The sequence below is a fragment of the Mustela nivalis genome (assembly GCF_964662115.1).
Source record: "Mustela nivalis genome assembly, chromosome: 12".
Classification (NCBI taxonomy): domain Eukaryota; kingdom Metazoa; phylum Chordata; class Mammalia; order Carnivora; family Mustelidae; genus Mustela; species Mustela nivalis.
Window position 1 is genome coordinate 11733765 of NC_139031.1, and position 60948 is coordinate 11794712.

At 38.7% G+C, this 60948-nt stretch overlaps 3 protein-coding genes across 3 annotated transcripts; 1 reads left to right on the plus strand and 2 right to left on the minus strand.

Moving 5' to 3' along the window:
* Positions 1–1756: 1756 nt before the first annotated feature.
* LOC309844873 (olfactory receptor 9A1-like) lies at positions 1757–2686 on the minus strand (the record flags this gene model as incomplete). The annotated part of the gene is made up of 1 exon (XM_082692197.1): positions 1757–2686. One exon carries the CDS (start codon positions 2684–2686, stop codon positions 1757–1759), a length of 930 nt encoding a protein of 309 aa, XP_082548323.1.
* Positions 2687–22909: 20223 nt separating this feature from the next.
* LOC309845604 (putative inactive serine protease 58) lies at positions 22910–48979 on the minus strand. Its single transcript, XM_082693794.1, has 5 exons — positions 48531–48979; positions 34925–35066; positions 24983–25227; positions 24056–24192; positions 22910–23668 (listed from the first exon to the last, which is right to left on the minus strand). Exons 1-5 carry the CDS (start codon positions 48565–48567, stop codon positions 23519–23521), a joined length of 711 nt encoding a protein of 236 aa, XP_082549920.1. The 5' UTR covers positions 48568–48979; the 3' UTR covers positions 22910–23518.
* A 3747-nt stretch (positions 48980–52726) lies between these two features.
* PRSS37 (serine protease 37) lies at positions 52727–57842 on the plus strand. Its single transcript, XM_082693795.1, has 5 exons — positions 52727–52799; positions 54703–54844; positions 56068–56321; positions 56908–57044; positions 57605–57842. The coding sequence occupies exons 1-5, from the start codon at positions 52766–52768 to the stop codon at positions 57743–57745; spliced, it is 708 nt and encodes a 235-aa protein (XP_082549921.1). The 5' UTR covers positions 52727–52765; the 3' UTR covers positions 57746–57842.
* The last annotated feature ends 3106 nt before the right edge of the window (positions 57843–60948 follow it).

A 60948-nucleotide genomic window follows, 5' to 3' on the forward strand; every position in this document is an offset into this window, starting at 1 on the left:
ATCTTCGACAAAGCAGGAAAGAATGTCCAATGGAAAAAAGACAGCCTCTTCAATAAATGGTGCTGGGACAGCCACATGCAGAAAAATGAAATTGGACCATTTCCTTACACCACACACGAAAATAGACTCAAAATGGATGAAGGACCTCAATGTGCGAAAGGAATCCATCAAAATCCTTGAGGAGAACACGGGCAGCAACCTCTTCGACCGCTGCCGCAGCAACATCTTCCTAGGAACAACGCAAAAGGCAAGGGAAGCAAGGGAAAAAATGAACTATTGGGATTTCATCAAGATCAAAAGCTTTTGCACAGCAAAGGAAACAGTTAACAAAATCAAAAGACAACTGACAGAATGGGAGAAGATATTTGCAAACGACATATCAGATAAAGGACTAGTGTCCAGAATCTATAAAGAACTTAGCAAACTCAACACCCAAAGAACAAATAATCCAATCAAGAAATGGGCAGACGACATGAACAGACATTTCTGCAAAGAAGACATCCAGATGGCCAACAGACACATGAAAAAGTGCTCCATATCACTCGGCATCAGGGAAATACAAATCAAAACCACAATGAGATATCACCTCACACCAGTCAGAATGGCTAAAATAAACAAGTCAGGAAATGACAGATGCTGGCGAGGATGCGGAGAAAGGGGAACCCTCCTACACTGTTGGTGGGAATGCAAGCTGGTGCAGCCACTCTGGAAAACAGCATGGAGGTTCCTCAAAATGTTGAAAATAGAACTGCCCTATGACCCAGCAATTGCACTATTGGGTATTTACCCTAAAGATACAAACGTAGTGATCCAAAGGGGCACATGCACCCAAATGTTTATAGCAGCAATGTCCACAATAGCCAAACTGTGGAAAGAACCTAGATGTCCATCAACAGATGAATGGATCAAGAAGATGTGGTATATATACACAATGGAATACTATGCAGCCATCAAAAGAAATGAAATCTTGCCATTTGCAACAACATGGATGGAACTAGAGCGTATCATGCTTAGCGAAATAAGTCAAGCAGAGAAAGACAACTATCCTATGATCTCCCTGATATGAGGAAGTGGTGATGCAACATGGGGGCTTAAGTGGGTAGGAGAAGAATAAATGAAACAAGATGGGATTGGGAGGGAGACAAACCATAAGTGACTCTTAATCTCACAAAACAAACTGAGGGTTGCTGGGGGGAGGGGGTTTGGGAGAAGGGGGTGGGATTATGGACATTGGGGAGGGTATGTGCTTTGGTGAGTGCTGTGAAGTGTGTAAACCTGGTGATTCACAGACCTGTACCCCTGGGGATAAAAATATATGTTTATAAAAAATTTAAAAAAATTAAAAAAAAATATCAAGAAAGGATTGGGTATTGAATAAACAAGATCATTTCATAAATAAATAAATAAATAAATAAATATTGCATAGAATGCCAAAAAAAGATGAGTGTTCTAAAAAAGAAAAAAAATCACATATTTTATATATTTTTATTTTTAAATATATATTGTAAGATGTATTGTAACTACGGAAGAGTGTATAAACAAATATATCTGATTGAAAAATAATAATGAGATCTCCCATGCAGGAATCATCTGATTATAAGTTAGAGCACAATCAGTGTCTTAAAATTTCCTTGTACATCACAAACCACTTGGTGTTGAAAATGATCATTTCAGATTGCCTTATTGCTTTCAGATTACTCCAGTTCATGATGATGAGTCCATGGTTGTCCTTAGGACATAGCTACCCCTTGAGGAGTTAACAGCAGCGTTTCATGACATCTTGAAAGGCCTTTATAAATTTGTCATTCCGAAGGGTGAAGATGAATGGGTTCAGAAAAGGGGTCACCACTAAAACCATCAGTGATGCTACCCTGTTGTACTCAGCTGCCTGTGTTTGCTTGGGTTTCACATACAGGAACAAGCAGGTGCCATAGCCAATCACAACAAAGGTGAAGTGGGATGCACAGGTAGAGAAGGCTTTCCTCCGACCAGAGGCTGAAGCAATCCTGAGGATGGTGGTGATGATGTAGGTGTAGGAGATGACTGTAGGGATCAAAGGACCAATGATAACAAAAACAGCCATTAAAAAAAGAATAAACTGTGTGAAACGGCTGTCATCACAGGATAATTTAAACAATTGCCCCCAGTCACATAAAAAATGATCTACCACATTTGATTTGCAGAAGGTAAGCTGAAATGTGGCACAGACGGGCCAGATTTGAAATAGGAACCCAAACACCCATGACACAATGACCACCCAGATGTAGGTGTGGCTGTTCATAATGATGTTGTACCTCAGGGGGTTATAGACAGCCCCATAACGGTCCACAGCCATCGCTCCCATTAATATAAATTCTGATGTGCCCAAAGAAAGGTACAAATATAATTGTGCACTACATGCTGTCAAAGATATTGCCTGCATCCCAGGAAGCACTAACCCCCAGAGCATCAAGGGGACAGCAACTGATGTGATCAGGATCTCTAGGACAGAGAGGTGGCCAAGGAAGAAATACATGGGGGACTGCAGGCGTTTATCAACACAGACAATCACAATGATGAGCATGTTCCCCATGACTGTCACTGAGTAGAAGAGGAAGAAGGTAGTAAATAAGGTATGGCGTAATTCTGGGGAGCCAGGGGAGCCTAAGGGATAGAATTCAGTGGCACGAGAGTGATTCCCCAACATTTAGTTCTGAGCTGTTGTTCCTTGTGAAATCTAAAGAGTAAAAAAGAGATCACAGGGCTTCTGATCCAAAATAAAAACAGACTCAGGCAGAGAAAATATCCCCCTCCTGTTCACAGACTCCAGAACATGACTAGGAAGGGTTCAGGTTCTATTGTCCCCTTTACATGATCACTGCTAAACTTTCCTTTTTTTTTTTTTTTTAAGATTTTATTTATTTATTTGTTTGTTTGTTTATTTATTTATTTATTTTTATTTATTTTCAGCATAACAGTATTCATTGTTTTTAGAATAATCATTATATAAGAAGAAAATTAAATCTAGCCAAGAAGATGAGCCCAGCTGCTAATGGCATATAGGCACATAGGCAAGACAGATAGCCCCCTGCCCAGTATACCACCTGCATCTCTCAATCCACAGGTCTTCCAGCCTTCCACTGTGCTGTGAGTAGCCACCCTGTCACCTTCCTGACCAGTGCATTCCTTTTTACCACTAACTCCCTTCCATCTTGAATGTCCTAAACTATGTGGTCCACCAAATATATTCTGTCTGTGAGTCCTGCTCCAGAATCACACACTGTAGAAAAGACTTCCTGCCCAATCCTGCCCAGAGCTGGCACGTGTTTTACTTTGTTTCTTCATGACATTGGGTCTATTTGCATTACATCCATTTGAAAACTTTTCTTTTCCTTCTGTCATCATTTGTGTTACAGCTAGGCATGGGTATGGACAACTCTTTGAGGACTTTCTGTAAGATCTTGAGAGCAAGGACTGAGTATTTCAGGTCAGCTAGCTGCTGGAGTGAATTACCACTTTCTTCCTCCCTATTTTTGGGAGGGGCTGTGCGCCCTGCTTTTCTCCCTCATAAATGTGACTTCTCATAGGCGACAGACTAACCAGCACCTGGGCTTAATCAGTCAGGGGCCTCACTCTTCTAACCCTAATACAAAAAATCCACCAGACTGACAGAGGAGGGACTCGAGGAGGGCACAGGTGGAACTGCCATCCTAAAGCTCCACTTGTCCCACACTACGTCATGTTGCGACTGGCAGACAAGAGGCTAAAGGTCCAATTTCAACATCACCCTTTTGTGAGGCTCAAAACCCTGGATCCAGCAGAGTGTCAAAGCCACCAAATGTGATCTCTGGACTCGGCCCAAGACCTACATATAAGTGTAGGGCTCTATCTAACAGAAAGGAAGGAGAGTCTCCCCAGAGCCAACAAATAGATTTTTCCTCCAAAATCATATGAAAAAGATTTAGCTGTCACTAAAATAAAATAGACCGAAGGACCTAAGCCCCGTAGGGTTTCTGGGATCCATCCCTCACTTCCTTCAGGTCTTTGCTCAAAGGCTTAAATTCAGGGAGTTTTTCCACATGATCCTTTCTAAAAGAATACAGTCCAGCTTTTACTCTCCAGCAGCTCACCAGGATCTATTCATCTTTGCTCTCCTTACTAAAATTGTGTTTTTACTTTTTGTTTATTTTCTGTCTCCTATTTTACAATGTAAGCAACCATGAAAGCAGAAACTTTGTCATGCCTACTGTTGGACACTCGGTTAATATTTTTAAATGAATAAATTAATTAGTCAATCAATTAAGGGATAAATCTGTGAACAAAGCTTATCCAATCCTGGCTTTGACCAATTTTTGAAGGAAATTCTGCTTCTCCTCCCTTCAGTCTTCACTAAAATGCTGCCCTATTGATATGCAGCCCTCTGCATATCAGAGAGGAGATGACAACTGGGTAGCCAGGATCAAGAACAGACTTACTAGGAGAGATGTACTCTCACTCTCCAACCTCATTCTCTCACTCTCACATCCTCATGCTCTCACTCTCATATTCTCATTCCCTCACTCAGTAGTCTCTTTGCATAATTTTTGTTTAGCCGGGACCAGATGCAAGGAAAAGATACAGGAGTGTCCTGACAAGAGCAAGGGTCTGTGCCTATGCCCAGCATTGAGTGAGGGAAGAGTTGAATTTGCTCTCTGCTGTTCAGGGCAGATTTGAAGATGAGCCCAACCACTCTGCTGTCCCCTTCACCACTCTTCAGGCTGTAGGTGTCCTTATTCTAGAGAGCAGCCAGGCCCAGAACTTCCTGTGCCAACCCCCTCTTATCCTCTCCTTCATAAAGGGGAACCCTGACAGACACTCACCTCCAAAGAAAGAGACTAAACTTGAATGTTCTACAGCTCTCCAGGGATCAGCCCAGGCTATTTCCTGCCTGACTAGTGCTGAGCATGCTCTGTGGGCCAGAGCAAGCTACTGCTGTCCTCACTCTCAATGCAAGAGAAAACTGTTTTCATATGAGTACATAGGGAAAAGTCCAGTAATAACAGTGTTGTGGAAGCCCAATTATCTCTCCCTCTGACTTTTTTCTCCCTCTTTTCTTCTCTTCATTGTCCCCAAGGAGACTTTTACACTGAGGAACTAAATCTATTCAACTTGAGAGAAACCCTAGGGATGCAGTCAAGGGAAAGCCAGAAAAACTTCTCCCCTGAGGCTAATTCAATTTTAGAACTTTTGAAACTTTATTTTTTCTTTAATGGCCAAACTTGAAATCTCCCTTGTCAGGAGTTTCTCAGCCCCTTGGCAGCCTTCTTCCCAAGTCCCAAGTTCTTGTTACCACAAAACAATTGAAACCAGCCCCTGATCTCTTCCTGTGCATCTCCCTGATTTGGCCCTACAGAGCCTAGGTACCCCCAAGTGGAAGACACCACAAACAATTCCAAGACATATATCAAAAATCAACACACCAGAGATGAGCAATGATGTGAGCAAAATGGCAAAGTCAGTCCTTCCTTATCAGCTACTTTAAATGTAAATGGTTCAAACTCTTCAGTCCAAATGCAGACATTGGCAGGATGAGTTGTTGTTGTTTTTTTTTGTTTTGTTTTTAATGAGCCAACTATTCATGCTGTCAACATGAAAGTCATTTTACATCAAAAGACACAAATAGGTTGGGAATGAACAGATAGAAGATATTCCATACAAGTACCAACAAAAGAGAGCCAAAGTGACTATAGTAATGTCAGACAATATAGACTTTGAGTCAAAAACTGTTGAGACAAAAGACATTATATATTAATAAAAAGATCAATTCATCAAAAAACACAATGATTATGATAATATATGTTTCAAACAATAAAGCCCCACAATATACGTAAGAAATATCAACAGAACTGAAGGAAGAACTTCAATACCCCACTTTCAATAAAACATCTAAACAGAAGACAGTAAGGAAATAACTTGAAAAACAGAATAAACTTACTATGTCTAACAGTTCACACTACCCAATAAAAGAATAGTATATATTCTTCTCAAATGCACACAGAACATTTTCCAAGATAAGTCATATGTTAGACCAGAAGTCTCAATAGGGTTACAAAGGCTGTAATCATACAAAGCATTTTTTTTTCTGACTATAATCAACAAAACTAAAAATCAAAACAGAAAGAAAACCATTAAATTCATAAATATATGTAAATTAAACAGCATACTCTTAACCAATGAGTCAAAGAAGAAATTAGAATATACTAAGAGATAAATGAAAATAAAAATACAACATACTAAAGTATATGGGATGCAGCAAAGCTAGTGCTAAGAGGGAACTTGATATCTGTAAATACCTACTTTTAAAAAAGCATAAAAATCCCAAATGAGTATTTTACACATTATGGCATTAGGAAAAGAAGAGAAACTAAAACCAAAACTAGAATAAGGAAATAAAAATTCAAGAAAAGATAAATAAAATAAGGGATAGAAAAGCAATAAGGCAAATCAATAAGATCAGATGTTGGCTATTGACCAAGAATGACAAAATTGACAAACTTTAGCTAGATTGACCAAAATAAAGAGAGAGAGAGAGAGAAGACTCAAATTACTAGAACCAGAAGAGCAAAGACATCATTATCTTTTTCACAGAAATAAAAATGAGTATAAGAGAATACTATGAACAACTGTATATAACATACTAGATAATCTGGATGAAATAGATAAATTCCTAGAAACACACAACCTACTAAGACTGATTCATTATGAAAGAGAAAACCTGAAAAGACCTACAACAAGTAAAGAGATTACATTGGTAACTAAAAACCATCCCCAAAGTTTTCAGAACCAGATGGTTTACTGGTAGATTCTACCAAACACATCAGAAGAATTAACACCAACCCTTCTCAAACACCTCCAACAAATAGAAGAAACTTTCTAACTCACTGTATGAGACCAGTATTATCCTAATACCAAAGTCATATAAAGACAACACAAGAAAATAAAATAAGAGACCAATATGAATATAGATGCAAAAATCTTCAACACAACACTAGCCAATTGAATGCAAAAGCAATTAAAGGATTATATAGTATGACCACATATGCTTTATCCCAGGAATGAAACAGCAGTTCAACATAAGAAAATCAAGGAATGTAATACAGCACATTAATAAAATGAAGAATTAATAGAAATAAAAATTAGAATAGTAATAGAGTGAATAGAATTAAGGAGGGAAATCACACTATCATCTCAATAGACACAGAAAAGGCATTTTTTTAAAGATTTTATTTATTTATTTGACAGACAGAGATCACAAGTAGGCAGAGAAGCAGGCAGAGAGAGAGAGAGGAGGAAGCAGGCTCCCCGCTGAGCAGAGAGCCCGATGCGGGGCTCAATCCCAGGACCCTGGGACCATGACCTGAGCCGAAGGCAGAGGCTTTAACCCACTGAGCCACCCAGGTGCCCCAGAAAAGGCATTTTAACAGGGAGGAGTCAAGATGGCGGAGAAGTAGCAGGCTGAGACTACATCAGGTAGCAGGAGATCAGTTAGATAGCTTATCAAACCTACATTTGATAAGCTATTTGAACACCTACAAATCCAACAGGAGATCAAAGAGAAGAACAGCAATTCTAGAAACAGAAAATCAACCACTTTCTGAAAGGTAGGACTGGAGGAGAAGTAACTCCAAAGCGACAGGAAGATAGACTGCAGGGAGAGGGACTGGCTCCTGGCAAGCGGCAGAGCAACGGAGCACAAAATTGGGACCTTTAAAAGTCTGTTCCACAGAGGGACACCACTCTAGAGGCTAAACCAGGGTGAAGCCCACGCGGGGTCAGCGTGGCCCCAGGTCCCGCAGCGTCACAGAAGGATCGGGGGTGTCTGAGTGTTGCAGAGCTTGCAGGTATTAGAAATGGGGAAGCCGGCTACAGAGACAGAACCAAGGAGTGAGCTCTCAGCTCAGGGTTACCTTGAACCGGTCGCAGCCTGGGTAAGCTCGGAGCGCATCCGCAGGCCAGGAAGACAAGAGTTATAGGGCGCTGTTCTCTGAGGGCGCACTGAGGAGTGGGGCCCCGAGCTCTCGGCTCCTCCGGGCCGGAGACTGGGAGGCCGCCATTTTCATTCCCGTCCTCCAGAACTCTACGGAAAGCGTTCAGGGGACAAAAGCTCCCAAAAGCGAACCCGAGCAGATTACTTAGCCCGGCCTCGGGCTGAGATTACAATTCTGCCTCGGGCAAAGACACTTGAGAATCACTACAACAGGTCCCTCACCCAGAAGATCAACAAGAAATCCAGCCACGCCCAAGTTCACTTACCAAGGAGAACAGTGGAATTCCAGAGGAGGAGAAAGCAAAGCATGGAATTCATGGCTTTCTCCCCATGACTCTTTAGTCTCGCAGTTAATTATTTTTTTTAATTTTATTTTTTTTTCATCTGCTAAATCTTTTTTTTTTAACTTTTACCCTTTCCTCTTTTAACGTTTTTAAACTAGTTTTGTCTTAGCTATAACTTTCATTAAAAATAATAATAATAATAATAATGTTTTTTGAAACTTCATTATTATAGTCATATTTTATCTTTCATTGTATCTAACTTTATTTTTGGTATACACAAAGGGTTTTTTATTCTAAAAAATTTGGGGTACAACTTCTAATAATAGATCAAAATATACCCTAAATCTAGCTCAGGCTTATTCTAGTCTCCAGTCCAAGCAAATTCTCTCCACTTTCTCTTTATTTTCCCAACCAACTTATTTTATCATCTCCTTTTTTAGAAATTTGAAAAAAAAATTTTTTCACCTTGTAGGCATATTCCATACCTTCATCATGTTTACCCTTATATATGTTTTTCATTCTTTAAAATTTTGGAAGGTAGTTTCTTCTAAAAAGACAAAAATACTCCCCAAATTAAGTGGGTGACCCTGTTCTCATCACCAATCTAATATATTTTTTTTCTTTTTTATATTTTTTATTTGTTTTCTTTTTTTCTTTTATTTTTTTTCTGAACTTTTTATCCCCTTTCTCCCTCCCACAATATGGGGTCTCTTCTGATTTGGTTAAAGCACATTTTCCTGAGGTCTTTGCCACCCTTTTAGTATTTTATTTGTTCCTTCATATATTCTTATCCAGACAAAATAAAAAGACAGAAAAACTCATGACAAAAACAAACAAACAAACAAACAAGAGGCAGTACCAAAGGCTAGGGACATAATCTATACGGACATTGGTAATATGTCAGATCAAGCATTCAGAATGACAATTCTCAAGGTTCTAGCCAGGCTCAAAAAAGGCATGGAAGATATTAGAGAAACCCTCTCTGGAGAGATAAAAGCCCTTTCTGGAGAAATAAAAGAATTAAAATCTAACCAAGTTGAAATTTAAAAAGCTATTAATGAGGTGCAATAAAAAATGGAGGTTCTAACTGCTAGGATAAAAGAGGCAGAAGAAAGAATTAGTGATATAGACGACCAAGTGACAGAGAATAAAGAAGCTGAGCAAAAGAGAGACAAACAAATCTGGACCATGAGGCGAGAATTTGAGAGATAAGTGATACCATAAGATGAAACAACATTAGAATAATTGGGATTCCAGACGAAGGAGAAAGAGAGAGGGGAGAAGAAGATATATTGGAGAGAATTATTGTAGAGAATTTCCTTAATATGGCAAAGGGAACAAGCATCAAAATCCAGGAGGTGCAGAGAATCCCCTTCAAAATCAGTAAGAATGGGTCTACACCCGGTCATCTAATACTAATGTTTACAAATCTTAGCGAGAAAGAGAAAATCCTGAAAGCAGCCCAGGAGAAGAAGTCTGTAACATACAATGGCAAAAATATTAGATTGGCAAAAGACTTATCCATAGAGACCTGGCAGGCCAGAAAGAACTGGCATAATATATTCAGAGCACTAAACGACAAAAACATGCAGCCAAGAATACTATATCCAGCTAGGCTATCACTGAAAATAGAAGAGATAAAAGCTTCCAGGACAAACAAAAACTGAAAGAATTTGCAAACACCAAACCAGCTCTACAGGAAATATTGAAAGGGGTCCTCTAAGCAAAGAGAGACCCTAAAAGAAGTAGATCAGAAAGAAACAAAGACAATATACAATAACACAGTCACCTTACAGGCAATGAAATGGCACTAAATTTATATCTTTCAATAGTTATCCCGAGGTAAATGGGCTAAATGCCCCAATCAAAAGACACAGGGTGTCATAATGGATTAAAAAAACAAAACCTGGGGCGCCTGGGTGGCTCAGTGGATTAAGCCACTGCCTTCGGCTCAGGTCATGATCTCAGTGTCCTGGGATCAAGCCCCGCATCAGGCTCTCTGCTGAGCAGAGAGCCTGCTTCCCCCTCTGTCTCTGCCTGCCTCTCTGCCTACTTGTGATCTCCCTCTCTGTCAAATAAAATAAATAAAAATCTTTAAAAAAAAAATCTATATGCTGACTACAAGAAACTCATTTTAAACCTGAAGACACCTCCAAATTTAAAGTGATGGGTGGAAAACAATTTACCATGCTAATGGACGTCAGAAGAAAGCTGGGGTGGCAATCCTTATATCAGATCAATTCGATTTTAAGCCAAAGACTATAATAAGAGATGAGGAAGGACACTCTGTCATACTCAAAAGGTCTGTCCAACAAGAAGATCTAACAATTTTAAATTTCTATGCCCCTAACATGGGAGCAGCCAACTATATAACCCAATTAATAACAAAATCAAAGAAACACTTCGACAATAATACAATATTAGTAGGGGACCTTAACACTCCTCTCACTGAAATAGACAGATCATCCAAGCAAAAGATCAACAAGGAGTATTATGCCTCCATCAGAAAGGATGAATACCCAACTTTTGTAGCAACATGGACGGGACTGGAAGGGATTATGCTGAGTGAAATAAGTCAAGCAGAGAGAGTCAATTATCATATGGTTTCACTTATTTGTGGAACATAACAAATAGCATGGAGGACATAGGGAGATGAGAGGAGAAGGGAGTTAAGGGAAAAGTTGCCTCAGCAACTTCTTCCTAGGAACATCACCAAACGCAAGGGAAGCAAGGGCAAAAATAAACTATTGGGATTTCATGAAGATCAAAAGCTTTTGCACTGCAAAGGAAATAGTTAAGAAAACCAAAAGACAACTGACAAAATCGGAGAAGATATTTGCAAACGATGTATCAGATAAAGAGCTAGTATCCAAAATCCATAAAGAGCTTATCAAACTCAACACCCAAAGAACAAATAATCCAATCAAGAAGTGGGCAGAGGACATGAACAGACATTTCTGCAAAGAAGACATCCAGATGGCTAACAGAAACATAAAAAAGTGCTCTACATCACTGGGCATCAGGGAAATACAAATCAAAACCACAATGAGATACCACCTCACACCACTCAGAATGGCTGGAAATGACAGATGCTGGCAAGGATGCGGAGAAAGAGGAACCCTCCTACACTGTTGGTGGGAATGCAAGCTAGCGCAACCACTCTGGAAAACAGCATGGAAGTTCCTCATAAAGTTGAAAATAGAGCTACTCTATGACCCACCAATTGCACTACTGGGTATTTATCCTAAAGATACCATTGTAGTAATCTGAAGGGGCACGTGCACCCGAATGTTTATAGCAGCAATGTCCATAATAGCCAAACTATGGAAAGAACCTAGATATCCATCAACAGGTGAATGGATAAAGAAGAGGTGGTATATATATATATACAATGGAATACTATGCAGCCATCAAAAGAAATGAAATCTTGCCATTTGTGATGACATGGATGGAACTAGAGAAATGATGCCTAGAGAAATAAGTCAATTAGAGAAAGACAACTATCATATGATCTTCCTGATATGAGAAGTGAAGAAGCAATGTGGGGGTTTGTGGGGGTAGGAAAAGAATAAATGAAACAAGATGGGATCAGGAGGGAGACAAACCCTAAGAGACTCTTAATCTAACAAAACAAAAACTGAGGGTTGCTGGGGGGAGGGGTGTCGGAAGAGGGTGGTGGGGTTATAGACATTGAGGAGAGTATGTGCTATGGTGAGTGCTATGAAGTGTGTAAACCTGACGATTCACAGACCTGTACCCCTGGGGCTAAAAATACATTATATGTTTATGAAAAATAAAATTTTAATTAAAAAAGAAATAAATAAAATCTTTTAAAAAAATAAAAAAAAGAAAAGGCATTTAACAAACTCAACATCCTTCGATGATCAAAAGATTCAGAAAAGTAGGAACAGAGGGAACTTCCTCAACAGGATAGAAGGTATTCATGAAAAACTCAAAACTAATATACTCAATGGTGAAAAATTGAAAGTCTTCCCACTAATATCAGGAATATCTGGTCAAAAATGATCACTTCCACTACTGCTAGCCAATATTGTACAAGAAATTCTGGCCACAGCAATTAGGAGAAAAAGAAAAAGGAAGGAAGGAAAGAAAGAAGGAATGGAAGGGTAGAGGGAAGGAAGGAAGGGAGGGAATTAAAAGCATTCAAATCAGAAAGGAGGAAGTAAATCTATATTCACAGATGACATAATCCTATATATGGAAAATCCCAAAGAATCTCCCAAGAAAGCTCCTATAGCTAATAAATGAATTCCACATAGTTAAAGCGTTCATTGCTTTTCTATACAACAGCATGGAACAATCAGAAAAGAAAATTAAGAAAACAATTCCTTTTACAATAACACCCAACGAATGAAATACCTATTACCTAAAATACAACTTAACAAAGTAGGTGAGAGACTTGGACACTGAAAACTAAAACATTGCTGAAAGAAATTCATGCAGGCTATTATATGAATGAGCAAAAGATGGCTTCTGTGTATTGGTCCCTAGATTGTTGACTTGTTCACTGCAGACTGAGACCTGACCTGTTAGCTTAACAGCCCACCAGCATCAAACTTAAACTTTTATATATCTAATTATTTTTTAATATTGTATTTATTTATTTATTTGACAGAGAGAGAGAGAGATCACAGGTAGACAGAGAAGGAGGGGGAAGCAGGCTCCCCGCTGAGCAGAGAGCCCAAAGTGGGGTTTGATCCCAGAACCCTGAGATCATGACCTGAGCTGAAGGCAGAGGCTTAACCCACTGAGCCACCCAGGTGCCCTCTAACTATTTTTAAATAGCCCAAAATAAGCAGATTTTTAGCCATTTTGAGCTTGCCTGCTTTGCGTATGTCCTTCAGGGTTGTATGGTAATATGGCCTTGTCCACTTTGTGTTATACTCTCCCTTTTTTGCTGTCTTTCCTGCAGATACCCTGATACTCTCTCTGCTCATTGAACAAGTTTTGTTCTCTCCTCCTGCCTCAGGGCCTTTGAACATAATATTCTTTTCTTTTCAAAAATGTTTTTCCCCTTTCCACCCACCTTTCCCAGTTAACCTTTAGTCATCCTTCAGCCCCTACTCAAAGGTGACTTATTCAGGAATGCTTTCCCTGAAACATGTGAAATACTCTCATTGCACACATTTCCTTTTTATCATGGCATTTTTCACAATTTGTAATTGTGTGTGTGTGTTCAGTTTGTTACTATTATTTTTTCAGCACCAGTCCTCAACAGGGAAGAAATCGTTTTCTTTTTTCTCACTGTTAAAGTGGCATGCATTAAGGGCACCATTAAATAGGGGTGCCTGGCTGGCCTGGTTTGTAGAGCATGTGACTCTTGATCTTGGGGCTGTGAGTTCAAGTCCCACATTGGGTGTAGAGCCAGCTTAAATAAAAATAAATATTTATATTTATGTATCTTTGCTTCTCTTTAATTGTAAATGAAATTGAGTATATATTCACAGTTTTTAAAGTCTTTTGTATTTGTTTCTCAGAAAACTCCCCCCTCATATACTTGCTATTGTTTTATTGGCTTGTTGGCTCTTCGTTTATGATTTTTAACACATTTTCATATACAAAGAAGTAACTATACTGTTTTACTCTCATACATATTAGGAATATCTTTACTAATTTGCTCTTTGCCTGTGATTATGTTTTGCCATGAAATAATTTTTTTAATTTTAAATTCAATTAGCCAACATATAATATTTCTTTTATGCACAGCTCTCAAGTTTTATGCTATTTGCAAAGTCCTGCTCCAGGGTTACTTTCTTCTGCTGTTGTGAAATGTTTCCTCTTGTATTGTTTTTTATGCTATGGGTGATCTTTGCTGTTTCTTTTCCTTAATTTTTCAGTTTTTTTTCAATAAACTTTGCTACTTTTATAAACAGAGATAAGCAATTTTAAACTTTCTTATGTAAAGGAGATCCTACAAAGTTTACTGCCAAAATGTATGACTTTTGTTCAATATAACATACATTCAATCTATTTTATTTCTTGCCCAATTGAGTTACTATATCATGACAAATTCTAAAAATGTGTTAACTTTTCCTGAAGGAGTACTTTAATTTTGACCAATATAAATTAAGAAAATCTTTGAAATGTAGGGTAGACAATACTTAATGTTAGTGAATATGAGGCTGAATGACTTACTCAAGGTCACATAGAAATTTACTAGCAAAACAGTTTTAGTGACCAGAGTCTCCTGATTCCTAGTTTTCATTATGAATACAAAATACTGTTTTTGTAGAAGGTTTCTTGGGAATAAGGAATTGTCCTGGATGGTCTGTTAAAACCTACAAACCGAAATTATAAGACTCAAACATAAAAGGATATGTTTGATTTTCGACACATAATAGATGCTTAGTAAATTTTATCCATATATCTTATTGTAGAGTAAACTCCACAGAAGGGGATAAAATATAAATTTGAAAATGGGAACATTGGTTGGGCTCCCTGGGTGGCTCAGTGGGTTGAGACTCTGCCTTCAGCCCAAGTCATGATCTCAGGGGCCTAGGATCTCTGCTTGGTGGGGAACCTGCTGCCCTCTCTCTCTCTGCCTGCCTCTCTGCCTACTTGTGATCTCTCTCTGTGTGTCAAACAAAATCTTTAAAAAAATTTTTTTTAAATAAAAATAAAAAAATAAAGAAAATGGGAAAATTAGGGAAGGTATGTGCTATGGCGAGAAAAAAATAAATTAAAAAAAAAGAAAATGGGAAAAAAGAAAAATAGGTAAATTTCCTTTATAATTTGAACATATGGAAAGACTCACTGTGATACAAAATCAAGAAACAAAATAAATGATAGATAAATTTGACCGCATAAATATTTTTTATTGTTTAAATTTTGCTTTTCAAAATGACTCTTACCTAAGTCAAACGCAACAGACAGATCTGGAGAAAATATTGATAAATTATAGCACAGATTAAAAGCTAATCTCCTTAACATATAAAGACCTCTTAGAATCAAGAAAATAGATTAAAACCTAATAGAAAAAAGTAAAAAATAGAAATAAATTGTCCTCAAAGATATACTAATGCCCCTTTAAAAATAATGTTAATCTTCACTTATTATAAGAGAAATCCACATTAAAATTACAATAAGATACCAGTCCTCACCTATAAGATGGGCAAAAGATGATTTGCTGGGAAGACTAAGGCAGAACAGAGAAAACTGCTTTTTCCCGATGACCAGCTCCTCTAACGGCAGGTTCAAGGACACTCTCAGAGAGAAGGGGGCTGGGTATGTCCACCTACTACCCTGTGGCACTGGAGATAAGTTTTAAGGTACATTCTGCCATACTAATAGAATATTGATTCTTTTGGGTTATGTCTTATTATAACATTTCCAAGAACACACAAAAAGGCAAGAAAGATTGATGGTGATATGCATGTAAATATAATATATAGAAGCCTATTACTGACAAACAGGCTTAGATAGATAGGATCACTGCATCCCAAATAGGGATGAAAAGAAACATAGGCTTTCCCCTCTACCCTCACCCTTTTTCTGGCTCTGCCTCTGCAAAACCCACCACATGGAGTTGCTGGATTTCTTGTGGGTCTCTGTGTCTCAGAGACTAACCAGAAGGAAAAAAAGCAGCGGGGCTTGGTATCTGCCCCTGAACTCAACAAGCAGAAAGATACCTCTACCTTCCACCCTTCCACTGGGAGTAGGGGAAGGAATAGGGCAACAGGTCAGGAGTGTGTAGGGGCAGTCTCTCCTCCTAGAAACCAGTGAGACAAGGAATAAGTGTAAGCACTGTTCTCATAATGTATCACACTTGATCCATGACCCACCCTTCCAGTTATATGTAGCCAATCTTCTGTATACACTCCCTCTGTGTTATTCCCCACACTGGACTACTTACTGTTTGCCAAAGGCTTACTTACCAAATGTTGTCCCTATCTCCCTGAATTCAGACTTCTTCTCATGCTGATTCTGACTACTGATATGCTCTCTTTTCCCATCTATGTCTATGAACATTCAATTAATACTTTAAGGACTGGCTCAAGTGATTACTCTCTTAAGTGATCTGTTCCTCCTCCTAGATGTGATCTGCTCCTTGTTGGGATTTCCTAAGCACTCCATATGCCTCCTCTAGAACCCAGCAGTTCAGCATTGAACAGTTTTTTGTGGATATGTCCTATCCCAATTATGCAGCTTTGAGTTCACAGTGCTTAATTCTGAGACAGGGTCCACCTTTAGAGTCTTCACAGAGTTGGCTGCAGTATCTAACACATTGCATGTATTCAGTAAGTTTTTGTTAAAAGGGGAATAAATGTGTGTGTAAATCAATATGAATTCCTAGGTTTTCTTTTCCAAAAAAGTTTTGCCAATTGAGAATCCAAATGTTCTTTGATACATGTATACATGTGCGTGACCTTCAAAAAGAGGTGATGTGAGAAACCAAACTGATGGTTGCTGGAGGGGAAGTGGGCAAGGGATAGGTGAAACAGATAAAGGTAAAGGTGATTGAGGTAAAAACTTCCAATTATAAAAAGTCATGGAGATAAAAAGTACAGCATAGGAAATGCAGTGAATAATCCTGTGATAATATTGTACAGTAATAGTGACTACACTTATCATGGTGAGCACTGAGTAATGTATAGAATTGTTGAATCAATATGTTGTATACCTGAAACTAATGTAACATTGTATGTTAATTACACCTCAAAAAATTAAGTTACATCAAAAATTTTATAAATAGGAGCCCCTGGGTTGCTCAGAGGGTTAAAGCCTCTGCCTTCAGCTCAGGTCATAATCCCAGGGTCCTGGGATCGAGCCCCACATCAGGCTCTCTCCTTGGCAGAAAGCCTGCTTCCTCCTCTCTCTCTCTCTCTCTGCCTGCCTCTCTGTCTACTTGTGATCTCTCTGTGTCAAAAAAATAAATAAAATATTTTTTAAAAGTTTTATAAATAAAATACAGTTGAGATAGAAATTTATTTCCATAATTTGGGTAGCAAAAAAAAGGTGATGTGCTTCTTAGGGATTTAATATCAAGTAATAATTTCAATTTATTGTATACTTATGTGTCAGATGTTTTACATTGGTTATCTCATTCAACCACTATAACAATCCTGTTCCTAAAATAGTATCTAATAGTATCTAACATTTATGCCATCTTTTAAGAACTAGATATGTAACATGTAATATATAATCTGCAGCTAGTCTGTGTGGGAACAGTAGAATTATCTGGATTTTAATAAATAAGGAAAGTGAAATAGAGGTTATATAATATAACCAAGATTCTCATAAGTTGTAAGTAATAAATCCAGGAGGCAAATGCCAGCAGCCTAACTCCATAGCTTGAGCCCTTAGTCACTAGTTATTATTATTGCTCTTTTTGGAATGACAAAACTGAGGTTTAGAGGGTTTAAATAATTTACCCCAGCAAACGGTTAATCATTTTTTTCTTTTTCTTTTTTTTTTTTAATGATCAGTTATCCAGCATATAGTACGTCACAAGCTTTTGATGTATTGTTCAACAATCCAACCACAATGAGATACCACCTTACACCAGTTAGAATGACTGAAATTAACAAGGGAGGAAACAAGTGTTGGCGAGGATGTGGAAAAGGGGAACCCTCTTACACTGTTGGTGGGAATGCAAGCTGGTATAGCCACTCTGGAAAAGAGTATGGAGGTTCCTCAAGAAATTAAAAATAGAGCTACACTATGACCCAGTGATTGTACTTCTAGGTATTTACCCCAAAGGTACAGATGTAGTGAAAAGAAGGGGCACATGCAGCCCAATGTTCATAGCAGCAATGTCCACAATAGCCGAACTGTGGAAGTAGATGAGATGCCCTTCAACAGCAAAATGGATAAAGAAGATGTGGTGCATATACACAATGGAATATTACTCAGCCATCAGAAAGAATGAATACCTACCATTTGCATCAACATGGATGGAACTGGAGGGGATTGTGCTAAGTGAAATAAGTCAAGCAGAGAGAGACAATTATCATATGGGGTTTTTTTTGTTCTTGTTATTTTATTTTTTCAGTGTAACAGTATTCATTATTTTTGCACCACACCCAGTGCTCCATGCAATCTGTGCCCTCTATAATACCCACCACCTGGTACCCCGACCTCCCACCCCCCGCCCCTTCAAAACCCTCAGATTGTTTTTCAGAGTCCATAGTCTTTCATGGTTCACCTCCCCTTCCAATTTCCCTCAACTCTCTTCTCCTCTCCATCTCCCTTTGTCCTCCATGCTATTTGTTATGCTCCACAAATAAGTGAAACCATATGATAATTGACTCTCTCTGCTTGACTTATTTCATTCAACATAATCTCTTCCAGTCCCGTCCATGTTTCTACAAAAGTTGGGTATTCGTCCTTTCTGATGGAGGCATAATACTCCATAGTGTATATGGACCACATCTTCCTTATCCCTTCGTCTGTTGAAGGGCATCTTGGTTCTTTCCACAGTTTGGCGACCGTGGCCATTGCTGCTATAAACATTGGGGTACAAATGGCCCTTCTTTTCACTACATCTGTATCTTTGGGGTAAATACCCAGTAGTGCAATATGGCTTTACTCATATGTGGAACATAAGGAATGGAGGGAAGGCCCACAGGAGAAGGGAAGGAAAACTGAATGGGAAGAAATCGGAGAGGGAGAAAAACCATGAGACAGTCTAGGCTCTAGGAACCAAACTGTGGATGACAGAAGGAGGGAGGTGGGGGGATGAGGTGACCAGGTGATGAGCATTAAGGAGGGCACATGTTGGGATGAGCACAGAGTATTATATGCAACTAATGAATCACTGAACACTACAACAAAAACTTACACTGTACTATAAGCTCGCTAACTCAATGTAATTTTAAAAACTTAAAAAATAATTCCATCTCTAAATAAAGAAACTATGAAGTATAAATTACTTAATACATAAATAGATAAATTAGAAGTCTCTTTGACATCTTCCCAACCACTCAGATCCACCAGCAATGAGTGTTGTGGGAAGAAGACATGGGGTAGAGGTGGCAAAAAAAAAATAAGACTCCCAGGCCTTTGTAGTGCTAGTATTATCAGAACAGTGATAGTCCCTGGACCAGAGCTGGTTCCTGAACTGTTTGTTACTGTTCTGTGAAAAGAACATTACAAACCTGAAAGTAGATATTTAGAAACATTTACAGCAATCTGGCTTGGTATGAGATCCAGATGCAAATCCAAGGGCTGCTGCTGACTGATTTTGAACAAACCCATCCCTGAACTTCAGATGCCTTATTAGAATAAACATGGTCCTTTCAAGGCAGAGGCAAGGATTAAAGACCTGCCATGATTTGAAAGTTACAAAACCAGGGCAATGAGGGTGTGAAGTAGAAGCGAGGCAAGGAATCACGAGAGACTATGGACTCTGAAAAACAATCTGAGGGGTTTGAAGTGGCGGGGGGTGGGAGGTTGCGGTACCAGGTGGTGGGTATTATAGAGGGCATGGATTGCATGGAGCACTGGGTGTGGTGAAAAAATAATGAATACTGTTTTTCTGAAAATAAATAAATTGAAAAAAATTAAAAAAAAAAAAAAAGAAGCAAGGCAAGGAGAGACAGGAAGCAAAGCTATAGGGAGAGGTGTGAGACAAACCCACACGTCAGAGCAGCCTACAGGAGAGTGAGAACAGTGGGAGTTTATCTGGGTGGCTCCCGCTTCTCATTTCTCTTTGGTCAAGGCTCATGCCCCAGATTACAACCACTCTGAATTCATGAGGATACCATCTTCCTCTCAACAGTCACTCAGAAAGCCCAAACTAAGGCCTGAAAGCGTGCCTTTGTATACAAGTTTTTTAAAGTAGTGTGGCAACGTGGCGTGGATAGGCTCAGTTTATGGACGTGAGAGCTATTCATGCTCAGAGCTTCAGCCCGGCTTCCAGCCAGTTTGCAGAGCTCTGTGAAGGTGGTAGCAGTATGACCAAGAAGACAGGAAAAGCCTTTGAAAACAAAGGAGCAGTTGAGAATATCTGAGGAGATGCAGAATGCTTATGTCTGATAAAAATGACTCCACACATATTCCATGAAAATTAATAAGAATGAATATATGAAACACTTAGCACACATTGGTCTAGATTGATGACAGAGACAGAAGGAACTTTGGAAACTGTTATCAACTGAGATATTTTTAACTATAGCAATGGAAAGCCCAATTCAAGTCGTCTTAAACACTGAAAGAAATTGCATAGTGGATCATAGAACTAAAAACATCCAGAGAGAAGACTTAAATTCTGGAATGGTTTTATCAGGACTTCAGTTACATTTCTGGGCAATTCTCTTACTTTGACCACCTATGTGGATGCACTTCATCCTCAGGCAGCTTCCCTGATGGCTGCCAAGTGACACCAGCAACTCTGATCAGTCTCATTCACCTGCCACACTGCCCAAAACAAGGCTTCAACAATAGCTCATTACGTTATCTCAACACCGAATTTGGGGGACTGATGTTTAATAAGCCAAACTGCCTCATGTATCCATCCCCAAACCAAACTCAGGGAGTTCACTGATAAGTTTAAATCAGTGCAGACCATACCCCAGAGAATGATGTGACCTTACAGAGGAGGGGTGGAGTGGATGCTGGGAGGGCAGTCACAGTGTCCACCACCAAGATGATCAAGTCTAACTCTTTTGTTTTACAGATAAAGCAAATCTAAAAAACAAAGCTCATTGATTTTCCAAATTTACAGTTTGTCAATCCTAGGCTAAGAATTGAAGCACAGTCTACGGAAACTGAGTATGAACCCCCTACATATTTCCAAAGAAGGACGTGGCCTGAGGAAGAAAAGCTGAGATGTCAGAAGCATATAAATCATTGGCAAGTATGTGGTTATAAATATGGTGGGCTTACAAGAGCTTACCCAGGGAACCAATGGAAATGAAGACCCATAATCACACTGAGGGATAAATAAAAGCCAAATTGTAACATATACACATGAGTCTAGAAGAGACCTTTGAAGTACTATATAAAAAAATTATGTACCCAAGAGGTGATCCCTATCCTCCTGATCTGAAGGTGAGAAATGACTGAAACACAAGGTTGGAGACAGGACAGGGAACCAGAGTACAGAGAAAAGCCATCCACTTGACCAAATAGGGCAAGCATTCCTGTTCCCATAGATGTGTTCTGCAATTACGATACTGAAATTTGAAGCTTGGTTGTAAGGATCCATTTAAATGAAAAGTACTTAAACTACAGAGAAAGTCATGGAACATTAGCCCTAGCCCATGCAAACAGAAAAAGGAACCAAAATAAAAGTGAGCAGTTGTTGGTGGGCATATCAGGAGAGGCAGGTGGATGTGATACCTGAAATTCTTAGTAGACTAACTTAAAATGGAGAATAGTTAAAAAAAAGAAAAGAAAAGATAAAAGCAAGAAAAAACAGAAAAGAAAGGAGAAAAAGAGAAAACTTTGGAATCAATCATACACAGGATTAGAGTTTAGGTTAGGTGAAATTGATAGGATAATTAACAAAATATTCACACAATCCAAAAATTAGTAGTATGATAAACAGTCCTGGCTCAGTTAGATACACAGATGGTGATGAGATAATGATTAGATTGATAGATGATAGCTAGATGATAGATAGATAGATAGATAGATGATAAATAGATAGAAGATAAGACAGACAACTGGATAGACAGACTTACCTTTTCTTTTTCAAATTGAGGAATGAGATGAGAAAGAGAAGGTAATTCATACATAAAAAACTCAAGTCCAGAAGATATAAAGTAAACAGACCTTAAAATTGAAGAGTTTATGACCCAATCAATAACAAAAGGCTTGTCTTAAAACACCTGACTCAGCCTAGAACAATGGCAGTGGCATGGAGAAAGTGAGGTCTGTATACAAGCCTGAGGCCTCAGGGTAGGTTGTTAGGAAGGACTCAGGACTCAGGGCAGGTTGTTAGGAAGATCATCCCAGTAAAAAGTTTACCTGCAACTAGTTCAATTGGCTGATGACAATACACAACCTGGCATATGGCAAGGATGAAAAGGATTGTTAGCAACCAGGAATTAGTCGGAATTAACTAGGCAATAAAAGGGCGAAAGAGGTGGAAACGGTCAAAATTAGTAATGGCTGCTAATTCCTACACTGTTCCTCTGCATACGAAGCACTTCCCACATTATCTCGAGCCCCATGAGAGTCTTAAAAAGAAAAATGTTTTGGTTTTGTGACCCTGTAAACACAGGTAACTTAATCAACTGGGTAGCGATTTGAATTATCATAAATCCCAGTATTTCATAGCATGGGGTAAAAGGTAAAACAAAAATGCATTTCACATTTCAGAGATAAATTTCTTGGATGTTGAATATTTTATATGAAAATGGATAGGCTTTAGTTTAAAATCAGTTTAATCTCTCAGAGATTAATGAAAAACAGCATATGGAAAACAGATTTTTGGAATGACAAGCGTCTTATGAGTATGCTTGTGGATGAAAGTGTGCGCTCATAAGTGTGTGCACTGTACAGAATGTGTATTCAGAGGCATGTACGAATGGCAGGATCCTCATGAACTCCACCACTTTGTACCCTCTAAGCAAGCATGTGTGATTTTAAATAAAAAGCAGTAAACCAGAACGAAAATGTATTAAAAAAAATTCTTATGAATATGCATTGCAGCTTTTGTTCAAAATACAGAAATCCTTATTTAACCCAAATATTACAATGACCTTTGGGTGGTCTCAGTAAACCTAAGCAATTCTATAGATCCTTTAAGTAACTAATGGGAACTAACTACAACCACCCATACACACACACACACACAAACACACACACATACTTACATAAGAGACACTTTGTCATTAGAAAAATTGCTAATTATCTGACCAACTTTTGGCAATTGCTCAGCTATATGGTTACACTTTCCTCAAATCGACTCCTGGTAGCTATTATCCCTCATTCCACTTGTTTTTTGTGTTCTTAAGATAAGGCAGAGAGTATTTTAATGGAAATATCTGAGTTGGTAGAATCCAAAAAGATTCCTGGGGGAATTCTACTTCCTGAGACCAGCACTTGGGTTTTCCATGTTATAAACATTTAGTCATGAGTTAGGAATAAGCAAAGAAACAGTTAAAGAGATTAGAGTCATGCCAACACCCAAGAGTCATCAACGATCTCTTTTGGAACTCCAATCAAGCCTAGACCCTGGGAGAGATTGGGACTGAGATACAGAAGGTGGTTGCTGTGGATCAGCTGGGAGGTAAGGGTGTCAGTGGAGCTCTATATCAGCTTATTTTGTAGACATAATGTTCTTGATCCATGGAACGTAGTTGTGTAGGTCAGTGAAGACAACAGCATATCCTGTTAGAATACATCCAGTTTCCCAAGACAAAATTCCTTGTAATTCACCATCACAGATGGCTGGTGCCGCTGTGACCACCTGCCAGATAGAGTAGAGGGATCAGAGACTCCTTCCCACCTGAGATTTCCTCAACACCTGAACAAAAATGAAAGCTACTACATTTGCCATGGGAAGGGGTCCAAGACAGAAGAATACAGTATGAAAGCTTCTTTCCATTGCTTTAATGACCCCTACACCTCCCAGTCATCCCTACACAGATATTTTCAGGCAGTAGCTGGAAGATAGCTTTCCACCCCCAAATCTATTTCTTTCATCTCTATCACAGGGTAGAGAAGAAAGAGTCATTATTCATCAGCCCCTTCCTCTCTGAGCTCCTAGCCTGACTAAAAAATCCAGCCCCTCCAAGAATGAGAAACACAAAGAGTAGAGACTGAGCTTAGGGGGAAATGAGGTAAGAAGACTTACCTGGCAGGGCTCTTGGGTTCCTAGCATGGGTCCTATGCAGAACATGTTTTCAAGGAGTTTTTCACCCAGTAATTTTTTGCAGTTTTTATTAGAGCTCAGTTGAATCTTGACTCTTTGCAGCTTATGCTTTGAATTTCCTAAGCACAAAAAATAAGGAGACTTTGATTCCTATCTGCCTTTTCATAAGGCATCCTGCCTCCCCCTACTTCAGGGCTTCCTCTCAGTAAAAATAAATGATCATGAATCAAACACATCCTCCTGCTCAATTTATCATCTCTGACAGATGATCAGCAGCAAAGGGTGGTTGCTGAGAAGACAATCCATGCGTGAAACAAGATATGAATCCAAGCTCTGTCATTACCAAGTTCATTACCTTGGAAAATTAATTTCCCTGAATCTTAGTTTCCTGTCTTATAAGATATAAATCCCAAGGAAACTTATCTACATGATATGTGATGATGACTATATAATATGTATAGGATGCTTTGTCCCTGGTACGTAATTAGTGATTGACAAACGGTAGTTACTACCGTTGTAATCGATAACAATATCACTCCTGCTAGGTAAAGGGAAAATATGATTCTTACCAATTCACACATTAAGATTCAAAGAAGTGAAAGAATTTGTTCATAAACCTATAAAGAATGTTATAATCAATACTGTAACATAGACTCAGATTCTAATCCCTGTGGTGTGTGCCAATGTGATACATTCATATAATACCTTGATTTAGGATTTGATTCCCAAAACTCTAAAGATCACTTCTATTCTAGACAGCCAATACTGTTGTTCCAATTCTAGCTTTATACATGTGCCTAGAAATCTGGCATTAGTACTATAAGTTTCAATGCCTTCCCTTAAATCCTTAGAGATCCTAAAGATATGAATATATCCAAGAACTAACTCTTCTTTTTGATAGTCACTCACCAATAAAGTTTTTGTTGTCTAACCAAGTGTGAATCAAACAATCTTTAATTGCATTCTTGCGAGTAGGCAACTGAAAAATCATGGTGGAGAAGGTAAAAGGTAGAGGTAGCTTTATCAGCATGAGGTCATCTTTCGGAGAGGTAACGGTAAAGTTTGGGTGAATAATGATCCTGTCATAAGGTACAAACTCCCCAGTAAAGTCTTGAATATTTGTGGAACTGCCATAAAAGATGATCTGAAGATCTCTGAAAAATGAAAAAGAGAAAAAAGATTAATGCTCCCAGATCCCAAGGCTAATCACACACACACACACACACACACACACACACACACACACAAACACTCCTTCTGTGGTAGCCCATTAAATCTTTTCCTCTCATTTTTGTCCACTTAATTCTTTATGTGTAGCTGCCACATGTGGTCACACAGATTATGCATTATACAAGCCAATGGGTTGCATTCACATAGACTATAATGTAAATGGTCCTGCCAAGAGTTAAGCAATGCAATGGATTGACTCTGTTCTTAGCATAATTCTAGAGAGAAGCTCCAATTCAAGACCTGGAAACGGTAGAAAGAAGAATGCAAATGGATAGTCAAGGCTTGGCCGTGATCGTATAGTGGTTAGTACTCTGCGTTGTGGATAGTCAAGGCTTTTATGAAATAGTAGGCTCTGTTAGGGAGGCTCCTTTGGGAATTGAGGGGAATAGGAAATGTGAAATTGTATAGAGGAAGTAAGTAACAGCTTTGAGAGTTTAAATGTTCTAAAGCTAGGGAGGATTGCCTGAATATACAATGGTCTACTCACATCTATCAAAACTGCTAGCTTAACGGAATTTTTCTGGTGGTCCTTTGGAAAAACAGGAGTCAAAAATCCTGGATGACTCCTTAATATCTGTTGTAATAACTCTCGTGCATCTGTCGTTGTCAAATTGTTTTTTTCTGTTGTAAAGATCACTCTCCCGTCTTGCTAAAGGGAAGTCATTAGTTCTTCCAGTGTTAATTTAATAACTATCTAAAACTGGTGCCCTCTAATATTTTCTCTTATCCTTACTCTATTTCTCATTTTCCTTCCCCTAATTTTATGACTTAATTTATCATAAAATATGCTTATAAGTAAATAGAGAGGCTTATATTGAAAAAAGACTTCACGATAAATAGATGATTCAGGCAAGTTAAAGTGAGTGAATTTCAGCTTAAGATAATTCTATTGTATGCAAAACTGAACTGTGGTAGAAAAACAAGAGAATAATGGTTCCCTCTCAGAGATATGGATAGAATACAACTAAGAATGCCTATGAGAACCGAACCTTACACCTAAAGGAGCTAGAAAAGGAATGCCAAATAAAGCCTAAAGTCAGTAGAAGAAGGGAAATAATAAAGACTAGAGCAGAAATAATATAGAAACAAGACAGTAGAACAAATTAACAAAACTAAGAGCTGGTTCTTTCAAAGAATTAATATAATTAATAAACCCCTACCAAACTTATCAAAAAGAAAAGAGAAAGGACTCAAATAAATAAAGCCATGAATTAGAGGAGAGATCACAACAAACACCACAGAAATACAAGCAGTTATAAGAGAATACTATGAAAAAGTATATGCCAATGAACTGGGCAATCTGGAAGAAATGGATAAATTCCTAGAAACATACAAATTACTAAAACTAAAACAAGAAGAAATAGAAAATTTGAACAGACCTATAACCATCAAAGAAATTGAATCAGTAATTAAAAATCTCCCAAAAAACAAAAGTCCAGGGACAGATAGCTTCCCATGGGAATTCTACCAGACATTTGAAGAAGAGTTAATACTGTGATGCCTGGGTGGCTCAGTCAGTTAAGCAACTGACTCTTTCTTTAATATTTTTAATTTTTTCAGTGTTCCAAGATTCATTGTCTAGGCACCACACCCAGTGCTCCATGCAATACATGCCCTCCTTAATACCCACCACCAGGCTTACCCATCCTCCCACCCCCCTCCCTTCCAAAACCCTCAGTTTATTTCTCTGAGTCCACAGTCTCTCATGGTTCATCTCCCCCTCCGATTTCCCCCAAAGCAACTGACTCTTGATTTTGGCTGAGGTTAGATCACGGAGTCTTGAGACTGAGCCCCACATCAGGCTCCACATGCAGAGTCTGCTTGAGATTCTCTCTCTTCTTCTGCCCCCCCACCACACTCACCTGCTCTTTCTTTCTAAAATAAATAAAAATAAAGCTAATAAAGAAAAATATCTATTTAAAACTTCCAAATTCATTCTACAAAGCCAGCATTACTTTGATTCCAAAACTAGACAAAAACCCCACTAAAAAGGAGAATTGTAGGCCAATACCCCTGATGAATGTGAATGCAAAAATTCTCAACATACTAGCAAATCTAATCCAACAGTACAGTAAGAGAATTATTTACCACAATCAAGTAGGATTTATTCCTGGGCTGCAAGGGTGGTTCAAGATTCCCATATCAGTCAATGTGATACATCACATTCATAAAAGAATGGATAAGAACCATATGATCCTCTCAAGAGATGCAGAAAAAGCATTTGACAAAATACAGCATCAAATCCTGATAAATATGCTCAAGAAAGCAGGGATAGAAGGAATATTCCTCAACATCATAAGGCCATATATGAAAGAACCACAGCTAATATCATCCTCAGTGGGGGAAAAAACTAAGAACTTTTCCTCTACAGTCAGAAACAAGCCAGAAATGACCACTCTCATCACTGTTATCTAACATACTACTGGAAGTACCAACCACAGCAATCACACAACAAAAAGAAATAAAAGGCATCCAAACTGGCAAGGAAGAAGTCAAACTTTAACTATTCATGGACGACATGATACTCTGTGTAGAACACCCGAAAGACTCCACCAAAATATTACTAGAACTGATACATGAATTCAGCAAAGTCACAAGCTATAATATCACCATACAGAAACCTGTTGCTTTTCTATACACAAATAATGAAGCAGTATTAAGAGAAATCAAATAATTGGTCCCATTTAACTATAAGATACTTAATAATAAACTTAACCAAAGAGGTAAAAGATCTGCACTCTGAAAACTAGAAAACACTCACGAAAGAAACTGATGGGAACACAAAGAAACAGAAAGACATTCCATGCATAAGGATTAGAAGAACAAATATTGGTAAAATATCTTTATTATTCAAAGCAATCTACACATTTAATGCAAATCCTATCAAATTATCGCCATTTTTCACAGAGCTAGAACAAACAGTTCCTAAAAATTTTTTTAAAGATTTTATTTATTTATTTGACAGACAGAGATCACAAGTAGGCAGAGAGGCAGGCAGAGAGAAAGGAGGAAGCAGGCTCCCCACTGAGCAGAGAGCCCGATGCAGGGCTCGATCCCAGGACCCTGGGATCATGACCTGAGCTGAGGGTTTAACCCAATGAGCCACCCAGGCACCCCCAATCCTAAAATTTGTATAGAACCATAAAAGACTCTAAATAGGCAGAGCAGTCTTGAAAAACAAAAGCAAAGCTAGAGGCATCCAGCTTTATTACAAAGCTGTTGTCATCAACCTAGTATGGTACTGGTGCAAAAACAGACACGCAGGTCAATGGAACAGAATAAAAAAGCCAAAAATGGACCCACAACTATATGGTCAACTAGTCTTAGACAAAAAGGGAAAGAATATCCAATGGAAAAAAGACAGTCACTTCAATAAATTGCATTAGGGTAACTAGACAGCCAAATGCAGGAGAATGAAACTGGACCACTTTCTTATACCAAACACAAAAATAAATTCAAAATACATTAAAGACCTACATGTGAGGCAGGAAACCACCAAAACCCTAGAGGAGACACAGGCCACAATGTATTTGAGCTTGGCCACAGCAACTTCTTGCTAGACACACTGCCAGAGGCAAAAGAAACAAAAGCAAAAATGAACTATTGTGACTTCCTCAAGATAAAAAGCATCTGCACAGGGACGCCTGGGTGGCTCAGTTGGTTAAGCAGCTGCCTTCGGCTCAGGCCATGATCCCAGCGTCCTGAGATCGAGTCCCACATCGGGCTCCTTGCTCAGCAGGGAGCCTGCTTCTCCCTCTGTCTCTGCCTAACATTCTGTCTGCCTGTGCTCGCTCTCTCCCCCCTCTCTCTCTGATAAATAAATAAAAATCTAAAAAAAAAAAATAAAAGCATCTGCACAGCAAAGGAAACAATCAATTAAACTGAACAGCACCTACAAAATGGGAGAAGACATTTGCAAATCACATATCTGAAAAAGGGCTAGTATCCAGAATCTATAAAGAACTTATCAAACTCAACACCCAAAAAATAAAGAATCCAGCTAAAAAATGGGCAGGAGCTATGAATAGACATTTTTGCAAAGAAGACATCCAAAGACATGAGAAGACATGAGAAGATGCTCAACATCAGTCAGCATCAGAGAAATGCAAATCAACGCACTCCATGGGTTGCCTCTTTGTTTTGTTGATTGTTTCCTTTGCTGTGCAGAAGGTTTTGATTTTGATGAAGTCCCCAAAATTCATTTTCGCTTTTGTTTTCTTTGCCTTTGGAGACATATCTTGAAAGAAGTTGCTGTGGCCGATATTGAAGAGGTTACTGCCTATGCTCTCCTCTATGATTCTGATGAATTCCTGCCTCACGTTGAGGTATTTTATCCATTTCAAGTTTATCTTTGTGTACGGTGTAAGAGAATGGTCAAGTTTCATTCTTCTATATATAGTTCTCCAATTTTCCCAGCACCATTTATTGAAGAAACTGTCTTTTTTCCACTGGATATTTTTTCCCGCTTTGTCAAAGATTATTTGACCATAGAGTTATGGGACCATATCTGGACTCTCTACTCTGTTCCACTGGTCTATGTGTCTGTTTTTGTGCCAGTACCATGCTGTCTTGGTGATCACAGCTTTGTAATAAAGCTTTGTAATAAATTAGGAAACATGATTCCCCCAGCTTTGTTTTTCTTTTTCAACATTTCCTTAGCAATTCAGGGTCTTTTCTGGTTCCATACAAATTTTAGGATTGTTTGTTCCAGCACTTCAAAAAATGCCAGTGGAATTTTGATTGGGATGGCATTGAAAGTGTAGATTGTTTTGGGCAGTATAGACATTTTAACAATGTTTATTCTTCTGATCCATGAACATGGAATGCTTTTCCATCTTTCTGAGTCTTCTTCAATTTCTTTCATGAGTGTTCTGTAGTTCCTTGAGTACAGATCCTTTACCTCTTTGGTTAGGTTTATTCCCAGGTAACTTATGGTTCTTGGTGCTACAGTAAATGGAATCGACTCTCTAATTTCCCTTTCTATATTTTCATTGTTAGTGTATAAGAAAGCAACTGATTTCTGTACATTGGTTTTATATCTTGCCACATTACTGAAATGCTATATGAGTTCTAGTAGTTTGGGGGTGAAGTGTTTTGGGTTTTCCAATAAAGCATCATGTCATCTGCAAAGAGAGAGAGTTTGACTTCTTCTTTGCCAATTTGAATACCTTTTATTTCTTTTTGTTGTCTGATTGCTGTTGCTAGGACTTCTAGTACTATGTTGGACAACAGTGGTGAGAGAGGGCATCCTTGTCATATTCCTGATCTCAACACTCCAGAAAACAGATAATCACATCAAAGAATGGGCAGAAGTCATGAACAGACACTTCTCCAAAGAATACATACAAATGGCTAACAGACACATGAAAAAAATGTTCATCATCGTTAGCCATCAGGGAATTTCAAATCAAAACCACATTGAGATACCACCTTACGCCAGTTAGAATGGCCAAAATTAACAAGACAAGAAGCAACAAGTGTTGGAGAGGCTGTGGAGAAAGGGGAACACTCATACTGTTGGTGGGAAGAATGCAAATTGGTGCAAACACTTTGGAAAACAGTGTGGAGATTCCTTAAGAAATTAAAAATAGAGCTTCCCTATGACCCTGCAATTGCACTACTGGGTATTTACCCTAAAGATACAGATGTAGTGAAAAGAAGGGCCATATGTACCTCAGTGTTCATAGCAGCAATGGCCACAATTGCCCAACTGTGGAAAGAGCCAAGATGCCCTTCAACAGATGAATGGATAAAGAAGATATAGTTCATATATATAATGGAATATTACACCTGCATCAGAAAGGATGAATACCCAATTTTGTATCAACATAGATGGGTCTGGAAGAGATTATGCTGAGTGAAATAAGTCAAGCAGAGAAAATCAATTATCTTATTGTTTCACTTACTTGTGGAGCATAAGGAATAACATGGAGGATGTTAGGAGAAGGAAAGGAAAAGTGAATTGGGGGGAAATCAGAGGGGGAGATAAAGCATGGGAGACTGTGGATTCTGACAAACAAACTGAGGGTTTTGGAAGGGAAGAGGGGTGGAGGGATAGGTGAGCCTGGTGGGTATTATGGAGGGCACATATTGCATGGAGCACAGGGTGTGGCACATAAACAATGACTCTTGGAACACTGAAAAAAGATTAAAATAAAAAAGAAATGCAAATCAATACCATGATGAGATAACACCTCACACCTGTCAGAATGGCTATAATTAACAACACAGGAAACAACAGATGTTGGAAGGATGCAAAGAAAGGGAACCCTCATAAACTGTTGGTGGGAATTTAAATAGGTGCAGCCACTCTAAAAACAGTATGGATGTTCCTCAAAAAATTAAAAACAGAACTAACCTATGATCCAGCAATTTATGACTAGGGATTTGGCCAAAGGATGCAAATCATATAATTCAAAGGGATATATGCACCCCGACATTCACAGCAGCATTATCTGTAATAGCCAAACTGTGGAAGCAGTCCAAATATCCATTGACTGGTGAATAGATAAAGAAGAGGTGGTGTACATATACACAATGGAATATTACTCAGCCATCAAAAAAGATGAAATCTGGGGTGCCTAGGTGGCTCAGTGGGTTAAAGCCTCTGCCTTCGGCTCAGGTCATGACCCCAGGACCTGGGGATCGAGCCCTGCATCGGGCTCTCTGCTCAGCAGGGAGCCTGCTTCCTCCTCTCTCTCTCTCTCTGCCTGCCTCTCTGCCTATTTGTGATCTCTGTCTGTCAAAATAAAATAAAATAAAATCTTAAAAAAAAAAGATGAAATCTTGCCATTTGCAACAAAATGGACAGAGCTAGACAGTATTATGCTAAGTAAAACAAGTCAGAGAAAGATAAGTACCATATGATTTCACTCATATGTGGAATTTAAGAAACAAAACAGATGAACATGGGGAAGGAGGGTAAAAAGAGATAGGGAAGCAAACCATTAGAGACCCCTAACTATAGAGAACAAACTGAGGGAGTTGGGCAGGGAATGGGCTAAATGGGTTTGGATATTAAGGAAGGCATTTGTGATAAGCACTGAGTGCTGTATTTAACTGATGAATCAATAAACTCTACATCTGACACCAATTTTACCATAAATATTAACTAACTAGGAATTAAAATAAAAACTTGAAATCAAAAAAGGGCATTTGAATATTATGTAACTTTAGAGTCTGTTACATTAAATTCCATATTAAAATTTATAAAGCAATGGCTAAAAGAATAGAAAGTATGTATACTTCACAACAAAAATGAAAGAAGAATTAAAATGTATCTAAAATATTAATCAAATAATAGAGCAAGAACATTTTTAGACAAATATAAAAAGAGTAGGAATTCAAAATAGGTAGAAACAAGACTGAGTATATTAATAATCAATATAAACCAAATGGCTTAAACTCACCAGTTAAAAGACAGAAATTGTAAGTTGTATTTTTTAAAATCTTACTATATGTAAATTAATAGATATATTTAAATCAAAAAGATATAGAAAGGTAGAAAGATATAAAATGATATAGCAGGACAATACCAACCAACCAAAAAACAAAGCAGGATTGGCATATTAATATCTGAAAAATGGGCTATAAAACCCAAATATTAACTATATGAGAGAAAGTAATGATATATAGTAATAGCTTTGATTTATTAGGAATGCACAAAGCACCTACATTTATAAATGTACCTGAACTTACATATACTTAATAAAATAGTCTAAAAAACATTTTTAAAAAACAAAATAAATGTACAGGACTATTTTGATCAATCTAAATACAGAAGAACATTTCAATGCAAATCTCTAAATTATTCATATTAAGCAAAAAAAAATAGTAAGGATACCAAAGACTTGAACTACACAATTAAAGTATGATATACATAGAAACTTCTACCCTAAAATTACAGCATGTACATTCTTTCAAACACATGAGGAATTATAAAAATTGACTTTATACTGGTCTAAAAAGCAAGTCTCAATTCTCATCAAAGAATCAATATCACATAGATCACATTCTCTGACCACAAAACAATTAAACTAGAACTCAAAGATTTTCTTTTAATTTGGAAAGTTATCCTCCAAAATTTACCCGACCAAATTCTAAACTTAGGAATGAAGGGTTTAATCATGTGGAAATTTATAAAAATTATTTAGAATTAAAATCATAATGAAAATGGCCCTTTTCAAAGATAGTTAGTGGAAAATACACAGGAACATATGCATAAATTACTAGAAATAGTAAGAGAATATAACAAGAGAACATGCCATTAGATAAATTTATGATACAAGTTTATTATAACAACTGCATTTCCATCATTACTAATAGACAGAAAATATGATTTTCTGAAAGTACATCAATTAAAAATATAATAGAAAAACATAAAGCACTTTAAGAATAAATTTTTTAATAAGATATGTACAAGATATGTATGTAGATAAAACTCTTGAAATTCATCAAAGGGAAACCAAAATAAGTAAAGAGATATACCAGATCCATGGCTATGAATAATCATTATCAGAAAAATGTTAATTCTTCCCAACTGATACAAGAGTCAAAGTAATTCCAAATAAATCCCAACAGAGTTCTTCATAGAACTTATTTATTTTAAAAAATACCTAAGTGTTCCTGATAAAGAAAAACATGGCTGGCCTACCCTATCAGACATCACAAATTATGAGAAAGTCATAATTATTAAGGCATTGTGGTATTGGTCTATAAAACCAATGGAGCAGTATAGAGAGTCCAAAAACACGTACAGATAGAAGAACTTTCACAGATGACGGAAGTGGTGTTGCAGTCACTGGAGAAAGAAGGAACCATTAGATAAATGATATTTGGATGTTTAGCTTACTATAATTTTAAAAAATGAAACTGGATCCCTACTTCACATCATTCACAAACATCAAGTCTAAATGATATAAATATTTAAATATGAAATCAAACCTTTAAAGACTCTAGTAATGAAGAAATATCTTTCTGATCTTGAATCATAAAGTTAATCTCAACTAGGCACAAAACCCAATTAATCAGAAATAAAGATGATAATTTAAGCATTAAATTGAATTATACACAAGTTAAGAGCTCTTATTTATCAAAATACACCATAAAAAGAAGATGGTACCATGAACTGGAAGAATGTATTTTCAACATATGTAATTCACAAAAGAGTAATAACTAGAGCTTTATAGAAGTCCTACAAAGTAATTTTTTTAAATTCACAAAATGTTCATAAAACATGAAAGAGAATTTCCCTGAAGAAACACTATTAGCAGAAGGAAGAGGATGAAGAGGAAAAAGGAGAAAAAATTATGCTAATCATCGCTACTAATAAAGATTAAAAAATTAAGAGCATAACAAGAAATTTGACACAATCAGCAAAAGAGAAAAATGTCTGACAATACCCAATGTGGGAAATGCTTATAAATTGCTGGAAGACGTACAAAAGTGAACATCTGCATCCTCTATTACCCAGAAATTCCACTCCTAATTATATACTCTAGAGTTATATACCAAGAGGTATAGTTGCAGGTCCACACCAACATGTACACACACTAACACATACATGTGTATCTGGGGAGCCTTGGAGCCTTAGAACAGAGTGGACAGATCCCCGTCACTTACGGTAAGAAGCAGTGCGCCGCTGTCAATACCCACTGAGGGGCAATCAAAGTCCCCACACAGGACTGATAATTGGAATTCAGGTAAAATAGGTAGTGAAGATGATTTAACCTTTCCATGTCTTCACCAACATATGAAACAACACCTGGAACAAAGAGAGAAGAGAATCAAGGGAAATAATCTAGCTGACTAAAGAGAACTCAGGGTGCTTATGGAGATTTCGGGATGCCAGTATCAGATAATATCAATATTTGCCACTCATTGATCATTTAGCTAACTGATACCCTAACTCTATTGTACTAGAGAACCATACTGTACAAACACTGTACTAAAATACTTGGTGTACTTATTTAAATTTTTTATTCTTCACAGAACAAAAAAAACTATGGGATGGATAAATTTTGTATTATTTTATAGATTAAGAATTTATTAGAGAGACTGTGTTTCCCACATTATATATTCTAGTCTCCCTTGTTATAGATTAATGGACCATATAACTGGGTTTATCTGTGGGTCCTCTACTCCGTTCCATTGATGTATGTGTATGTTTTTGTGCCAGTACTGCACTGTTTTGATTACTACAGCTATGGAGTACATCTTGACACCCAGAACCCAGAAACCCAGAACTGTGAGGCTTTGTTTTTCAGTTTTTCAGCTTTGTTTTTCTTTCTCAAGAGAGACAATACAATGGATAGTATGCAGCCATAATAAAGGATATTATAGTGCCATTTGCAACAATATGGATGGATAATATCCTAGAGGATATTATACTAAGTGAAATAAGACTGAAAAAGACAAATACCATATGCTCTCAGTCATATATAAAATATTATAAAAAAGGAATAAATAAACAAAAAGCAGAAACAGACCTAAAAATACAGAGAACAACCTAATGGTTACCAGAGAGCAGGGCGATGAAGGGATGGGAAAATGAATGAAGTGGAGTGGGAGATAGTCTTCCAGTCATGGAATGAGTAAGTCATTGGGATAAGAGGCATGGCATAGGAAATACAGTCAGGAATATTCTAATAGCATTGTATGGTGACAGATAGTAGCTACATTTACAGTGAACATAGTATAATATATAAACTTATCAAGTTGCTACATTGTACACCTGATATTAATGTAACATTGTGTGTCAACTATACTGAAATTCTTTTTGTTTATAGTTTTACTTTTTATTTTTTTATTTTTTACACCTATCTTATGACTTTTATTTTTTCTTTATTATGTTATGTTAGTCACCATACAGTATACCATCAGTTTTTGATGTAGTGTTCCATAATTCACTGTTTGCATATAACACCCAATGCTCCATGCAATACATGCCCTCCTCAATACCCATCACCAGGCTAAACTATCCCCCTGCCCCCTCCCCTCTAAAATCCCCAGTTTGTTTCCCAGAGTCCATAGTCTTATGGTTCGTCTCCTCCTTTGATTCCCCCCACTTCTTTTCTCCCTTCCTTCTCCTAATGTCCTCCATGCTATTCCTTATGCTCCACAATTAAGTGAAACCATATGATAATTGACTTTCTCTGCTTATTTCACTTAGAATAATCTCCTCCAGTCCCATCCATGTTGATGCAAAAGTTGGGTATTCCTCCTTTTTGATGGCTGAGTAATATTCCATTGTGTATAAATATACCACCTCTTCTTTATCCACTGATCAGTCAATGGACACTGGGCTACTTCCATAGTTTGGCTATCGCAGATAATGCTGCTGTAAACATGGGGGTGCATGTGTCCCTTTGGATTAGTATATTTGTATTCTTTGGGTAAATATCTAGTGCTTACCTAGTATTTACCTAGTAAATACCTAGTATTACTGGATCGTAGGGTAGTTCTGTTTTTAACTTCTTGAGGAAACTCTATACTGTTTTTTACAGTGGCTGCACCAGTTTTCATTTCCAGCAACAGTGCAAGAGGGCTCCTTTTGCTCCACATCCTCTCTAACACTTGTTTCTGATTTTGGCCATTCTGACAGGTATGAGGTGATGTTATACTGTAGTTTTGATTTGCATTTCCCTGATAAGTGATATTGAGCATGTTTTCATAAGTCTATTGGCCATCTGTATGTCTTCTTTGGAAAAATGTCTGTTCATGTTTTCTGCCCATATTTTATTTTTTAAAAAGCTATATATATTTATTGTGAAAATTTATAAAGACATGAAATAAAAATAATCAGTAAAAAAAAAAAATCATCAGTAATTCCCAAACCAAAAGGTAATCATTAATAATGTTTTGGGATATTTTCTTTCAGTATTTTTTCTGTATGGATGGCTAGTTTCAAGGGCATAGAACCTGTGTACTCACACAGAACTCGTGTTCAGAATGGCCCTACAATAAGTTTAAGGCTCTACTACTGCTATCTTGGAATTATAGTTTTTGAACAAGAGATCTTGCATTTTCATTTTATACTAGGCTCTGCAAATTATGTAGTCAGTTCTGTCTACAGATATTCATGGACACAAATATACAGATTATATACAAATATATATTTATAACCTATGTCATTAAAATTCCAAAATTCCTTGTAAATGTTCTTTTTAATACTTGCACAATATTTCATCATATGGAAACAGTCATGTATTTAGTTATGTTTTTATTTTTGTACCTAGTTTGATAACATTTTATATTGTTATGATGAGGAACGTGTTTTCATATTATTTTTTAAATGTAATTCTAATTATTTCCTTAAATAACATCTGAGAAGTAAAATTATAGGGAGGAAGGAATTTGAACACTTTGGAAGTTTGTATTTATATTGCCAAATAGCTTTTCAGAAAGATCACTATTACCAGCAGAGTGTAAGAAACTTTCTCTTCAAACCCTTGGCAGCAGAGAATATTGTGATTAAAAAGTATTTGGTAATTGAATAAGTTAAAATATTACCACTTAATTTCCATTTCTTTGACTACCAGTAAAGGAAGTTTTTCAAAATTATATTAGCCATTTTTATTTCTTTGTGGAATTGCCCAAGAATGCAAACTTCTCTGTATATTTTTTAAGGCTCTTTGAGTCCTACTACTCTAGCTTTATCTTCCCCATATTTTAATTGGATTATTCCTTTTTTGCGTGTTGAGTTTTATAAGTTCTCTATATATTTTGGATACTAACCCTTTATCAGGTATGTCATCTACAAATATCTTCTCCCATTCCATAGGTTGCCTTTTAGTTTTGTTGATTGTTTCCTTTGCTGTGTAGAAGCCTTTTATTTTGATGTAGTCCCAGTAGTTTTTATTTCCTTTTTGTTTCCCTTGCCTCAGGTGTAGTTGCTACAGCTGATGTCAAAGATGTTACTGCCCGTGTTCTCCTCTACGATTTTTATGGCTTCAGGTCTCACATTTACGCCTTAAGTCCATTTTGAATTTATTCTTGTGCATGGTGTAAGGAAGTCGCCCAGTTTCATCTTCAGCATGTGGCTGTCCAATTTTCCCAAAACCATTTGTTAAAGAGACTGTCTTTTTCCCATTAGACATTCTTTCCTGCTTTGTCAAAATTTAACCCACCATATAGCTGTGAGTTCATTTCTGGGTTGCTATACTGTTCTATTGATCTATGTCGATTTTTGTGCTGGTACCATACTGTTTTGGTTACTATAGCTTTGTAATATAACTCAAAGTCCAGAGTTGTGATGTCTCCAGCTTTGCTTCCTGCCCCCCTCACTCCAAGGCTGCTTTGGCTATTCAGGGTCTTTTCTGATTCCATGCAATTTTTTTTCTTTCATCTAGCTCTATGAAAAATGTTGGAAATTGGATAGGAATTGCATAAACATATAGATAGCTTTGGGCAGTACAGACATTTTGACAATATTTGTTCTTCCAAACCCTGAGCATGGAATATCTTTCCATTTCTTCATGTCCTTTTCAATTTCTGTCATCAGTATTCCATAGTTTTCAGAGTACAGGTCTTTCACTTCTTTGGTTAGTGTTATCTTAGGTATCTTATGGTTTTTGGTGAAATTGTAAATGGGATCAATTCCTTGATTTCTCTTTCTGCTGCTTTATTATTGGTGTATAGAAATGCAACAGGTTTCTGTATGGGGATTTATAGCCTGTGTCTTTGCTAAATTAATGTATCAGTTCTAATAATTTTCTGGTGAGTCTTTCAGGTTTTCTACATAGAGCATCATGTCATCTGCAAATAGTAAAAGTCTGACTTCTTCCTTGCCAATCTGGATGCCCTTTATTTCTTTTTGTTGTCTGACTGCTATAATTAGAATAATGCTAGCCTCATCTAATGAGTTTGGAAGTTTTCCTTCCATTTCTAGATTTTGGAATAGTTTGAGAAGAATAGGTATTAACTCTTCTTTAAATGTTTGGTAGGATTTGCCTTTCATGAAGCCATTTGTCCCTGGACTTCTGTTTTTTGGGAGTTTTTTTTTTTATTACTGATTCAATTTCTTTGCTAGTTATCAGTCTGTTCAAGTTTCCTATTTTTTTCTGTTTCAGTTTTGGTAGTTTATATGTTTCTAGGAATTCATCCATTTCTTCTAGGTTATCTAATTTGTTCACATAATAGTTTTTCAATTTTTTTTATAATTATTTGTATTTCTGTAGTATTAGCTGTTATTTCCCCCTTTCTCATTAGTGATTTTATTGATTTGGGTCCTTTCTCTTTTCTTCTTGATAAGTCTGGCTAGAGGTTAATCAATTTTACTAATTTTTTCAAAGAACCAGCTCCTGGCTTCATTGATCTGTTTTATTATTTGTTTGTTTTTTAGTTTCTATATAATTTATTTCTGCTGTAATCTTTATTATTTTCTTCCTTCTGTTGGCTTTAGGCTTCATTTGTTGCTCTTTTTCTGGTTCCTTTAGGTGTAAGGTTAGAGTGCTTGAGATTTTCTTCTTATTGCTTGGGGTGGTCCTATATTGCTATATACTTCCCTCTTAGGACTGCTTTTGCTGCATCCCATAGGTTTTGGACTGTTGTGTTTTCATTTTTCTTTGTTTTCATGTATTTTTTTATTTCTTCTATGATTTCCTGGTGGCCACTTATTTTTTAGTAGCATGTTGTTTAACCTCTATGTATTTGTGGTCTTTCCAAATTTTTTCTTGTAGCTAACTTCTAGTTAGCTTCTGAATTTCTGTGATCAGAAAAGGTGCATAGTATGATTACAATCTTTTTGTATTTGTTGAGACTTGTTTTGTGACCTAAAATGCAACCTATTCTGGAGAATGTTCCATGTGTACTTGAAAAGAATGTGTACTCTGTTTTAGGATGGAATGTTCTGCATATATCTGTTAAGTCCATCTGGTCCAATGTGTCACTCAAAGCCACTCTTCCAGAGCGCCTGGGTGGCTCAGTGGGTTAAGCCACTGCCTTCGGCTCGGGTCATGATCCCAGGGTCCGGGGATCGAGTCCCACATCGGGCTCTCTGCTCGGCAGGAAGCCTGCTTCCCTCTCTCTCTCTCTCTGCCTGCCTCTCTGTCTACTTGTAATCTCTGTCTGTCAAATAAACAAATAAAATCTTAAAAAAAAAAAAGCCACTCTTCCACGTTTATTTTCTGTTTAGATGCTCTTCCCATTAATTTAAGTGGGATATTAAAGTCCCCTACTATTATTGTGTTATTGTCAATTCATTCCTTTCTGTTTGTTAATAATTATTTTATATATCTGGGTGCTCCCATGTTGGGTGTATAAATATTTATAATTGTTATATTGTCTTGTTGGATTGTCACTTTTATTATTATATAGTGCCCTTCTTCATCTCTTGCTATAGTTTAGGATAAAATCTACTTTGTCTGATATAAGTATTGCTACTCCAGCTTTCTTTTGACTTTCACTTGTGTGATAAATGTTTCTCTACTGCATGTGACTTTAATCTAAAATGAGTCTCTTGTAGGCAGCATATAGATACGTCTTGCTTTTTAATCCCTTCTGTCACCCTATGTCTTTTGACTGGAGTGTTTAGTCCATTCACTTTCAAAATAGTTATTGATATGTATTTATTGCCATTCTATTACTTGTTTTGTTGTTGTTTCTGGAGATTTTCTCTGATCCTTTCTTGTCATTGTCACTTTTTTCAATTTGGGCTTCTCTTGCTTTGTCAATTTATGTTTCTGGGACTATGGGGTTTTCACCTGCAGATGATAAGCAGTGAAGGAACAATGACTTATACAATATTCCCCACTAACTAGGACAGTGTCTGGCAGGAACTCAATATGTATGTATTATACAAATGAATTAGTGGGTTGGAGTAAAATTTGCACACTTGTGTGCACGGGTCCACTGGGAGGCTCTGAAATTAATGAAATGGTTTTCTGATCCATATGTAAAACAAGCATCATCAGAAGACTTAATGTTGTATTTATGGGTGTATACTTTTTTCTCAAATTCATATATGCATGCATTTATTTTAAAAAGTATTTCTTGAATACTTACTATGTGCCAGGCAACATATTGCATATTAAATATAAAAGGGTATCCAAGATAGAAGTAGACTTTGCCTCCATGAAAGGAAGGGGATAGACAACAAGCAAACCAGTACATAAATGGACAGTTATAAATTGTGATGAGAAAGTGACAGTGTTCCATGAGAAAACATAATAAGAAAGAGTAAATGAAGAATCTAATTTGGGTGTGCAAAGAAGTATTTGCTGGGTAAATGACAGGTGATCTGAGACAGAAAGATGAGAAAAACCAGCTATGAGAAGAGCAGAAGAAAGATTTTTCAGGAGAGGAACTGCATGGACAAAGGTTCAAAGAGGAGAAAAGACTAGGAGGGCTCAAGAATCTGAAGAGAGCCAAGGAGACTGAAGCACAGAAGCTGAGGAAAAGATTGCCCTAGGATGAGCCTTTAGAGGAGGCAGGAACCTCATCAAGCAGGGCTTGAAAGCCATGCTCAGGAGTTTGGATTTTATTCTGAGTGTAAAAAAATCTACTAAAGAATTTGAATATACAAAAGTTATGTGATCCAATTATTTGTTTAAAAATCACTGGATTTTGATTAAAAATGGACTAGAAGAGTGCCTGGGTGGCTCAGTCTGCCTTCAGCCCAGGTCATGATCTCAGGGTCCTGAGATCCAGCCCTGCCTTGAGCTCCCTGCTCAGCAGGGAGTCTGCTTCTTCCCTTTCCCTCTGCCCCTCCCCCTGCACATGCTTGCTCTCACACCTGCTCTCCTCTCTCTCTCTAATAAATAAATAATCTTTAAAAAAAAAAAAAAAAAACAAGAAATGAATTGGAAAAGTGCAAGAGAAGAAACAGTTAGGCTTACTGTAGTAGGCCCAGCACAAAGTGATGTGACTTGCACTAAACTGGCAGTAGTGGAGACGGAGAAGAGCACATAAGTGGGTGGATGGACACAAGACCTACCTCAAAAGTAAAGTTAACAGGAAATCCAGTAAACAGTATTTAATAAAATACACATTGCTTTAACAAAGATAGTTAATTTACCTTTTTGTATTATGTAAGTATTCAATAAAGAATTATCATTCAAAGAGTCAAATATTTTAAGACTAAAAGAGGTTCTCATGCTCAAAAAAATTGAGAATGCAGATAACCTTCACATTCCTTCTTACTCTAAGATAATCCAGTGCATAAATTCAGTCTTACTTAATTCCCACAATCTATTCCCGACTCCAGACCATTCCTGGTTAGCTTTAAGAAGTCTGCACTACTACTAGCTCCATCTTAGCTGCAGCAACAATACACATTTCCTTCAAGCCGCTGGTCCTTCCAAGGAAAGCTGTGGAACAGGTTTCTCCTAATCAAAACTGAGTTATATTCCAGGCTGAGCTGCCAACTAAATATTGGTATTTACTCTAAAAATGCTCAGATTTCTTCCCACCAAAGCCCTGAGGTCCTAACTCACTCTTGACCAAGCTTAATAGTCACTGATTCTAAGAACTCATTAGAAACTTATACCTTGTGTCCTTACCCCTGCATTCCAGCTGGTCCCTGCCTGTTTTATCTTCCCTCTCTACCTGATTTAGATTCCTTTATTCATCATTTTTTTATTTTATTATTTTATGTTAGTCACCATACAGTACATCATTCGTTTTTGATGTAGTGTTCCATGATTCATTGTTTGCATATAATTTTTAATTATGTTCTTATTACTCTTCAGAGACCCTTGTCCTAATGTCCTTGAATAATACCCTAGGCAAATTTTAACTTCATATTAATGCAGCTATATGCCTTCACTGTGTCTTCACTTTAATTTTCTTAATTTGTCACAGGCATAGAACACATTAACTACTTCCTCCTCCTAGAAACAAACTCTTCTGACTGGTGTAAATTACATTTTTAATTTCTCCTGCCTCACAAGGTCCTTCACCAGGCTCTCATCTTCGAGCAGCCCCTCAAGCATTCAAGCTCAACTTTCCATTCGATCCAAGAAGGAGTAGCCCCATTCCCCGCTCCCAGCCTTTCCCTTTTACAACTAAAAGCCAAAACCTCACACAATAAACACAACAAACATAGAAAGACTCTGAATAATGGAAAGAAGGATGGAAAGAATGGACTACCTAAGGAACCTGGGGACTTAAGGAACAACATAACACTAACTTCCCTCAGTATTCTTACATCTCATAGATCCAAGAGAGAGCACTGGAGCAGAGTAGCCTATAATCCAGAACCACCAAAAAGCAAAGCCAAAAAACAAAAACAAAACGAATTTTTAAAAAACTTCAAGAAAAACATGCTCCTCCGAGCCAGAGGAAAGGGAAAACGATAGCTGAACACAAAAGAACTCTTTTTGACAACACCTACCCTACTCTAACTAAACAATGGGAAGTGGCAATGTTCCCAAACAATGGGGAAAATGCCCACCTGCCATGGGTTCCCCAAGGCTGAGTGAGGGGCTAATATTCCACCCTCACTCCCAGTGGAAACAAGCAATACTCCAATTTCTCAAGCAGGGTTGTATGAATGGAGCTCAGGGGAAAGCTGAGCCTCTGCACAGTGGCCAGGAGGCTGACGGAGGAGTCTGAGGCAAAGTTAACAGTACTCTGCTTTCTTCCCTCAACCACACTTGGCCCTATGTCCCCAAGACCCAGCAGGTTGCCAAGCCTTTATCATCATTTGACAACTATATTGAACAAGGCTATGTAAGGTAGAGCTACTCAGAACATTGCCTCCTCCATCTCCTGGTGAATGGAGCACAGTAGGGACGTGCGTTTCAATTCTCACCCTTCAACATGGAAATGTACTGGTAAATGCAAAACTTCAATTCACTTCACCCCCTGACAGTGTGTTTAATGATATATGCTTACATGCATATACGCTCATATACAAGTAAAATGAATGACAGCAATGATGTAAGGGAAAGGAAAGAGAAGTCAGAATTATTTTATTATCATTAGGTACTCACACTATCCATGAACTGACACAGTGTTTTTGGAAGTGGACACGATTAATTGTAAATTTATATTGCAAATTCTAAGGCAACTATATAAAAAATATTTTTAAAAAAAGAAGTATAATGGATATGCTAAGAAAGGAGAGAGACTAAAGTAATATAAAATACTCCATTAAAATCACAAGTGGCAAACCAAAAGAAGTGAAAGAAAAAATAGGAGCATAAAACAAGTAGAAAACAATAGCAAATATGGTGGATAGTAATCCAACTATATCAATATTCACTATAAATACAGCAGTTTAAATGCACCAGTTAAAACACAGAGGTTGTCAGAATGAATCAAAATATAAGATCCAAGTGTCTGTTGTCTACAATAAACCCACTTTAAATTTTTTTAAATTTTATTTATTTAAGTAATCTCTATACCCAACACGGGGCTTCCCTAAGATCAAGAGTTGCGCACTCCTCCGACTGAGCCAGGCAGGGCCCCCTAAACCCACTTTAAATATAAAGACATACACACCAAAAGTAAATGGATGGAGAAAGATAGACCCCACTAACACTACTCAAAAGAAAGCAGGAGTAGCTATATTAATTTCAAATATAACAGACTTTAAGGAAAGTTATTAGAGATAAAGGCAGGCATTATTATATTATAATAAAGGGATCAATGATCCAAGAAGACATAACAATCCTTAGTGTGCATGTGCCTAATCATAGAGCATCAAACTATAAGGTAAAAGCTGATAGAACTACAGAGAAGAATAGATAAACCCATTCTCCTACTTGGAGACTTCAACACATTTCTCTATCAGGAATGGACAGTTCTAGAAGGCAGAAAACAGTCAGGATATCATTTAAGTCCACAGCACCTTCAACCAACTGGATGTAGTTGGTAAGTATAGGCTGCTTTTGTAAAACCAGCAGAACACACACATTTCACAGGCCCACATGGAACATTCACCAAGATAGACCACATTCTGGACCACGTAACACACCTTAACAAATGTAAAAGAATAGGAAATCATGCAATTTCTGAACTTAAGCTACAATGGAATTAAACTAGAAATGAATAACAGAAAGATACCTGGAAAATCCCAAAATACATGGAGATTAAACATACTCCTGAATAACCTACAAATCAAATGATAAATTGGACCTCATCAAATTTAAAAACAATTGCTTTATAAAAGACTCTCTGGAGAGAGTTTAAAGACCAGTTATAGACCAGGAAAAATATGTGCTAACCTCATAGCTGATAAAGAACTTGTACAGACTGGATACCTATTCTCAGACTCAATAGTCAATAAAACAAACAATCTAATTAGAAAATAAGCAAAAGACAAGAACAAACACTTCACTAAAAAGAACATCCAGGGGCATCTGGGTGGCTCAATGGTTAAAGTCTCTGCCTTTGGCTCAGGTCATGGTCCCAGGGTCCTGGGATCGAGCCCCACATTGGGCTCTCTGCTCGGCAGGGAGCCTGCTTCCCTTCCTCTCTCTCTTCCTGCCTCTCTGACTATCTGTGATCTCTCTGTCAAATAAATAAATAAATAATCTTTAAAAAAAAAAAAAAGACTACCCATATGGTAAACAGGCACATGAAAGATATTTAACATCATTAGTCACTAGGAAAATGAACATTAAAATTTCAATAAGGTATTACTATACACCTAACAGAATGGCTAATATAAAAAATAGTGAGCTTTGGTGAAAACACCTAATGCTGGCAGGAAAGTAGAGAAAATGGCTCACTCATACGTTGTTGGTGGGAATCTAAAATGGTGCAGCCAATCTGGAAAACAATTTGGCAGTCTGGTATAAAACTAAACATACAATTACCATGCTACCAGAAACTGCATTATTGGACATGTATCCCAGACAAACAAAAACTTACTATCACACAAAAACATAGTAGCTTTATTAGTAAAAGCCAAAACCTGAAAACCACCCAGATGTGCTTCAGTGGGTAAATGGTTAAACAAACCAGCGTGCATCCATACCCCAAAATAATAGTAACAACAAAAAAAAAGTATTGATATACACACAACTTGGACAAGTCCCAAGGGAATTATGCTAAGTTAAAAGAGCCAATCCTGAAATATAACGTACTGTAGGATTCCATTTCTGTAACATTCTTGCAACAACAATATTACAGGAGTGAAGAACACATTAGTAGTTGCCATGGCTTAGGGAAGGGGGGTTTTGTGGAGGAAGGAGAATGTAATGGTGTGTCCATAAGAAGGGTGACAGGAGGGACTCTGCAGAGATGGACTTTCCTGTGTCTTCAAAGTAGTGATAGACACATAGACCTACAGGTGTGAAGTTTAAATACACACACGTAAAAATGAGGAAAGCTGAACAAACTGGACAGCACCAATGTCAGTTTCATGGTCTGCCATATTTTCGTGCCATAGTTATGCAAGATGTTACCATGGTGGAAACCAGATGAAGGGTATGTGGTACTCCACACATTGCCTGCAACTTCCTGTAAATGTATAATTATTTCAAAATGAGAATTTTAAACCAAAAAAGCAGTTAGAACTCTTCATAGTTTTGTCTTTTACACATTTCTGTAAACTCTTTTCAAGTAATCTTTTCCACTCATTCCCACGAATTCAAATACTGTCAAAGTTCCCAAATTCTGGGGCGCCTGGGTGACTCAGTGGGTTAAGCCTCTGCCTTCGGCTCAGGTCATGATCTCAGGGTCCTGGGATCAAGCCCCGCATCGGGCTGTCTGCTCAGCAGGGAGCCTGCTTCCCCCTCTCTCTCTGCCTGCCTCTCTGCCTACTTGTGATCTCTCTCTCTCAAATAAATAAACAAAATCTTAAAAAAAAAAAAGGTTCCCAAATTCCAAGATCTCATCCCAGCTCAGATCCATCATGAGTTCCTGACCTTTATATTCAGGTGGACATCTCCATTCGATGTCTAAAAAGTACTTCGAACTCAGTAAGTCAAAAAAGTAATCTGTCTCCTTCCCCAAATACCTCCTTGTCCAGTGTCCCTGATTTCCATAAACTGTACTACCACTCATCCAACCAGAAATCTGGATGACAAGCCTTTACTTTTTCCTGCCCTTCATTCCTCACGCTCAGCTGATCATGACTTCTATCTCACTATTACGTTTGCTATCCTTTCCCTTTATTTCAGACTCGCTGCTACCCTCCAAGTCCATTCAGTTGCCCAGAAAGCTGCAACAGTCTCTTTAATTTCTCTCCAGATCTTTCCCACCCACAACCCCTATCTCTACCCAAAATCGTTCTCCATACTAAAGTCACGTGAATGTTTCTGAATCCTAAGTGTGGTAATAGAACTCAGATATTTCAAACTCTTGAAAGGATTCCTATTACACCCAGGGTCATTTCTAAAATTAAGGCTAAATTAAGGCTAGAAGACTCTCTACTTTTGACTCGTAATCTACTTCCTTTCTCTCTGCTCCAGCCACACAGATGGTCTTTTAGTTAATATGTCACACCTCATGACCTTCACACTTACTGAAACAGCCTTCACCTCTGTCAGAAACAACCTACACACCCCTCACCCCACTTAACTTGGCTAACTCCTCTCAGTCTCATACAAGTTTAGGAAGCACTGATGTCCTTAAGAGACAGACAGTTTTCTCATGTTGCACATTTGGAAACTGAGGCTCAGAGAGGTTAGGGTATTGCCCCTGGCCATATAACTAGGTAGAAGAGCATAACTGCCTAATTACAGAGCCATACCAACTTCATTGCCGGCAAGTTACCTAATTATTCCATGCCTTCGTTCCTCATCAAAAAAAAAAAAAAAAAAAGGAAAGAGAGAGAGAGAACAATAATAATACTTTTCTCACAAAGTTGATACGAAGAGAGCAGTGTCTGTTATAAAACCACTATGTAGTTATGTGCTTTTATGGCAGTGGTGGTGATAGTTATTATTCTTATTATTGTACACTACATTTTAAAGAGCAAAATCAACCTTTCCCTTTCGACCCTTACAGCAGAACACCTGCTTTTTTGTTTCCTATGTCTTTTACACATTCCTATGCCCCCTTCTGGGCTCCTGTCTCCATCATCCCTTCTGGCATACCCCCATGTTTTAGCCCACGAACTTCATAAGCATTGGGAGGAGATTTGAGCCCGTAATAGAAAGTTTTACTTGGGTCCTACCAATGACAGAGCCCGTACAGAAAATAGGTAATGTATCACCCATTTCCCAAACTTTCACGCCTCTGATCCACCAGCTCTCCCTCCCCAACACAGCACCACAGCCTCACCCCCCAACAGAGTCCTAATAAACTTGACAAAGAGTTACCTTGAGTCACTCACCAGTCACCATCAGCAAGGTTAATAGGATACAATTCATGTTGATGCCCGAATCCTGTGCTGAGGACAAGGATGTAGTGGAAATTAACAGGCACGAAGAAAGCACAGAATTTATATCCTGCCTGGGGAATCGAGACAGCAGAAGGTGCAGGTGGGAGACCAGAGGATAAGGATTCTGCAGAAGTCTGTCATCTAGAGGTTTCTCCTTCTACTCTTGATCCGCGCCATGAAAGCAGAGTCACCCGTCACAGCCGGAGATCTTCTCAGTCTAACTGAAGCCTGCCCTATGGAAAGATGAGGTCCACGGGTCTGAGCTTTATCTACTTCATCTAAAGAAAAGAATTCCAATGCAGGAGTCAAGTGGAGTTAAAAGTCATCCCAAGTTCCTCTCCTAAGCCTCTCCGTTCTTCTCAGCAGTCCCTTCCCCACAATGTGTGACCAGCCCCCCTCCCTCTACATGTCCCCATTGACCCCTGTCTGTTCTGGGCCGCTCTGATGAAGCACAGCTGTGTCCCACCCTCCTGTGTGACATTGCCTCCTCCCCTTCATGCAGGTAGTGCCTAGCCACCTCTCCTGAGAACGACTTCACTTGCACAGGTCATGTCTCACAACCGCAGGTGCCATTTGGATAAAAGCTCCCAACCAACACCAACATGAGTGGCTCTTTTCAGAGCTCCAAATCTTTCTTATTACACTGCCTCCCTGTATGCAGGGATCTCTTGCTCTCTCATTCTGTCCTTTTTCAAAAAGGCTTTGTCTTTCATTTTTTATGGTTTGCCACTTGTGATTTTAATGAAATATTTTATATTATTTTAGTCTCTCTCCTTTCTTAGCATATCCATTATACTTTTTTAAAATTTATTTTTTATTTATTTTCAGCATAACAGTATTCATTATTTTTGCACCACACCCAGTGCTCCATGCAATCCGTGCCCTCTATAATACCCACCACCTGGTGCCCCAACCTTCCCCTGCCCCGCCCCTTCAAAACCCTCAGATTGTTTTTCAGAGTCCATAGTCTCTCATGGTTCACCTCCCCTTCCAATCTCCCCCAACTCCCTTCTCCTCTCTAACTCCCCATGTCCTCCATGCTATTTGTTATGCTCCACAAATAAGTGAAACCATATGATAATTGACTCTCTCTGCTTGACTTACTTCTCTTTTTTTAATGTTTTTTATATGGTTGCCTTAGAGTTTGCAATATAAATTTACAATTAACCGTTGTCCACTTCCAAAAACACTGTGTCAGTTCATGGATAGTGTGAGTACCTAATGATAATAAAATAATTCTGACTTCTCTTTCCTTTCCCTTATATCACTGCTGTCATTCATTTTACTTGTATACGAGCATATATGCATGTAAGCATATATCATTGAATACACTGTCGGGGGGGGTGAAGTGAATTGAAGTTTTGCAAAAAGTTGCCTTTTTCAAAAGTTGACTTTTTCAAATTGATTTTTGGTGGTGGAATAGGACAGGAATATTATCTAAATAGAAAATCAGTTAGGTGGCAGAATGAAACAATAACAGAATTAGAGTCTCTGTAAACCTGATGGTTTGTGGAATGAGGCTAGAAGCAGATGCATCTCCAGTGCACAAGGAATTTGTAATAATACTAATATAGAACTTAATAACAAAAAATTACCAACATGAGGAAACGCTGAGTATCAAACACACACACACGAACACACACACACACACACACACATCCATCCACAGAATTCTAAAGTTATTTTTTCAAACAGCTTTAAGAATGATGTCCATATCAGATTATCAGTATCCTAAAACAAAAAAGAAAAAAGTGGGGACACCAGGGTGGCTCAGTTGTTGAGTGGCTGACTCTTGATTTTAGCTCAGGTCATGGTCTCAGGGTCGTGGAATCCAGCCCTGAGATGGGCTCCTTGTACAGCAGGGGAGTCTGCTCGGGTCCTCTCTCTCTCTCTCTCTCTCTGCCCCTCACCCTACTCTCTCTCTTTCTTTCTCTTAAATAAATAAATCTTTAAGTAAAAAATACATAGGATTGGTAAACTACAAGAAGCACTCAACAGCTAAAATAATATAAAAAGGTATTCATATTGAAACAAAAAATCCCACACTTGAAAGTAGTTTGCTAAGCCTGTAAAAATTATGTGGGGCAGGGGGGCAGGGGCAGGATGGGGGAAAGAAGCTAAGGAAAGAGGGTTATGAGGAGAAGATGGAAGAGGTTCAAGGGAGGCCGTTAAAGCATGCTAGGGGTTTACTCTACAGACAACAGGGAACTACTGAAGAGTTTTTAAAAGGAGACTGACATGATTTCATATGCATTCTAAAGGGGAAAAAAAAAACAATTCTAAATAAAAAGGAGAATCTCAAGTTGAGCAACACCAGATGGGCACACATATTAGTTCAAGCGTGACAAGATTATGGCCTGCATTAGGATGACAGCTGTGAGAATGAAAAGATAAGGATGGATTTAAGAGACTTCTGGAAGTAGAACTGCTTAAGGTTGAGTGGTGAGAAAAAGGGAGAAATCAAACAAATGGTAGGTAATCTCCTACAATTAGAAAAACAGGCAAAGAATGCATTTGAAAAGCTAGAGGAAGAAAAGATAAAATTCTGACGTGCTAAATTTCAGGAACCTCAAGCAGATGCAAAAAAAAAAAAAAAAATGGTTTCAAGGAGGCAGTTCTATATGTGGGACAGGAGGTCTGGGCTAGAGATACTGATTTGAAACTCATAGACAGGTAGCAGTCCCCAGTACCAGCCTCCTCCAGAAAATCTGTTGTCTTTGGAAAGGCCTCAAACTCCCCTCCTGGCCCATAAGCTTTCCAAAAAAATCTAGGCCCAACAACCTCTCTCAAATTTCAACTCTGTTAACTAATCCTACCCTCCCCACAGAAAACTTCGCACAGATCCATCCTGTCTTTGAACCTCAAGCACATTTCACAAACCAGCCCTATTCCCCAGTGGACCTCTGTGTCCACTGTGAGGGTCAGGAAAGTATGTGCCATGTCTCTTTTTCATTTTACACCTCAGGGAATTTGTGTGAGGAAATGTATCTTTTTCAAGATGTAGGAATGCCAGTTGATTAGCTGAAGCCTGGAGAATGCAGTTGAAAAGCTATGTGTCTCCAATAATAAGACCTAGATTCTATTTCTAGTCTTTCTAATCATGTGTGATTTTGAGACACTGGTGTAAATTCTGTTTTAGTTCTGTTATCTACAGACCAAGAAAAAAAAAAAAATGGTACCAGCCTTGTTTCCTCTTTGTAGGCTTATTGTCCCATTGGCATGAGATTATGAGCTTATGAGACTTTGAAGGGCTAGAGTGATACAAAGAATAATTAATTTTACATCTCAGACTGCCCTGATATGAAATCACCACTGCCAGTGTCTATAAAGAATTTAGCTCAGAGCCTGGGATTTGAGAGCTATTACTGAAAGTGTTCTTGTTAGAGTGTGCTCTGAATTCTCCAAAGATGACCCTAGCAGTTTATTATTGGCTGAGAAATCTTTTCATTAGGTAAAAAGCACTGACGGTTCCTGCCTTCTGAATTGTCACCAATACACAGTAGGTCCTCAGTTTAATATAACCTAGAATACAGACTATTCCCCAGCTGTCAAACTAACTGCTCTATGAGTGCTTTTCATTCCCACATGTCCTTAGCTCAAAGCTGGGGACCAGGATCACAGACCAAGCTGGTGATGATGGCGGAGTGATGAAACAAAGTGATCACAGGGAAAGAGGAAGAAAGTGTAATAAAGATGGGAGGGGCTGAGGAAAGGGATAAGTATTAGGTGTTTCAGAGCAAACCTGGGGACACCGCCTGAGCTAAGGTGGCGAATCTTGTCCCTCACAGCCCTGACCTCAGAAACTCCATGTGGAAGATAAGCCCTGAGCCTAGAGCTCCCTTCCCCACAGACAGCTGATTTGAGGCAGATGGGCTTTTAGGGACAGCAGGTAGAGGGACCTGGATCTGGAAGTCTAAGGAACTGGGCTTTTTAATTTTTTTTCCTTCCCTGAAAGACCCAAGAGAGGACAGTCCCTCTTCCCTCGAGCAGAAGCCCATCTTCATTGTGTACCTGGAGCCCTCTTCCACCCGCCTCTTTATGCCCAGAGCTGTTTTCCCAACCCATTTCATGTCCCCTTACCTAGCCATATCCACTGATTCTACCAGGCATTCCTGAGGAGAACACTGTCCTGAGAGCTTCATACTCTGCTGATTTTCTGCACCTCACAGGGAAAGATCTGGACTGCTATGAAATTTATCTTCTATTTGGGTGTCCTTGCTGGTATGTATCCATGACCTTCTACTCCATCCTATAAGGCACAGGTTAATGTAAGTGGAGTAACTGGAGTAAGGCAGATTGGGCTGTGTGGAGGGTACAAAAGAAGAGCCTAAGAAAACCAGTCACAGACAGAACTAGGCATTTCCCTTCCGAGACCCCCCGCAAAGTCTCGCAGGACGCTGAGCCCACTGCTCCAGTGCTAAGCCACAGAGTGGGCGATGGTCCCCACTTGCCTAGGAGACTGCTCAACAATGAGTGTTCCCTGCGATGATTCCAAAATGTGGGGGACACATTTGTCACAGGGACAAAGAACTCATTTCGAAGTCTGATTTCCTCCTATTTCAAAAGCTAAGAGACTCAGAATGAGGGAATGAAGAAGTAGAAACAAGATCAAATGCAAGGGCCCTACCTCCTGCACCCCCTGACTTCCAAGAAGTCCTTCTGATGCCAAAATTTGCTGGTGAGGCATTCCCCACCACTCCGTGTTGCATCACTATTCGCTGTGTGGGCTTGGACAAATTACTTAATCCATCTGTGCCGCAGTCTCTTTTGTCGAAATGGGGATATTACTACCTGTATTATAGACATGTTGTGAAAATGTTAAATAAATCCATGTAAAGCACTTAGAACAAGAGCAGAGAGCCTCTTGTCCTTATTAATATGCCACGCTTTTCCCCCTTGGGATTTCTGTGTGATCAAAAAGCGTGTGGGGCAGTATAGGCTATGGCTCGGGAAGGATTATGGAAGAACCAAGGACAGCTGAGACAAGAATAGTATTTTATTTCTGACACTACAAACAGGCTTCCTCCCTACCATCTCAAGTGTTTTTTTAATAATTCACTTTTTTAAGTTACATGTTCATATTAAAAATTTGGAAATATTAAAAAGTAGAAAAAAAGAAACATTGTTCATAATCCCACCTCTCACTCAGCAGCACATGCTAACACTTTAAATTTATTCTGAGGCTTTATTTTATTTACTTTTGCATTTAAATGGTTTTTGTTTTCCTTTGCTTGTTTTTAGATGATTGGGTTACTGGATTAATGCACATGTTTCATATTATTAACTTAATGAAAGTTTATCAGTATTTCCTTTGTTGTTTAATATTCTTTATAAATATAATTTTAATATGTATATAACGTTCCATATGTTGATGTACTTTTCCACTTCAGTGCCTTACGTTACTATATTGGACATTAATATTTCTAATATTTAGCTATTATAAATAGTCCTAAAATGAGCACACATTCATAATCTTTGTCTACACTTGAATATTTCTTTGGAATGGATCCTTATGGTTTGAATTATTAGGTCATAGGTGATGCACTGTTTACACTCTTCATGTCTAGCTCTAAATGTTTTTCAAACAGACAGAATTAATTCATGTCCCTACCTACAGTGAAAGAGAGCCTCTTCCACTGTAATTTCTTAACAGTATCAACATTAAACCAAAAATTATTATTATAAACATTAGATAAAATAGTATGTGATTTTTACTAGAAGAAGAGGGTCAAACACTTTCACATCTCCTGGCCAAATCATTACTTCTTTTAAATTGCTCATCTTGGGATGCCTGGGTGGCTCAATGGGTTAAGCTTCTGCCTTCAGCTCATGTCATAATCTCAGGGTCCTGGGATGGAGCCCCACATCAGGCTCTCTGCTCGGCGGGGAGCCTGCTTCCCCCCATCTCTCTCTGACTGCTTCTCTGCCCACTTATGATCTCTGTCAAAGAAATAAATAAAATATTTAAAAATTTTAAAATTTAAAAATAAAATAAAATTGCTCATATCCCTTCCCAACTAGGAAACTGCTGATTAACACATATTTTAAGACAAGTAAGACAGGTAAGACATGACTTACCTATTAAGAATGTTCTATGTATTAAGAATACCGATTACTTTCCCAGGGACAGCTTTCTCTGCTCACTCGTCTGTGCAGAAAGAGGACCATGCTCCGTATCTGGTATACCTCAAGTCTCACTTCAACCCCTGCGTGGGTGTCCTCATCAAAAACAACTGGGTGCTGGCCCCAGCTCACTGCTACTTACCGTGAGTGCTGGGAACCCCTGATACGGTACCTGACACATTGTAACATTCAGTATCATCTTTGACGACACCCCACCCCCTGAAGCAGCCCCCCTCATTCTACCTCAGTGGTGCTCAAAGGGAGGCAACTTTTCCTTCCAGGGTGCATGTGGCAAAGTCTGAAGATATTTTCGGTTTGTCACAATGCACTGAGAACGCGCTGTGTTCTTGGCACCTATCTAGCAAACAGAGGCCTTGGCCAGGAGGGCACTGATCATCCTAGAGTGCGCAGGCCAGCCCCCACAGGAATCACCCAGCCCCAAATGTCAGTAGTGAGGAAACCCGCCCCACAGGGCATGCCTCCTCAGTTTTTTCAAGTTTCTTAGTGACAATATGAATGTGTCTGAGTTAAGGGACCAGCAGGTTAACTGAAGGTGCACTCGAATTAGACAAATTGAGAATAGTTCAGTACCCCTAGCATTAGTACTGGAAAGGTATTAAGGGGCCAGAGGAGAGAATGGTACAAGACGGGCAGTGGGGAAGGCTGGGGAGGAGAGAGAGGAAGGGAGGAAGCACCGTGTGCAGGGGCGGCTCCATAGGAAGCACGGTGTGACCGCCCTGGGAGAAGGCAGCTGGAAGGCTAAGTGCTCCCCCCCATTCTCCCTCCCAACACTGCCTGCTGCTGGCTAGCAACCAACACCTAATCAGAGACCAGAGGACAAGAGAATCCATGGATTTAATCTACATATATCACCTTCCAGAGGTAGAGAACAGGATGAAGTAGGCTTGTGAGTGGATCTGATGAAGCAAACAGAGCTCCAGCACTCAAGCATCCCATTCTCTTACGTCCACCAGAATGAAATGCCCAGTTGGATAGGCTGGAGCCAGAGTGGAGGGAAAGTAATGTTTTTCTGCCACACAAAGGTGGCAGAAAACACTACCACATTAAGGATGCCGCATGAAAACACAGCGGTTAAAGGCTCCCCCTTTACCGTGTGACCGTAGGTGAATTACTACTGTATGTCTCCATCGCTTCACATGCAAAATGGATTAAAAATAGAATCCACTTCCCAGTTTTGTGATGAGTTGTAAATGAGGTAATCCAGACTCCAGGTAAAGCAACTGATACGGTACCTGACACATTGTAACATTGAGTATCATCTCTGACGACAATGATAATGATGACAGTGATCATGGTGATGGTGGTGACGGTGACACTGGTTACTTCCAACCCCTTCTCCCTCCAGAAACCTGAAAGTGCTGCTGGGAAATTTCAGGATCCGAGTCAGAGATGGCACAGAACAGGCAATTAACCCCATCCAGATTATCCGCTACTGGAACTTCAGCCACAGCAACCCCCAGGATGACCTCATGCTCATTAAGCTGGAGAAACCTGCCAGACTCAACAACAAAGTCCAGCCCCTTCCCCTTGCCACCAGCAATGTCCGGCCAGGCACCGTCTGTCTGCTCTCAGGTTTGGACTGGAGCCAAGACAACAATGGTGAGTGCACCCCCCCACACAGCAAATCAGAGTCATTAGTTACCCCGGAAGAGGAGCACCATGTCCACACAGCTGGGAAGAGAGGAAAGGAGAATGGGAAGAGACCACGAGTGGTCTAGCAAAAAGAGACCCACCCCGAAGTCCAAAGCCCCTCCCTTCCCAGGATGGTGACACACCACTACCTCCTTGAGGCTTCAGGTGTTGAAGCCACCAGGCCATCTGACTCTGCACAGAGGCCACACCATTCCTGTCAGGCACAACTGCCACCGAAGGGGCTGGGCTCCTCCATTGCATATGGTTCATTCTGCATGTAGAGGAACATCAGAGAACGGGAGTCAGGTCACCTCTTATTCCTCCAAGACGGGAAACAGAATAGAAAGGAAACTCTGTTTCTCAAAGCGACAGAAAGCCTATTTTTAAATCCTCTGGATTAACTCTCATAACCATGCATGAAATCATTCTCTTTTCTCATTCCTTTTTTCGTCAGACATACACACAAAACACCAGTGGAAATGGAGGGTGGTGGTTGGAGGGGCTCCAGAATAAAGGCGACCAGGAAGGCTTCTTCTGTCCTGTCTTCCCTCAGGCAGACACCCTGATTTAAGGCAGAGCCTGGAGGCCCCTGTGATGTCTGACAAAGAGTGCCAGAACACCGAACAAGGAAAGAGCCACCGGAACTCCTTATGTGTCAAATTTGTGAAAGTCTTCAGCCGAATTTTCGGGGTAATCTTTTTCTCTATATTCAGTTTATTTGCCTGTATGTATCTAGTTAACCAATCATGACATTAAAAAAAGTAGAATGCCCTCATCCTCTCACAATTTTTTGAGAATTTGATAAGGCTGCAGCAAAGCTCCCATTGTTCCTTCAGCAATGGGCCCTCCTTATAGATGTCCTTATTCATTAAAGCGTGTCATGCAAAACCTCCATTTTGCTAGATTTATTATTCTCATAGTTGCAGGTCAAAATGGGCTTTAAAAAAAAATTCAAACTTCACCATGGAAACTGGCTTCACCAGTCCAGAGAAAAATGGGGTTTGATTCATTTTACAGTTCTAGAGAGTTACAGTTCTAGAGAGGTTTTTCTCCGACTTTCTCAAGAAGAAACAAGGCTAGAACTCATCTAGATCCAAAGCTTCCTGTCCCCTGATCTGGGGCTGTTTTCATGATCCAGCATGCTACCCCTGGGCAGAGCTCATCCATGTTGGAGACGAGAGGACTCCTGTGACAAGATCTGACCATCTCTCTCTGTCTCTCTCTCTCTCTCTCTGTACTATCTCTGGTAGGAGGTGGCCGTCGCTACCGTGATCTGCAAAAACAAGCTCCAGGGGATCGAGGTGGGACACTTCATGGGAGGAGATGTCGGAATCTACACTAATGTTCACAAATATGTATCCTGGATTGAGAGCGTCACTAAAGAAAAATGACGCCCTACTATTCCCTCTGCATCCCACTGGCTTTGTCATTAACTCTACAAGCCGCTACTTCCCTCAAACTCAAAATAAAATTTCCAAGTGGAAATGCATCACACCACTAGCCTATTTTTTCTTGGTTGTGTCTCTGCCCATATCCCACCATGATGTGAAAAATCAAGAACAAAAAATGAAATGAGCGCTTATCACACTATACCAGGGTTATATCCATTATCTCATTTAATGCTCATAACAAACCCTTGAGGTTATCTTTCATCCCCACCTTACAAATGAGAAAGTTGAGAATAAAAAGAGTACTTAACATTGTCTAAAGCCAACAGACATCACAGACTGGAACGGAACCCCCAAATTCAGATTCTCAGTCTCATGCTCTAGGCCCCCAAATTATAGGGGGGATCCATGGAATCACAACAGATTGTGGCTTCTATTTTCCTGCTATTTCTCTTATTCAAAGAGTCTGAAGCTTTCACTTGTGGCTAAGATTGTGGGTTCTGGAATAATATCTCGTAAGAATGGCCAAGCTTTCTCTCACTGCTGTACTGACTGCAGTATGCTGCAGGAGAAGAGCTAGTAAATACGTAAGAAGTGAAAAACAGAACATCAGGACAGGGTCAACAACCATAAATCAAGTCCAACAGGAAGCTTTGCAGCTCCAGAACCAGGTGAAAAATTCATCTGGATCCAAAGAGAGTAAAACCTCAGAGCAATAGAAGATTCCAGAGGCAGATATGGCTGAGAGGAGGTGAAGGAAGGGCAAATTGGGCTTAGCCACAGACCATGTAATTAAAAAGCCAAGAAAGGGGGTACAAGTCCTCTGGTTGAGAACTTTGATAAAGAACTTGAGAACTGAAACGAGAAGAAACCAGAGAGGGAGACAAACCATAGGAGACTCTAAATCTCAGGAAACAAACTGAGGGTTGCTGGACTGGAGGGGGGTGGGTGGGATGGAGTGGCTGGGTGATGGACACTGGGAAGGGTATGTGTTGTGGTGAGTGCTGCATATTGTATAAGACTGATGAATCACAGACCTGTACCCCTGAAACAAATAATACATTATATGTTAATTTTTAAAAAAAAAAAGTGTTCAACCAATTGGTTGAACCAACCTGTTGGTTCAAAACCAATGTTCGGGGCGCCTGGGTGGCTCAGTGAGTTAAGCCGCTGCCTTCGGCTCAGGTCATGATCCCAGGGTCCTGGGATCGAGCCCCACATCGGGCTCTCTGCTCAGCAGGGAGCCTGCTTCCTCCTCTCTCTCTGCCTGCCTCTCTGCCTGCTTGTGATCTCTCTCTGTCAAATAAATAAATAAAATCTTTAAAAAAAAAAAAAAAAAACCAATGTTCAACCTACTGAGCTACCCAGGTAAAAAATAAATTAAAAAAAGAATAAGCAAAGAATAAAAAGAACTTGAGAACTGAGAACTCCCAAGTATCTCAGATCTGGAAATGATAGAGAAATTCTGGATATTCAAGACATTGGGGATTAAGGGACAAGGATGGGTAATCTCCTCGCAGTGGTAGAATGAGGAAAGAACCACATACTATCCTTGGACTATATTTTCTATTTCCTAAGTTTAAAATACAATCTATATTTTTGTGTTAGGCAGAATAATGGTTCCCTAAACATATCTACACCCTAGTCCCCAGAACCCATAAATATGTTATTGTACATGAAAAAGGCAGCTTTACAGCCATGATTATGTTTATACACCTTGGGATAAGGAAATTATCCTGGATTATGTGGGTGGGAGCAATGTAATCACCTGGACCCTTAAAAGTAGAAGAGAAAAACAGTATTTGCCCAGAGAGATGTGACAACAGAAGAGGTAGCAGAGATTCAAAGCATGAGAAGGATCTGACTGGTCACTGCAGCTTTTGCAGATGGGAGAAGGGGACTATACGGAAAGAAATGTGAGTAGTGAGTAGTCTCTAGAAACTGAGAATGAAACTCAGCTTCCAACTAGCAAAGAAATGGGAACTTTAATGCTACAATTGCAAGGAACTGAATCCTGAAAACAACCAAAATGGGCAAGGAAATGGATTCTCCCCAATAAGAAACACAACCTGAACAACACCTTGATTTTAGCCCATTGAAAGTTTTCAAACTTCTGACCTATGGTACTGTAAACATAATAAACTTGTGTCAATTTAAGGTATTTGTGGTAATTTCTTATAGCAGCCATAGAAAACTAATACAACTTTCAAAACACATTTCCTAAAAGAATTGCTTTCTATAATAGGATATAAAAACCTTCAATGGTTGTCAATTGCCTTGAAAATAAACTCTAAACTCATCAGAATGGCATCCAAATCTCCTTGAGACCTCCCACCCACCCTACCCTACTCTCAAAATATTTCTAAATACATTTTCTGTCACTTGACCCTGTGAAATGCAAATATGAGTAAAAGGAATGTCAGAAGAAAATGTAAAGAAAAGCCTAATGCCCTCTGTCTGTTAAGATGGCAACCTGGTCAAGATCCAAACTTCACAAAGTTAGATTCAAAAAAAATTCCTCAAGGGGCGCCTGAGTGGCTCATTTGACTTGGCATCGGATTCTTGATTTTGGTTTTGGTCATGATCTCAGGGTCATGAGATCGAGCCCCAAGTTGGGCTCCACTAGGCATGGAGCCTGCTCAAGATTCCCTCTCTCCCTCTCCTCCTGCCCCTCCCCACCTAGCTCACTCTCTCTCTCTTTCTCATAAAATATAATATAATAATATAAAATATAATATAATATAATATAATATTCCTAGTGGTGAAGGCAAAGGCAGCATTATCCCAGGCAAAGTATTTACTCTGCCCCCACTGCCTATGATTTAGACAAAGATAAATCATATCAGTCACTATACAATCAACTCCTCAGTGTAGGTTTTTTCTACTCATTTTTTTCAATCCCATTCATTAGAGTGAGTTTCCCAGGCACAGTGACCAGCAACAGCATGGTTCTAGGGCTAAACTATCAAGACTACGAATCATCAAGACTTCCCTGAATGCCATGTTGCAGCTCACAGATCCCTTTCCCTCTGTCCTCCCTCTACTCCTGGCTCCTACATCTAAGGTTGTACTGTGTTCTCTCCTTGAGGAAGGTGCCATCTCTCCTTGAGGAAGGTGCTAATGTTATTTCATTGATCGTAACCCCTTAAAACCCTAAAAAGGTTTTAGTTTACATTCTGCCTTAGACAGAGAGGCAAGTTTACTCC

What these genes read in the sequence shown, in the direction of transcription:
- LOC309845604 (XM_082693794.1), bottom strand. Translation starts at nt 48,567, where the DNA reads ATGAATTGTATCCTATTAACCTTGCTGATGGTGACTG. An exon ending in AACCTTGCTGATGGTGACTG is followed by an intron (nt 35,067 to 48,530) that starts GTGAGTGACTCA and finishes TCTTTGTTCCAG; the next exon opens with GTGTTGTTTCATATGTTGGT. An exon ending in AGACAACAAAAACTTTATTG is followed by an intron (nt 24,193 to 24,982) that starts GTGAGTGACTAT and finishes TTTTGTGCTTAG; the next exon opens with GAAATTCAAAGCATAAGCTG.
- PRSS37 (XM_082693795.1), top strand. Translation starts at nt 52,766, where the DNA reads ATGAAATTTATCTTCTATTTGGGTGTCCTTGCTG. An exon ending in CTATTTGGGTGTCCTTGCTG is followed by an intron (nt 52,800 to 54,702) that starts GTATGTATCCAT and finishes TTACTTTCCCAG; the next exon opens with GGACAGCTTTCTCTGCTCAC. An exon ending in CCAGCTCACTGCTACTTACC is followed by an intron (nt 54,845 to 56,067) that starts GTGAGTGCTGGG and finishes TTCTCCCTCCAG; the next exon opens with AAACCTGAAAGTGCTGCTGG.